Source organism: Brassica napus, chromosome C7 (genome assembly GCF_020379485.1).
Source record: "Brassica napus cultivar Da-Ae chromosome C7, Da-Ae, whole genome shotgun sequence".
In the NCBI taxonomy this organism is placed as follows: Eukaryota; Viridiplantae; Streptophyta; class Magnoliopsida; order Brassicales; family Brassicaceae; genus Brassica; species Brassica napus.
The window spans coordinates 24,583,590-24,641,769 of NC_063450.1; the positions used below are offsets into that span (position 1 = coordinate 24,583,590).

Here is a 58,180-nt window from a genome sequence, read left to right on the forward strand (position 1 = left end):
ACCACTTTTCATGTTTACACTAATCATTTTTACCCCTCACTTTTAATGAATGGTAAAAGACACTTATACCTCTAGGGTTAACTAATCTAGACTTAGTGTTTAGAGTTGAGGGGTGGAGTAGTATTTTTGGAATGTGAAATTTAAGATTCTAATAAATATATAAATAAATACTTAAAAAAATTTTAAAAATAGTTTCAAACATAATTTTTGATTTTGAAATAGAAATTTTGAAAAATATAAAAAAAACTTGAAAAAAAAATCAAAAAAAAATATAAAAAATTCGAATTCGAAAACATAAAAAAAATTATTATTTTTTATTATTTAAATAATGATTTATTATATATATAGAGAACAAAGGTATAAGAGTCTTTTGCCACTTAATGAAGAAGATATTTTTGAAAATGTCCCTTTAGTGGTGGTAAAGATGAAAAGTGGGTACCATGAAAGTGGTAAACATAAAATTTTCCCAATAAGTTTTCTGGTTTATCATTTAATAAACAATTGTTAGTTTATACATAGTGTACATATACTAGAATGGTAAAATATTATATATATTTTTTATCGATATACTTTTAAGTGACTAACCTCAAAAGCGTAGGTTAATAAAATAAGTAATTTGTTTTGTTGTTCTAGAATTAGATGATTTTTAGACCGAACTAACGAATATATACTAGACATACATTTATATTTCGAGTCTGCACTTATATTTTATAAGAGCTTGATATATTATATTTGAACATTAACATGTGAATAGAGTTTGTCGGTGATTTTCTTCAAAAATATAATGCTTACATATGTATCTGGAGTGGAACTAATTTTTACAAATGTTCATCTTTTTAAACTGACACTTATGTAATTCACTGAATTCATATAAGAAGTTAAAAAGGAAACAAAACTCATATCAATGAAATAGAAACGAGAACCAAAGCACAATTTTATAGAGGTAGAAAATGAAATCATTTATGGAGAGTCAATAAATCGAGAGCAGAAAACCTAATCCATTTTCGTCATTTTACAATCGATGTTGTATATCTGGTTTTGGTGATTTGAGTCAGCCGCAAAACTTAATTTCTTTTTGTGCATATGAAATCTTAAAAATAATTAAAATGAGTGATACAGTGGGCGTGTGGGCTTTTACCCTAAGTTGAAGTACCTACCTAAACCTGAACCGGAAAAACCGAAACAAGATCCGAACCGTTATACAAAAATATCCGAACGAGACATATGAGCTTAGTACTTTGGGGTTTGGTTATAATCCGAACCAAACTGAAATATGATCTGAAGATATCCGAATTAGTATAATTGTTAACGTACTTTAGATATTTTATAGTATTCGAAAGATCTTTGTAGTATGTTTTATTTGATATTTTAATTTTTTTTAGTTAGGTTAGATATTTTAACTAATTTTAAATTAGATTTATGAATAATTTAAATTGTTTAAATTTTTTTTTTTTTTTTTGTCAATTTTTGTTTTTTTGTCAATTTTTGAGGTTTAAAAAATATATTTGGGGACGATTTCAGATATCAATCTAATCCGACCCGAATTCGGAAGGAACCAAACCGAATCCGATCCGATAATTAGTAAAACCCGAATGGGGCTTATGAGCATAATACCAAAAGTCTGAAAATCTGAATCAACCTAACCGAAACTGACGGACCCCCGAACGTCCATGCCTATAATATATTTAAGAGACCAACATTTGTATTCGTCATTTTACAATCGATAAAATTTTTAGTGTTGCAAAATGTTAAAATCATTTATTAAACAAACATTAGTATAAAAAACTCAGTCCACGGCGATGATCATCTAGTGTTTATATTATAGAAAACAATAGAAAATGGCCGTTTGGAAAAGAACAATGGAAAATGAAGATCATGAAGAGGTACATGTGACTGATGGCCTATGACTTGGATTAGCGACAACCGAGAAGTATAAATATCAACGTTTGACTTTTGCTTTTTTTTTTGTCAACGACTTTTGCTTTTAATATTACCTTTGTGGTCGACGTCAAGCTTTCAAAAGAAATAGTCACCAAATATTGTTCACTTAAAAACTCATGGAACAACAACCATCATCAGGGTGATGCATCATGCATGTAATAGCAAATAAGTCATAACATTATTTTTGTATATTAATTATTTACAAAACTACAGTATAAGACATCTGGAAGTTTCTTAATTAGGTGATGCATCATGCTGGAAAAAGATCATGTAAGCTTTTACAATATGATCTTACTAAAATGTCTATATATTCAAGCGGCAAGTCGATATAGAATGTTCAAGGTCAACTTTTACGATGCCCATAACGATCCAAACTATATTCAATAAAGCGTAAAAAGCATGTCTAAAGAATAACGAGATCATGGTTGCTGTTTTTTTTATTTTTTTTTGTGTAATCAAGCAAACTTGAATATGAAGATTCCAACACCTTTGCTGTAACACCCGTATTTTCCAAAATAACTTAAATAAATAAAAAGTCTGAAATCTCCATTTATTACTTTTCAAAAGTCAACTCCAAAGTCGTAAATCCAATAAATAGCCATAAATCCAAATAACATAATAAATCCCAAAAATATCGATAAAAGCATAAAATCCGCAAGTCTGAAAAAGAAAGAAATAAAACTCCCAAAGCACCAGTCCGATAGCAATTACTCCTGCTCGTCAGTCTCACCTGAAAGAGGAAGGAATAGGAGGGGTGAGTAACAGGGGAGTTACTCCGTGAGGTATGGGATGCTAACACGCAAACCACTGACTTGAGTAAATAGAACTCCCACTATGGAAGTTTAGCTCTAACATGAACACACACAACGCCTAGCGCATCACATAAACACAAACAATGCGATGATAGCATATAGCTAGTCCATACACCCCGCATCTCCTCATATGGATATATAATAAGTAGCGTCGCTAGTACAGTCTGTCTCTGTACCCCCGCCCTCTCAAGTAGCGTCCATGGTACAAACGTCTCTGCACCACACGCCTGCACAAGTAGCATCGCAAGTCCAGACGTCTCTGAACCCCTGCCCACACAATCAAAGTAGCGTCGCTAGCCCAGACATCTCTGAGCCCCCGCCCGCGCACATAGTCCCTACTCATAGCTATGTGTACATACATATATATATGGCATCTCTTAACATCACTCAATCAATCAACGGTTGAATCATCTAGACCCCTAGTTCCAGTTTACAGTGAATGAACTAACTAACAATCAAGACTCAATTCAAACAGACGGATCATGATTCGAAATCTAAACTACGATAGAGAGAATTCTACACTGGTACGGGATTTACGGAATAGACCCTCACCTTAGCAAGGTGGAAAAGTGATAGCTATGAACTCCAAATGCTCAAACAAACTCCAAATCTGAAATCAGGGCGAAAAATCAAGTCATAACGTCATTCGAACGGTCCAAAACGAATAACCGGCGATATGGTCAAAAAGTCAACCCGCTGGCCAAAGGCCAACCCAGTCAACTTTGACCCAAGCCGGTCAACCCTTGACCAAATTGAAATCGAATTGAACCACACGGTTTTCCTTAACCGAATTCGATTTCAATTGGACCAGATTCAAATCGATTTCAAATCGGTTTAATACAAACCGGAAATCAATTTCCAATAACCAATCAAACCAAAAATCAATTGAAAAAAACAAACCAAACCGGCTTGACTGGTCAATGGCTTGACTCGCTGAGTCGACTCGGCCGAGTCACCGAGTTACCGGCGAGTCGACAGGCGAGTCGCCGGAGACCGGTCGCCGGCGGCGGCCAGCAACGGCGGCGGCCAGCAACGGCGGCCGGAAAATCACCGGCGGAGGAGACACGGCAGTGATACGGCGGCGGCTTCCCGGCGGCGAACGGACGGTGGCCGGCTGCGGTGGCTCCCGTGAACGTCCGGTGGAGACGGTGGCGCGTGAGATTCACGAGCGAATCTTCCTCCTGCGCGTGTGGCCGCGTCGCGGCGGCTCTCCGGATGAAACTTCTGCCCCGGACTCATCTCGACGTCACGAACACACTGGTGGTCTTGAAATCGCGAGAAACCCAATGGTTAGAGAGATATCGATGATTTACTAAATGGCCAACACTTAACCAATCGGAAAAGGCGGTTCGCGGATTACGTAGGGCGTGAGACGGTGGCGGCGTGATGGATCTGATCTCAGTCGACGGTGGCTGAGACAGTTCACCAATATCTCTCTCTGACGGCTCAACATCTGCAGAGGTTCGACGCCTTAGACTTTTTCTGAATAAACTAATAGGCTAGCTCTGTTTAAATAGGAACTTACCTAGGGTTTCCCGTAAATTGATTGGGCTTTGCTGGGCCTGCGGAATTGGGTCGTTACAATTCTCCCCTACCAATAGAGAATCCGTCCCCGAATTAGGCTCCTGAACCGACTGTCCAATATTGTCCTGAAAAAGCTCTGGATAATCAATCCTCATATGAGTCTCGGCCTCCCAGGTTTCCTCCTGGATCTCGTCTCTCTCCCAACGAACTTTAACTAAACTGGTCATCATCCCCTGAACAGCTTTCACTTGCCGATCTAAAATCTCAACTGGCTAATAAGGTGTATACAAATTTTTCTCAAGATCACTGGGTGGCTGCTGCAAAATGAGCTCTGGTTCTCTCACAACTTTCCTCAAAACTGACACATGGAACACATCGTAGAAATCTGACAACTCTGCTGATAACCGCAATCTGTAAGCCACTTCTCCAATCCGCTCCACAATAAGGTATGGTCCCATATATCTCGGTTTAAGCTTCTTTAGCTTCCGAGTCTTAGATCCTCCTTGGAATGTCCTCATTTTCAGGTACACTAAGTCTCCTACCTGAAACTCCAAGTCCTTACGGCTCTTATCTGCATAGCTCTTCTGGCGGTCATGGGCTTCCTTAAGCCGAGTCTTAAGCATCTCTACGTGCTCTACTGTCTCATGAACCATTGCTGGTTCTAAATCTCGCCGCTCTCCCACTTCTGTCCAACAAAGTGGTATACGACAAGACCTACCATAAAGCGCCTCATACGGTGCCATCCCAATACTCGAATAATAGTTGTTGTTGTAGGCAAACTCTGCTAGAGGTAAATACTTTCTCCAGCTTCCTTCCCAATCCAGGACACAAGCCCTAAGCATATCCTCTAATGTCTGAATAGTCCTCTCTGACTGTCTATCTGTCTGCGGATGATAGGATGTACTCATATGAACTTTTGTCCCAAGCGCCTTCTGAAATGCTCTCCAAAATGTAGATGAGAACTTGGTATCCCTATCCGATACCATACTGACAGGAACTCCATGCAACCTCACAATATTTGTAAGGTAAATCTGTGCCAACTGATCAGCTCCGTCTGTTTTCTTGATCGCTATGAAATGAGCAGATTTGGTAAGTCTATCCACGATCACCCAAATAGTATTCCTCCCACCAAAGGTTACCGGAAGCCCATACACAAAATCCATAGTCACCATATCCCATTTCCACTCTGGCAATGGCATGTTCTGCAATAACTCGCTAGGCACCTGATGCTCAGCCTTAACCATCTGACATGTCTGACACTGCGATACAAATGTAGCCACATCTTTCTTCATACCAGGCCAGTGGTAGTATCGCTTCAAATCTCTATACATCTTGGTATTTCCTGGGTGGATCGAAAAACGCTAATTATGTGCTTGCTGTAAAATCTCCTTCCTTAACACCTTATCATCTGGCACACAGACTCGGTTCCGGTACATGTACATCCCGCTCAAAGCTGTATGATATCCAATACTCTCGATCTCAATCTGTTTAACCAAAGCATCATCACCATCCTGAGCTCAGCGTATCCTCCATAATAAATCTGCATGCTCCAATGCTTCAAGACCGGCAGTATCTCCCTCTGCGGTAACTGCACACAATCTGAGACTAGCAAGTGTCCCAGTCAGCTCCTGAACCTCCTTGGTTCCTGAAACATCGTTCCTGCGTCTACTCAAGGCATCTGCCACCTGATTGGCCTTACCTGGATGATACGTGATATCCAGGTTGTAGTCTGCTAACAACTCCATCCATCTGCGCTGTCTCAGATTTAGGTCCGCCTGAGTAAATATGTACTTCAGACTCTGGTGGTCTGTGAGGATCTGAACTTTCTCTCCATACAAATAGGACCTCCAAATCTTTAGCGCAAAAACAACTGCTGCTAACTCCAAATCATGAGTAGGGTAGTTGACCTCGTGAGGCCTCAACTGACGTGATGCATAAGCAATAACATGACCATCCTGCATCAATACACAACCCAAGCCAGTACCTGACGCATCTGTATAAACCTCATAAGGTACCCTCGGTCTCGGTAGTACCAACACTGGCGTATCTGTCAACTTTCGTTTCAGCTCAGTAAAACTCTCCATACAAGCATATGTCCAATAAAACTTGGTGTCTTTGCCTGTTAATCGTGTCATCGGTTTCGCGATACTGGCAAAATCTTTCACAAACTTTCTGTAGTATCCAGCTAAACCCAGAAAGCTACGAATCTCGGTGGCGCTCTTAGGTGTAGGCCACTATGATATTGCAGTAATCTTTATCGGATCTACTGCAACTCCTGCCTCTGAAATCACGTGACCCAAAAATCTAATTTTCCTCTGCCAGAAGCTACACTTACTCAGCTTGGCAAACAGCTAATGCTCCCTGAGCTTATCCAACACAATCCGCAGATGCTCTGCATGCTCCTCTCTGCTCAGAGAATAGATCAAGATATCATCGATGAAAACAATCACACACTTATCCAAGTGCTCGCGAAACACATCGTTCATAAGCTTCATGAATGCTGCAGGTGCATTCGTCAACCCAAATGGCATCACCTCAAACTCATAGTGTCCATAACGTGTACGGAAGACCGTCTTCCGCACATCCTCATCAGCTATCGCAATCTGGTGGTAACCCGATGCCAAGTCAATTTTTGAAAACCATGAAACTCCCTGCAACTGGTCCAATAACTCATCGATACGGGGAAGCGGATACTTATTCTTGATGGTCACCTTATTCAAACCTCTGTAGTCGATACAAAGTCTGAAACTCCCATCTTTCTTCTTCACAAACAATACTGGCGCTCCCCACGGTGAAGTACTAGGTCTGATGAAACCCTTACTCAATAACTCCTCCAACTGCATCTTCAGTTCAGCCATCTCTGCTGGTGCTAAACGGTATGGAGCCCGCGAAACCGATGATGTCCCTGGTTCCAACTCAATATTGAGAACATCTCCTCTGGCTGGTGGTGGCCCCTTTAAGGCTTCAAATACATCCTGAAATTCTGCAGCCACTGGAATATCCTGCAACTCAGGATGTCCATCATCCTTAACCATCGAAATAGTCGCCAGAAATCCTTATGCTCCTCTCTCCAATAAGTCCTCAGCATGCAACATGGAAATAACAGAAATTCCCCGGTAAGCCTGGAGGCACTGGAATGTGATCTTCCCATCTCCTTTAGGAATACTAACTTTCGCCCGCATGCAATCTAACACCACTCGATGCCGTGACAGCCAATCCATCCCAAGTATGACATCATAGTAATCTATCTCCATCTCTGCTAGGTCTCCTATGAAATCGGCTCCTCCCAGTAGGACTGGTACATCTCGGTGAACGCCAGTGGTTCCCAATCTCTCAGTACCGGCTGTCAGAATCTGCTTAACCTTCGGCTCGAAGACACCTCGAAAAGACCAAGACTTAGCCAAACGCATGACGGATCTGATCTCAGTCGACGGTGGCTGAGACAGTTCACCAATATCTCTCTCTGACGGCTCAAAATCTACAGATGTTCGACGCCGTAGACTTTTTCTAAATAAACTAATAGGCTAGCTCTGTTTAAATAGGAACTTACCTAGGGTTTCCTGCAAATTGATTGGGCTTTGCTGGGCCTGCAGAATTGGGTCGTTACATTTGCTTTCTTACATGTAGTTACAACAGCTTCTGTATAATATGCCCTTACTTGATGTAACTCTTCTCCTGCCACATAACATCAACTTTGCATAAACTAAATAAATATGCATCTATCTTTCCACCGATAATCAACAGTTGTGCGCATATAAAGTGACTTAAAAGAATACCAGCAAACGCCACAAGAAAGGAGCACCATCTCTCTGCTATATCCTCTTCTCCAGTACTTTAATCGCTGCAAATTCAGTGTTCAAAACGCAGATTTAGCTGCGTAAATGCAAAACCAAGCTAAAGAATAGTGTATTTGGGAGCTTACCAGCGGAAGATTGGCTGGTGAGTAATAGTAATGTGTACCAGATAGTAATACCAGATAGAAAGTATTATAATACGAAAGCCTTTGAGAGGCATTGAAACACACGCGCTTCTCTCCTCGTTCTCTCAAAAACCCAAACACCGATTGTAAAGGGTGGAGACACTACGGTGCTCCGGCGGCGACGTTGGTGCTCGTAGTGGCTCTCCCTCTCCGGAAACTGCTCGACGAGACGGGATAGACAAGATCTGGTGCTACTAGGAGGTGACCCTCTCTCTTTGCTGTGACTCGGGAGGGTTTTCTGAAGCGGTGGCCCCTAGAAATCCCGCTCTGGTGACTCGTCGGTGTGATGTTGGTGTGCGCCGTTAGAGGACGACGGTGACCCAGCCGGAACCCGCTTGTCAGTCATTGGGGCTGGGGTTAAGCTCCGATTGAAAGGGTTGTTCGTCGGTGTCGGTGGATCTCACATCCGGGATGGCGGTTCCCTTATGTCTTGAATCTCGCCGGCGCGTCTTCTTCCTTTCTCCGCCGCAAAGAGTGGAGGTACACACAATCTCTCAGACATGTGAGGCGGTGAAGCTGTTGCGGCTAACGGCGGTTAGGTTTTGGAGTTGGTCTCATTTTGAAGTCGACGCTTTGTGGCCGCGGGACACTCCGTGGGTGGCTCCGTTGATGGTAACTGGCGATGGATCTGGCGGGCCTCCGACACCCCTGCCGTGAGAAGTCTCTGGAAACTGGATCTGGTGGCTGCGGTGTCTAACGGAGGAGGGAGTGTGCTTCCTCAGTCTTCTTCCCCACAACCTTATATCTTCTCTGCTTAAACCTGTAATTTTTTAGCCTAGCTTAAATCACCTGTAATCTAGGATTGAAGTTTCTCCGGTGTACCGGCTGTATTGTTCTGTCCCGATGCCCTTCGGGGAAGAAATGAATAAAATATATTTTATTAAAAAAAAAAAAAAAAAAAAAAAGTAATGTGTACCAGATTTCATTAAAAACATCTAACTGTAGATCTGATGCCTCAATCACCTATTCCAAACCCAAGAAAAAGGCCAAATCATTGTTTTGTTCAATATGTAATGATTTGATAAATGATATATATCTTATCAATCCAAGATCATGTGTTACCTTATGGTCAGCAGCGTCAAAGTTAATTTGGACCGAGCAGTTCTAGAGCTCTTTTGTAGTTTCCTTTTCCATATTCATAAACAGCTTCAGCAAGCTGACGTAAACTAAGAAAGACGATCTTATGATATATAAAAAAACTCAAATAATCCCAATAGTTATAACTCATGAGTAACAAGAACGAACTAAATCGCCTTCCGCATCAACTTTTGTCTCTTCTTGCTCATTTTATGATTATTACATGTTTGTCATAATTAGATGCGTCAAATGATAAGTCAATAAACAAAACTTTCATTTGAACAAAATGTCAGAAAAGAGAGTGGCACTGACCGGGAGATGTTGCCAACTTTAATCAACGCCCAAATTGTTGTAATGTCAAAAAGCCACTCTTGGTACCATATTGCCTGAACATTGAAATCGCGCAAACTTCAGAAGAAGTCCAAATGAATGTATAAAAATGCAAGGTAAAGATAGATACTACTTACTTGATTATCATATATTTCTTGTACTTTACTTATGAGAGAACCTCCTACCAAGTAACAGACAGTGACATGCCACCAGTTATGTGAATACCTAGTTGAAACGTTGCAAATGTTTGGGTGTTTTTAATAAGTTTCTTGAGATGATCAGAAGATGTAATTCTGATTTGTCTAAAAATGAATTTGCACCTTAAGGAAAAGCAACAATCCCATGAAGCTGACCATCCTTTCATGAATTTTACTGCATTGTTGAACCGACATTCAGTTTGAAGAACATGACACAACACCCCAAAACACACAAATGAAAAGCTTGCATACCACGTAACAACAAAAAGATAAGGATAATAAACGTTTGAAACTCACGCATTGATGAGCCCAAGAGTTGTTTTGTTGATCTCATTCCCTTTCCTAGCAGCTTTCTCAGGTTCCGTTAAATGACCAAGCTCCAATAAGGGGAATGCAAGCATACCATAAACATAGTCTTGTTCTTGATTCTCCGGTAGAATCTACTAAGTTATAACCAAGTGAAGTAAACTAAAGATAATGATTGAATCATGAAGTACCTGTCATTTTGATCAACATTTGAAGTACCTTCTCGAAAAGAGGCAAAGGGAGATCAGGTCGACCCATATGTAGAGACACAAAATCTCTACTCTCTTCCAGGATAGAAAATCTTTGGGAAACTTTTTCATAGTGAATGAAGCCATTCATGCTCTTAGATTGCACTTGTTTTCACAAGATTAAACTCGTTTTCATAGTGGTTTGGTGAACAATTTTAGATGATTAAACAAGTTGTACTATATCCCCAAAATGTTATTAAATTTTTTCAATTATCAAAACTATTGCTATGTTTTTATCTCGTACTAAGATTGATTAATGCTCAAAAGCGACGCCGACTTTTATCTCCGTGACCATGAATTCTGTACCAACTACCAATTATTATTATCTTATTAACTTCTTATAAGGCTCATATCATATGCTTCACCAAAAACTTCACCACACAAAAGGCCAGTCACTCATTTGACAATGATGAATTTAACAAACAAACAAGTCAAAGATTCAGTAACTCCATATGAGTGCTTAAAGTAAAAATTGAATTACTCACGTCTCTCTAGAAGCTACCACTGGAGGGTACTAGAACGACATGCAGTGTTTCGTTGTTAGGAGGAAGTTGCAAACGAAGGGGAAGCAACTTGCCATTTAAGGGACTGCGAGTGCACACCACAACATCTTCCAAGCATGTTTCTTCTCGTAGCATTTGCGTAAGCTCTACCACGGTGGTTCCTTTAAACGAGAAAATATATCCACCAGTGGATTTGTCTTCCACGTGTCTTTCATCAGCTATACGATAATAGATTGTTCGTCCATCCGGTTGCAGTGGAGATTCAACATACTAGTCAAAATAAAATAAAAATTTATTACGGCAATAATTTTAATTTTACCAAGATGTTTTGTTAATTATACAAAGAAAGTTACTCACATCTGTATCTGATATGTCTGAAAGAGAATACCGAGTGCTAGTATGTGAAACTGGCAATGAAAAATTCCTATGTGGCGGCGGCTGCAGCTTCTTCTTGGACAACATAGGAGGCTTCTTATTATGATTACTGATAGTTTGCACGTCCAACTTCGATTGAGACTCATCACGCTAGTCAAAATAAAAAATTTAGCAGTAAATTTAACTTTAAAATTTTGTTTTGGTACGTTAAAAAAAACTCACATCTGAATCTGATATGTCTAAAAGAAAAGATGGACTCTTCAGATAAGGATTCAATGGCTTCTTATGCGGTGGGGGATGCATCGTCTTCTTTGAAGACAAAGTAAACTTTCTCTCTGCCTTGAAATGATGATTACCATGATTATCGACGGTTTGCTCATCCAATTTTGATGGAAACTCATCAGACTGATAAAAATAAAAATTTGCATTAGTAATTTTAGATTTATAAATTGTTTTGTTAAATTCTTACTCACATCTGAATCTGATATATCGAAAATATAAGACGAAGTCTTCAAATGATGAGAATTTGACGTCGGCTTCCTATGCGGCGACAAATGCGTCGTTTTCTTCGAAGATGAAATAGACTTTATTTCCGTCTTGAATGGATGATTATTACAATAACCGATCTCATCCGATTTCGATGGAGACTCATCAGACTAGTAAAAAAAATATTATAGTAGTAATTTTAATTTAAAAGAGTGTTCTGCATGTTAATTACAAAAAAAAAAAAATACTCACATTTGAATTTGATATGTCTGAATGAGAAGCTGGGGTCTTCGAGTGAGGGGAATTTGACGGCTTCCAACGAGGCAGCTGATGCATCGTTTTCTTTGAAGACGGAGTAGACTTCATTTTCTTCTTGAGTGGATGATTAAAATGATAATTGGTAGTAGTTTGCTCATCCGATTTCGATTGAGACTCATCAGACTTGACAAAAAAAATTATAGTAGTAATTTTAGATTTAAAAAAAGGTGGTTTGTTAGTGTTTCAAAAAAAAAGAGTGGTTTGTTAATCATAAAAAGGGACTCACATCTGACTCTGATTTGTCAAAAAGAGAAGATGGAGTTTTCGAATGAGGAGAATTCAATGGCTTCCTATGCAGTGACACATGCATCGTCTTCTTCGAAGACGGAGTAGACTTCATCTCCGCCTTAAATGGTTGCTTAATATGATCATAACCGATGGTTTGCTCATCTAATTTCGATGGAGACTCATCAAACTAGTCAAAATAAAAATTTGTTATAATAGTTATTTAGTTTTAAAATTGTCTTTTGTTAATTAAAAAAAAAGTACTCACATTTGAATTTGATATGTCTGAAAAAGAAGAAGAAGTGTTCAAATGAGGAGAACTCGAGGGCTTCCTATGCGGTGGCGGATGTAATGTTTTCTTTGAAGACGGAGTAGACGGATGATTAAAATGATAACTGATGGTTCGTTCATCCAGTTTCGATGGAGACTCATCAGACTAGTCAAAATAAATAAAAAACTTGTTATAGTAGTAACTTCAATTTTAAAAATGATTTTTCTCAATTACAAAAAAAGTACTCACATCTGAATCTGAATGAGAAAACGGATTCGAAGACTGCTTCCTATGCCGCGGTATCTTCTTTGAGGATGGAGTAGACTCCATACCATCCGATTTTGATGGAGACTCATCAGGCTAGTCAAAATAAAATAAAATTGTTATGAAAATACTTCTAGTTATAGAAAGGTGTTTCAGTAATTAAACGGAACAAAAAAAAAAAGATACTCACATATGTATCATGCATGTCTGAGAGGAAAGGTGGAGTCATGGAATGCGAAACTGACAACGGGGATTTCGACGGCTTCCTATGTGGCAGCGGAGTAAACTCCTTCTCCTCCTCCGTGAATAGAGGATTCTTCAAGATCTCGACGATATCAACCTCCCACGAGATCGACTCCTGAGTAGCCGAATGACGTTTATTATGCGTGACGGATTTTCTCAACGGAGGAGGTCCCCTGTTAGCTCTGAGGTACTTACCGTTTCTCGTCCTGAGCAAAATCTTAGACCCTTCTCTCACCGGCTCCCACTCAACAGATGAATCGAGTTGAATCGGCATTAGCTGAATCACTCTCTTCCCTTTAGCTCCGAGTAAGAACCGCTCGTTCAAAGCGGTTAAGTATATGCCGTAACAGCTTTTAAGACGGATGACATGAGCCGAATCGCAAACGGGTTCGACGGTCCACTGAGCGTTTTTGGTTGATCCCTTTTTTTTCTGAAACACTGTTTCTTCGTCGTCCGCCGCCGCTAGAAACTTGTTGTGGCTGCTACGTATTCGAATAGCTTTTGCCTTCTGAAAAATATCCATTGCTGATACCGCTTCGTTTTCGTTGAAGCTCCACGTCTTCTCTTTTTGCTTGAACATAGTCATGCTCTGTAAAAAAAAAAGTAAATGATTGCGAGATTTATCATTTACGTAATGAAAAGTAACCATAGGGCGAACCCAACAAAGGACTGCATGTGGTGAGTTTTACAAGAAGTCTGGAAAAGTCAGACTTTGCTGATTGGATTTACAATGTTTCTATTCGCGTGTTATTCTATTTTTAACATGTTTTTAACACCAAATCAGGATTCCTTTGTACTAATTATTTCACTTCCCAAGATTACAAATTTAATGTTTTATTACTTTTATTGTTGGAGTTAAATCGGAGAAGAAAACCATTTTGTTACACAGTACTCCCTCCGTTTTTTAATATAAATCGTTTTAGAATTGTGCACATAATCTATGAAATCATTAATTTTTTATATTTTCTAAACAAAAACTTCATTACTTATTTACTTAACCACAAATCAACTAATAATAAAATAAAATGTATATTATCATTGGTCATATAACATTAAGTGTTAATAAATTTTACATAGAAAACCGAAAACGTCATATAATTTGGAACATAAAAATTTTTTTAGAACCACTTATATTAAAAAAAAACTGAAGGAGTATGAAACTCTATTTCAACCGTTTTCAGTTAAAAATACCTTCAATCATTCATAATGTTTTTTTTTGACAAAGAATCATTCATAATGTAATATTCCGGTTCTCAATTAAGCAAAATATTGGGAGTTAGTGAAACGATTGTTCTAATAACAACCAATAAATTGATAAATGATACAAAGTTTTTTCACAGCTCTAGCAAAGTCTTCTTCTTGTCACCACAATGGCTTTTCTCTCTTTCAATTTCCTTACGTTTTTTTTTTAAATTTGTGAGCTCACTCAAATTTTCATTTATGTTTTAATTTATGAAATAATTATATTACTTTTAATAATATTATATTAGCTTTTTTTTTACATCAATAATATTATATTAGCTAGATATTTCATGGGAACATCATGCCGATAATGTTAGCTCTAAGTATCCCTTTAATGCATCATGTTATTTTTTACAAATTTCATCGTGGTTCTCTCAATGTTGCGTTAGATACTTAGTTATGCAGTTTATATGTTAAAACTAACTATCAACAGAGTTGTATTATGATATGAATTGTGTTTAACAAAATGTAAAGCATAACTACATGGCCGGCCTAAGTTACAAAAAAAAATACATGGCGGGCCCTTTTGTTCCTCAATGGAATAAAAGTATTGATTGCAAAAACAGGACTCGATCGAAATTTTTCTTTTAACTTAATCTAAGCGTTTGAGTCTATCAAAGCTTGAAGATTGTAGAAGTTTGGCTAGCCTTTATTAAGAAAATTGCTATGATTTTCCTCTTTTTTTTTCCTTATAATGTCACTATGCCATAGAAGTTTGGCTAGCCTTCATTAAGAAAAGTGGGTATGATTTTTTTGTGTGCTAGTAGGTTCGTGAAAGGAAATCATATATGTAATATGTCCATATATTCTTCTATAAGTTTCTAAAATTTTATATATTAATATGGTAATTAACCCCTCATATTTTTCCATCTGATGCATGCCAACCAATTTTTTAGATGTACAACTTGTCTAAGTTCAGCTAACAGTAACAACTCTTTGTTATACTTCATCTAAGCAACAACAAAATCAACCAAAACACAATATAAAATGAACTTATGATAGTTAAAGAGAGTCAAACTTACAAGTTTTGGGGACCACCTCGGAGACATTGCACGTAAACCAAAAGAAGTGAGCCGACCTAAACTCTTCTTTGACCTGACCGCAGAAACGGGCGACCCGGGCGCTGACCAGAAACCCAAACGGGAGAGACTTGGGGAAACCGGAGAAGAAAGAGAGCTCTCACATCCATCAGACATGTTTCCAAGATCAAGACCATCAACGGCAATAACATCCCAAAGCAACCAGTTCTTGGTCCTCGACGTATGAGGCTCGTCGTGAGTAACGGAGTTTCTCCACGGCGGCGATCCACCGTTAGCTCTCATCCATTTGCCGCACCAAGATTTCAGCTTCACGGACACCCCATTTCCCTCCGGTTCCCAGTGCGTTTGCATATCCATAGGGTTGTTAGACGACTGCGTTTGAGTCACTTTCTCACCGGCCATACCTAACAGTAACGGTTTACTGCTCGCCGTTAAGTACGTGCCGTGACAGCTTTTTAATCTGATCAGGTTCGGTTTACCGACGACGGTCTCCACCGTCCAAACGGAGAGCCGTGTATATCCTCCTTTACGGCTTTGACGGATGTGTTTTTGGTCGCTCTCGGCGACTAAAAACTTATCAAGATGGCTCCGCAACTTAACGGTGTTGCCATTGGTGAATAACTCCATTTCTTTTGAGGTTTGAAGAAGAGACCACAACAACGAGAGTTTTTTTTTCTTGGTTTTGTGATGGAAGGAGAGATTTGATCCTGAGGAGGAAGAGGAAGGCTTTATGGTTGTTTATATAGGTTAATAATTAAAATGGGACATAAAAAGCCTGGCTAAAAGGGAACTACTGCAAGTTAATATTTGGAGGTAGTATTCACTGTGCAATTATTTAGAAAATTTTCAATTGAAATGAAGAAACAACTAATGTTAAATATTAATCAAGTGTGAAAGTTGGAAGGAAATCAACCAGTAAAGAAATGTAACATTTCAAAATAATATACTGTGGGAGTTCATCACCTCGTAACTTATTGTACACTTACCTCACGCGCATGATGTTGAAGACTTCGCAAGAAAATGTCTTAACCCCTTACATTTTGGTTCAATGTCAGGTATTCAATCTAGACCGGTATCCGTTTAAGCTTATAAAATAATATCATACAGTATGTCGAGTTATCTATGAATCACAATGTCACATCAATAACTCAAGTTAAACCACTGATATTTATACAGGCATATCATATCTCTTGATCTGTTGTTGGTTTGCAATGATTTATAATTTCCCTTTCGTTTCACCTGTTTTCTAAATGCACCATCAGAAATCTAAATTGAAATTTGAAAATAAAAACCTGGTATCCAAACCATTATAAATTAAGGATAAAAATATAATCTTATTGATCCATCCTGATTATGTAATATTGATGAAAGACAAGTTCAGCTAGGCAACTATTTTAATTGTGGCTCCTGAACATATATAACTGAATAAATGTTATATTTTTGTTTTAAAATATATATTGTATTAAATGAAGTACAGATACTAAAAATAAATTTATGTCTAAAAACTATTATCAAAACTATAAATTAAAAACACTTCAAACTATTATAAAATACAATGGGTTATGAAGTATTTGATAAATTTAAAAATTATTTAGAATTTTAAAAATATTTTATATTTTGGAACTATTTTAGAACATAGAAAAACTCTCTTAATCACTTTACATTTTCGAGACGGATGGAGTGTTTCATATAAGAAATCATAACACTTTTAATGTTCATAGTAGAATGTTCTTAAAAAAATGTTTATATTATATAGTTTTAACTTTTTTTGAGTAACAATTGAGAAAACAATGAATGGTAGACGATCATGAGGAACATGTAACTGCGCGTGGGATATGCTGTCTCTTCTATATAACAAAAAGTCAAGAGAATATGTCTTTTAATATTATATATTTTGTCAGCAGACCCTATCTTGAGTTTTTATTTTTTATATCTAAAAACATGTTTATCCGGGGTTTTTAGCGAAGTTCTTAGTGCGTGGATCCCCACAAAACCCATAAGGATCGGTTACAAAAACTACTAATTAAGAACCGATTTTAGTGAGTTTCTTACACTGTTCGCGGGCCCCACTGACTCGTGGCGGCCCGCGATTGGTTTGCTTTTTTATTTTTATTTAAAAAAAAAAAAAAAAATCGTTAACCTGTCAGGCTTTCAAAGACATAGTCACCAAATAATATTTGTTTACTTACTCATGAAACTTCGAACGTTATTAGGGTGATGCATCATGCATGTAATAACTAACAAGTCTTAACATGACTTTTTGTATATTAATTACAAAACTAGTAGACATCTGGAAGTTATATGACTAGGTGATGCTTCATGCAGGAAAGAAGATCATGGCAGCACTACATTTATTTATGAAAACGTCTATTTATATTCTTGGTCAAAGCGAAAATTATTTACATAGAAAGTTCAAGTTCAGCTTTTACATCGACAATAACTATATTCAACAAAGCGCAAAAGCATAGTCTAAAGGATAACAAGACGGTGTTGTTTTTATGGTGTAATCAAGAAAACTTGAAATATGAAGATTCCAACACATTGGCTTTCTCACATGTAGTTACAACAGCTTCTGCATTGCCTTCCATGAGGTAACTCTTCTCCTGCAACAAAGCATCAACGTTTCATAAACTGTATAAACACCGATGCATCTATCTTTCCAAATAGACATGAAATGTATCCTAAATCAACATTTGTGCGCATATAAAGTGCCTAAAAGAATACCAGCAAATGCCACAAGATAGGAGCACCATCTCTCTGCTTTATCCTCCTCTCCAATACTCTAACCGCTGCAAATCCAGTGTTCAAGACGCAGTGATATATCTCATAAATGCAAGAACATGCATTACCTTATAGTCAACAATAGGCATGGGCAAAATAACCGGAACCGAAGAACCGAACCGAAACCGAACCGAAATACCCGAAACCGGAACCGGACTAATACCCAAACGGTTCCTATATTTTATATCCGAAATAACCAAACCGAACCAGAGCCGAACCGAGAACCGAATGGGTACCCGAATATATAAAAATATTAATTATATATACATATAACATCACTAAATATATATTTTTAATTTAAAATTCTATTAAAAGTATCTGAAAATAGTTGAGGATAACTAAATTATTATAAAGTATCCAAACTACCCGAAAGTATCCGAAACTATCCAGATAGTTTTATCTGAAATATCCAAATTTTTTATCTAAATCATCCTAATTATTTGATATTTTACCCTAAATAACCGATATTTTATCCAAATTATCCGAACTACCCGAACTATCCGAACCCAAACCGGATCCAAATGAGAACCGAATTTTTTTCGGATATTTTCCGGTTCCTACATTTACTATCCGAACCGAACCGAACCCGAAACTATCCGAACCGAACCGAACCGAAAATAGGTCAAGTACTAAATGGATCCTCTAGCCCCTATCCGAACTATCCAAAACCCGAAATACCCGAACCGAACCGAATCGATACCCGAAATGCCCAGGCCTAGTCAACAACGTCAAAATTTGGACCAAGCATTTCTAGAGCTTTTGTGTTGTTGCCTTTTCCATATTCATATACAGCTTCAGCGAGCTAGCTTAAATTAAGAAAAACAATCTTATGATATAAAAAGGCTCAAAAATTCCGTAGTTGTAAATCAAGATCAACAAAACTAACCTGAATCGCTTTCTGCATCAACTGTTGTTTCTTATTGTTCATGTTACATGTTCTGTTAGAATTAGATGAGTCAGATGATAAGTCAAGAAACAAGAACAAAATGTTACAAGAGAGAAAAGTAGTACTGACCGGGACTTGAGGCCCTCGAGCAGTACATGTGCTTGTGAAGTGTTTCCAACTTTACTCAACGCCTAAATTGTTGTAATATCAAAAAGCCACTCTTGATACCACATTTTCTGAACACTGAAATGGTGCAAACTTTAGAAGAAGTGCAAAATAAATGCATAAGAATGCAAGGCAAACACATAGACATTACTTACTTGGTCAGTCAAACAGTCTGCTAGGACTTTTAGTCTGTCTAAAAACTCAGGTAGTTTATCGCGTGTGTCCAAGCGCAACATCAAATCGAGAGCATCCATGTAGACCTAATTTTAATATTACAAGTATAAGACATGTTAGTCCCATGTTACAAATTTCTTTTGAACATCCCATGTTACATTTTTAAAAAGGTGAAGAAAAATTATAAGGGAATTACGTCTGTAGCAACAGTATCTTCTTTCTCCAGCTCTTTGCACATCTTATTATCATTATTTTTTGTAGCCTCCTTCCAAGTAACAAACAGCGACATTTCACCAGTTATGCGAATACCTAACGTTTCAAATGTTTATTTTTCTTTAATAGGTGTTTCCATGGATGATCATAAGATTTTTCTAATTTATTTGAAAAATATTTATATACCTCAAGGAAGAGCATGAATCCCATGAAGCTGAGCATGCTTCCATGAACTCTACTGCTTCTTTGAAACGACATTCAGTTTGAAGAACATGACACAACTGCCCAAACACACAAATGAAAGCTTGCATACCAAGTAACAACAAAATATAAGGATAATATATAAACGTTGAGAACTCACACAATGATGAGCCCAAGAGTCGTTTTTGTTGATCTCATATCCTTTCCTAGCCGCTTTCTCAGCTTCTGCTAAATGTCCACGCTCCAATAAGGAGAATGCAAGCATACCATAAACATAGTCATGTTCTTGATTCTCAGGTAGGATCTACGAAGTTATAACCAAGTGAAGTAAATTAAAGATAATGATTGAAGCATGCAGTACATGTAAATTTGATCTGCATTTGAAGTACCTCCTCAAAAAGAGGCAAAGAGAGATCAGGTCGGCCCATGTAGAAACACAGAATCGAGTTTTTCAAGATAGAAAATCTTTCGGAAAGTTTTTCAAGAGCTGAAAAACATGAAGAGTTATATATATATATCGAGTTATACAGCCAAATTTAAGGAGCGCAAGCAGAACTACGAAGAACTAGAAGCCAAGAAACATCCTAACCTTAGAGTGTAACTCCAAAGCCACATCTTCGTCCATATTATCAGAGATCAAGTAATTAACAGCCTCGAAAAATGCTTTTTCATAAGGAGTGGCTTTCCCCTGAAAGTAAAACCAATCAATTTTAGACATGTGGTAGCTATGGAGTATCATTACTTTACATAGGTAGAGCTTACAAGATGGTATTCTGCAGCTCGAGCATAGGTTTTGGCTCTGGAAATGTCCGAAGAGAAAAGGTAATGCGCAGCCAAATTATTGCCTAAAACGCAATCTTTATCGTACAACGGCGCTTCTAAAATCACCTTCCTATCTCTTCCATAGCCAAGAACCTTCATGAGACGTACAACAGAGTCAAAAACCAAACGGGACTGGCACCAAATAGAAACGGTAGCAAAATACGATCCCACTATACAAAAAATAGACGAAGAGAATTGGATTTAATGGAAGCGATGCAATCATCTGAAAACGTATTGACCTCATAAGTCATAACCCCACCAAACGCATCTGCTTCCTTTTATGTACTCATGAATCTGAATTTCACCTTCCTTCTGTGTACCGGAGATACAGTGATCAACACAAAAATCTCTATGCAGAATGTTAATATGCGCAAGTGTCATATGCATATATAACCAAGAGAATTTTAATGTCTATATTTTAAAATTTTAGAAGCAAAAAAAGACTAGAAAAAGAATAATGATAAACCAACCAAAACACCTAGACCAAGTCTACGGTCCATAATTTCAAAGAGAAAAGAGAGATTGTCTAAGCCCTTGCCTCATGAGATTAAGTAAGGGAGGATCACGAAGTATGCGTGCATCTGTTATTTTCGTAGAACCAAACGTTAAATGGATAAACAAGAAAAAGATAAGAGTTACAAAAAAGAGAATATTAGTCTTAATAATATTACCAAAAGTGTACATGCTTATTCTGTTCCTTGCTATTTCCCATCTTAATTCCTTTCACATCTCATTTTTAAAGATCAACTGACAGACCTATTCAAATTTAGAGAAAGCTCAACTTATTGAGGAGAACATTCAATATGCATGGCGATAAAACTTGGGTCACAACATAAAAAAAAAGCATAAGTAACGTTTGACAAGATATTAGATGAGCATGCGGTCACGTGTAGTTGTCCAAAACAAGTTTATCTCTGGCAATTTTTATGTGTGGAAGTTTTATAAAATTATCTCTTTTTAACTTTAGTTTTGATTTTTTTTAACTCAATTTATAATGATATGAAGAACAAGAAATGGTATGACAACAATCCTTTATTTGGGATGGGTGATTTATATACCAAAAATAATGAACGGAATTTTCAAAAATTATAAATAAAAACAGACATGATCATACCAATGTCCATCGACAAGCGTATGACAAAACAACAATGTTTCAAAATACGAAATCGACTATATTCTCTTGTGCCTATTTTCTATGGCCGCAAATTTGAGTCTACAATCACTACCATGCGTGCAACGGTTTACACAATAGTTTTTTTTTTTGGTAAAAGTTTACACATAGTTCTTAATTATTTTATTTATTCTTATCAATAAATTTGGATGGGATAAATTGGAATTATCTTTTACAAAGATGTAAATGGTGGAGACTGAGTTTTCCAATTTAAAGCCGATTAAAAAGTTTATTTTCAACTTTTGAATATCTTAAAACATGATTGGGCATTATTGTCTCCATATGAGCCCAAACATGTTGTAAGCACCATTTGGGACCAATATTTCAGTCACTTGGGACCACCTTTATAATAGGGTCAGTTATTTCCCAGTGTCGTTTTGGCAGTATGATGATAGTGTTTTTTCTGCAAATAAAACTAAGAAAACTCTATAAATTCTCTCCCAGAAAAACGTAGTCAAGTTTCAAAATCTGGTTCACTATGATTTCATAGTGTTATTTACCTATACCTTGTAACTTTAATGTCTCGAATGTCAAAAAAATGTCTCTTTTGACATTTTTTAATATCATATTCTTCTTTTTGAAACTATTCAATTGAAGAACCAATGATCTCCCATTTTTTATTATTAAAACTCAACAACCTAACTTTTTCTGGTTGTTGTTTTGTCAATGGTTTAAACCTCAAGCCTAACTTTCATCTAAATTAAGCAGCAAGTCTAACTAATTTATTTCACAAAATTATAATTCGCTTGAAAGTATCTAACTAAGCTGAATCTATGACCTGTGTATAAAGATTGGACCCATACTATCACTATACACGCTTTCGTATTATATATTGAAAGAAGAATTCGTCGATTCGACAATAGCTAAAGGAAATACCTTTTGGCACGTGCCACAGATCATAAATCATGGATTATTTCATTTTTACCCAATTTAGTTTCCATCATTCCAGCAAAGACTCAGATTATTTTATGGCATATGTAAAATAAAATGTAAACATTTCATTATCTTTTTCGGCAAACATTTGATTTATCTATTAAGGTGTTTTGTATATTATGTGGTAAATGGGCCCGTGAAAATTATTTAATTTTGAATTTGGAAAATAATTAGTGGAAACGAAACTAGAGGACATGAAGAACTATTAAAAGGAGCAGCACAAGTCTCAACGCTCCACCCCTCTATCCGTTAGCCCACGCTCTCCCTTGGTACCTCCTGATATGTAATGTTGATGGAGCATGGGATGCGCACACTGGATATCGCGGAACAGGGGGAGTTTTTTCGGGTTGTAGCGATCGGGTGCCACTGGAACCTATCAGTAGCTCGCGCAAACACGTTTCTTCGGCGTTAATGGCTGAATGCCTCGCCTGTCCGTTCGGCAGTGATGTATGCTGCCTCGTTGAATATCAAATCCCTGATGATCCTGTCTGATTCTCTCTCCCTGGTCAAGCTCTTGAAGGGTCGTGGATCGGTACCAGTTTTGTTCGGTATTTTATTTGACATCTATTATTTTAGTGTTTTGTTTGGTGTTGTTTCCTTCTCGTATGTATTTCGGGTGGGTAATGGGATGGCTGATTCTGTGGCAAAATCAGCTCTCTCGTTACTAAACTCCTCCGATCATGGAATGTAAACTTTTAAAATTACGAAATGAATGTGTGTGTAGTAGCACAAAAAAAAGAACTATTAAAAGGAATTGCAGCCGGGCATACAACTAAAGTTCTCACCGACATTACCACAAGTACGTTGTCACTGGTCATAAATTAATGAATCATGTTAAACGAAATATAAGATTTTTTTTTTTTTTTTTGCAACTGAAAATGTAAGAATTTGTAAATCATAATAAATAATATGTTATAAACGAAATATAAGAATTTCTAAATCATAATAAATAATAGTATGTTATAATGATGAGAATGTATGGTGAGTATCCCTCTAGAAACCACCTGGCTGTCTTTATTTTAATCATTAAAATATTATTACAAACTCAACTTTTTTTGTTATGATATTTCTTAACATGAAATTTGAGCCAAGAAAAATATAACCGAAACTCACCATTAAAAACGTTATTAGCGGTTATTTTATATTTGTATTTGGAGTTTTGCTACACCACTAAAAACGTTCAGTAATATTCACCGGTTAAGTTTTTGTTTAATTACCGTTCATTATTATGAATAATTTCACAAAAATCAAAAAGCTGTTATGAAAGACAGCCAGAAAACATTGAAAAATATAAAGGATGTGGAACTCGCTATACTATTTGCACAGTGAATTTCTTCTCTATATAGATGATCGATTTCGATCATTTGTAATATATCCCTCACATTTCTCTCGTCCCTTATAATAAACTTTCTCTATCAGTGTTTTAAAATTCTACGCGTATAAATTTGCTCTTATTTAAATTTCTGTGATACAATAAAATTCCAGTTCTTTTCATAACACGTTATCAGCACGATCGTTCTCAATTTTGGTAAAATTTATTTGTATCATTTATACTCTGCTATAATGGTCGGTATACCGTCTCTACTATTATTTATATCATGTTAAAATGGCCGGAATACCGCCTATATTATTTATTAATAATTTAATTATTTTATTGGTCGGCCGAGCCGCCTTATATCATGTTTATTGTTAATTGGTCGGCCGAGCTTCCTTATATTCTGTTTATTGTTAATTGGTCGGCCGAGCCGCCGTATAATTTATTTATTACTCTGCATTGACCGGCTGAGCCGTCGCATGATTTGTTGTCATAACATATATATTTCATTGCCATAATTTTTACTTTTATTAATTTTTATGAAATTTTATAGATTTGATTGACTGTTTAATACGATATTTTCGGACTGGTTTTTGGTGCACTCGATTTAATCCAACGGTCACAAAGAAAAAATTTCAAAATTTTTTCCTTTCTCCAACGGTCATGAACAGTGATTTTCATCTATAAATACACTCATACTTCACTCATTTACTTCATCCAAAACATTTCATCTTCTATCAAATATTTTCAAATCGCTCCATTCCAGTTTTTCATTGCAAGAAAGATGATTCGCATATTTTTGGTCTTATGTGCAATTTTTATTTTTGCTTCTATGTACGATCTTTTTATTGGAGAATTTGCTCCTGGAGAATTTGCGCTTAATGTCGGTTTACTTTTCTATGCGTTGCTTCTCCTTGTAATTGCGTGTATTATCAATATAAATGGTTCATTTTAAAATTACGAAATTCTAATAAAATATTTTATTTTGTGTTTTAGAAATACAAATGGCAAACATCGAGAAACTCCAGTTCCCGGCCCTGAAAATATTTGGCGAAAATTACGTCGGGTGGGTCACAAACGTGAAACCATATCTGGTGATGAAAAAGATAACCGAAACAATTGTAATCGGTAACAAATCACCACCCGAGCATATAGCCGAAGCGATAATCTTCCTGAAGAAGCATTTAGATGAAAATCTAACGCACGACTATGCAAGCGTCGAGGACCCAGCTGAACTGTGGCAAACTTTAAAATAAAGGTTCGATAACCAGAGACAAATCAACCTCCCTCACGCTCTAGAAGAGTGGAAAAATCTGAGGTTTCAAGATTTTCAAAAGGGTGAGGATTACAATTCCGCTGTCCTGAGGATAGTTGCACTCCTGAATTATTGTGGTAATCCTGTCTGTGAGTCAGAAATGATGAATAAAACTTATAACACTTTCTACAAACAGCTTCACTTCTTGCCCGAAATTTACAGAAAATGCGGGTACACGAGATTTTATGAATTGATGGTTGCGCTCATGTTGGCTGAAAAGAACAATGAGCTTCTGATCAAAAACCACAATTCCCGACCTACGGGAGCCAAAGCATTCCCTGAAGTGAATGCTACGGCGATAGAAAATTCGGAAAGGAGAAACCAGACCAACCGAGGTTATGGTCGCCGTTTCAATAATAAACGTGGAAAAACTTACAATCCCAAATGGAAGGGATCTAACAAGTGGGTTAGATCCGAACAAGTTTCCAAGGGTAAAGAAACTCACGAAGATACCACCCAGAAGCGTGGGACAGTGTGTTACAGATGTGGATGTAAAGGACATTGGTCCCATACCTGTCGTACTCCTCCACATCTCTGTAAGTTATATCAAGAGTCCATGAAAGGCAAATCAAAAGAAGTGAACCTCACTGAAAACTTTGAAGGGACATCGTACCTCGATGCCTCCGACTTCGCTAATGAGCTGGACTAGATTACTCCTGAAGAGAACCGAAATGCCTATAATAAGACTATTGAATAGTTTTCAATATTGTCATGTATAATTATTATATTTCCTGTTTTAAACAAATAATGATGTTTTATACGTCACCTTAATGTATAATTATTGTGTGTTTCCTTATATGAATGAATTTTATGTTTTCTTTTATTAATATTTATGACAATTTCAGAAATGGATCAAAATGCTAATGGTGCAAAATCCAAGAAACGGATTCGAGAAATATGTATACCAGATAGTGGAACAACGCACACTATTCTGAGACAAAAGAGATATTTCTCTGATATAAAACCGACAAGAATTGTCGTCAATACAATATCAGGTCCTGCAGACGTGATTGAAGGAACTGGTAAAGCAAACTTTACGTTGCCGAATGGAACAAAATTTTCCATAAATAATGCTCTATATTCTCCAAGTTCTAAAAGGAATTTGTTGAGTTTCAAAGACATATATCTTCACGGATATGATACTCAGTCTGCAACTGAGGATGGAAAGAAGTACATGTATGTAACTTCTGAAAAATGTGGCAGAAAACACATATTGGAAAAGTTTCCAGAACTTCCTTCGGGGCTACACCATACTTATATCGATAAAATCGAATCAAATCTTGTAGTAAAACGGAACCCAGAAGAGTTCACATTATGGCATGATCGCCTTGGCCACCCAGGCACTACAATGATGCGTAAAATCATAGAAAGTTCACATGGTCATTCACAGAAAATCCAGGAGATTTCTCAGGGGAATAAAATGACATGTGTTGCATGTTCTCTAGGAAAATTGATCGTAAGGCCATCGCCAACCAAAATCGATAAAGAATCACCAAAGTTCCTTGAAAGAATTCAAGGCGATATATGTGGACCTATACACCCACCTTGTGGACCATTCCACTATTTTATGGTATTAATTGACGCATCCAGTAGATGGTCACACGTTTGTCTATTATCATCTCGAAATGTGGCATTTGCGAGATTTCTAACTCAGATAATCAAACTGCGAGCATAGTTTCCTGATTATACTATTAAAAGAGTTAGACTAGACAACGCTGGTGAATTCACATCCCAAGCATTCAATGACTATTATATGGTAATGGGAATTGAAGTTGAACATTCGGTTGCTCATGTTCATACGTAAAATAGTTTGGCCGAATCTTTAATTAAGCGTCTGCAATTGATTGCAAGACCATTGATCATGAGATCAAAACTTCCAACCTCTGTATGGGGACATGCCATTTTGCATGCAGAAGCACTCATTCGGATCAGACCGAGTGCATACCATAAGTATTCCCCACTACAGTTAGCGTTTGGTCGAGAACCAAACATTTCCCACTTTAGAATCTTTGGTTGTGCGGTATATGTGACTGTAGCACCACCACAACGTACAAAGATGGGACCACAAAGAAGATTGGGAATATATGTTGGTTCTGATTCTTCATCAATTATACGATATCTAGAACCACATACTAGTGACGTCTTTACGGTTCGTTTTGCCGATTGTCATTTTGATGAGAAAATATTCCCAGTTCTAGGGGGAGAAAACAAAAATGTAGAAAATGATATCAAATGGAGTGTACCTTCATTACTATATCTTGATCCTCCTACTAAAGAGTCAGAACTGGAAGTTCGACGAATCATGCATTTACAGAGTATAGCTAATCAGCTACCTGATGCATTTCCGGATACCAAGACGGTAACTAAATCTCATATACCAGCCGTGAATGCTCCTGCTTGTATCAAAATATCAAATGAGCAAGGAAAAGCGGACGATACACGAGAGTCTAAAACACGCCTGCAGCGTGGCAGACCTGCTGGTTCTAAGAATAAAAATCCTAGAAAACAAAAAGATGTCAAGGTAAATGACACATCCAAAATAGCAGAAAGTATTTTGGAAGAAACAAATAATGAGGATACTGAGAAAATTGAGCATCATGAGTCGGAAAGTAATCATGAAATTTCTATCAACTACATCCATAATAAAAGGATATGGAATAGAAATGAACAAAATGATCTTGATGATGCTTTCTCATATATTGTGTCAAGTGAAATAAATTAAGAGATCGATGATCCAGAACCAAAATCTGTCTATGAATGTCAAAAGAGACATGATTGGGAACAATGGAAAGATGCAATACAAGCCGAACTTGATTCGCTTAATAAACGAGAAGTATTTGGATCTATTGTGCTCACACCTGCAGATGTGAGACCAGTTGGATACAAATGGGTCTTCGTTCGAAAGCGAAATGAGAAAAATGAGATTACGAGATACAAAGCTCGTCTAGTGGCTCAAGGTTTTCTCAAAGACCTGGAATCAATTATGAAGAAACGTATTCTCCAGTTATGGATGCCATTACGTTTAGATTCCTGATGAGTCTAGCAGCTGATAGTAATCTAGAGATGCGTCTCATGGATGTTGTTACAGCCTATCTATATGGATCATTAGATATTAATATCTACATGAAAGTTCCTGATGGATTTAAAATGCCAGAAGCATTAAGTTCCAAACCTAAAGAGTTATGTGCAATAAAATTGCAAAGATCATTATATGGGTTAAAGCAATCTGGACGTATGTGGTATAATCGTCTCAGTGATCATTTAATAAAAGAAGGATACGTGAATGATCCTATATGCCCATGTGTTTTCATCAAGAAAACAATATCCGGATTTGTAATAATCGCGGTATATGTTGATGATCTTAACATTATCGGAACTCAAAAGGAAATACAAAAGGCATCAAACTATCTCAAAGAAGAATTTGAGATGAAAGATCTTGGACAGACACAATATTGTCTTGGCTTACAAATAGAACATTCACAAAATGGTATATTTGTGCATCAATCCACATACACTAAAAGAGTGTTGAAACAATTTAACATGGATAAATCAACTCCTCTTAGCACCCCGATGGTCATTAGGTCACTTAATATTGAAAGTGATCCATTTCGACCACCTGAGGAGATAGAAGAGATACTTGGTCCGGAAGTACCATATCTAAGTGCAATTGGAGCGCTGATGTACCTTGCAAATTGTACACGGCCTGATATATCATTTGCTGTGAATCTTTTGGCAAGATTCAGCTCATCTCCAACTCGAAGACATTGGAATGGGATTAAATATGTTTTTCGTTAGCTCCAAGGGACCATTGATTTAGGCTTGTTTTATCCTAAAAGTTCAAAAGGTCAAATGGTTGGTTTTGCAGATGCAGGATATCTTTCAGATCCACACAAAGCTCGATCACAAACAGAATACGTTTTCACGATCGGAGGCACTGCTATATCTTGGCGTTCTCAGAAACAAACGCTCGTGGCTACTTCTTCAAATAATGCTGAGATCATTGCACTCCATGAAGCAAGTAGAGAATGTGTATGGCTAAGATCAATAAGCCGACACATCTGTTCAAGTAGTGGAATTGACGAAAATATAGAGCCAACTATTCTATATGAAGATAATGCAGCATGTGTTGCTCAAACAAAGGACGGATATATCAAAAGTGATAGAACAAAGCATAAGTTCTTCTCATACACTCAAGAGCTCGTGAAGAAGAAAGAGATTGAAGTAAGATATGTCCAATCATGCGACAATGCAGCTGACCTTTTCACAAAATCACTTCCGACTTCGGTATTCAGAAAACATATTCGTAACATTGGAATGCGTCATCAGAAGGATCTATGACTGCTCATTCGAGGGGGAGCTTACGTAGTTGTACTCTTTTTACCTTACTATGGTTTTTCCCATTGGTTTTTCCTAGAAAGGTTTTTAACGAGGCAACAAAGACGTTAAGCGAGAGTGGATAGTGACACCGGTCCCCAAGGGGGAGTGTTATGAAAGACAGCGCCGAAAACGTTGAAAAATATAAAGGATGTGGGGTCTGCTGCACTATTTACACAGTGAATTTCTTCTCTATATAAACGATCAATTTCGATCATTTGTAACACATCCCACACACTTTTCTTCTTCCTTATAATAAACTCTCTCTATCAGTGTTATAAATTCTACGGGTATAAAATTTACCCTTATTTAAATTCCCGCGATACAATAAAATTTCGGTTTTTTTTGTAACAAAAGCTTTATAAAAGGACGCAAAGTTTTTTTTTCTACACATAAATAAATACAATTATAGTTTCCCCAGTTCCTCTTACTGAATTCGATAGAAACGACGTAGTTTCAGCAGTAACTGGCTTTCCTCCTTCATACACCGGTTACAGACCGGCTCAGAGTTTATCGTTTTCTGTTCAAACTTCAAAGCTTCCGAGTTTTGCTTTAAAGTTGGAACTCAAATCAACAACTTTTTCTAATAAAGTTTGAATCTTTCTTGCGACATTTTCATTCTTCTTAGTTAAAAAAAAAAACAATCTTTCATTAATGGCTCACTAGTTTATGTTCATATATCCTCTCTTCTTCTTCTTCTTCATTGAGTTTTGGGTTTTGAATTAAACAATGAAGAAGTCTAAACTCGATAACTCCGCCTCACATACCCGGTTCGGTCTTGTTCAGTTCCTACTAGCTCTTCTCCTCTTCTACTTCCTCTGGATGAGCTTCGAGATCCCTTTCATCTTCCGAACCGGGTCTGGTTCTGATGACGGGTTGCCGACACAGATGGTTGTTGGAACTATGGAAGCAAACCGGGCTATTGTCGGAGAAGAACAAGAAGAAACCCCACATCGACCTTTCAAGGATCGGAGTCGGGTAAACCGGGCGGGTCATATCCACCGAGAGTTCAAAACCGTCTCTGAAATCTTCACCAACGAGAGCTTCTTCTACGGCGGCGGATTCGCCGACGAGCTCTCCACCTTTCACGAAACCGTGAAGCATGCGATCTCAACGGGAAGAAAAATGTGGGGAAACCTCGATTCCGGTTTAATCCCCAAACCAAATCCGGTTAAAACCCGGACGGAGAAATGTCCGGATACGGTTTCGGTTACCGGTTCCGAGTTCGTGAACCGGAGCCGGATCTTGGTTTTGCCGTGCGGGTTAACGCTTGGATCTCACGTCACCGTCGTGGCGACGCCGCACTGGGCGCACGCCGAGAAGGGTGATGATGGTAAGACGACGATGGTGACTCAGTTCATGATGGAGCTGCAGGGGTTGAAAGCGGTGGAGGGTGAAGACCCGCCTCGGATCCTCCATTTCAACCCGAGGGTTAGAGGTGACTGGAGTGGGAGGCCGGTGATAGAGCAGAACACTTGTTATAGGATGCAGTGGGGCTCTGCTTTACGCTGTGATGGTCACGAGTCTAGTGATGATGAAGAGTTAGGTATATACTATATAGTTTTAATTTCATATCAATAGTCGTTTTAATATATGACCATTTGTTTAATCCTTATGTGAAGTTGACGGAGAGGTGAAGTGTGAGGGGTGGAAGAGGGATGATGGTGATGATGAAACAAAGAAGACATGGTGGTTGAATAGGTTTATGGGACGGAGGAAGAAGATGACACATGATTGGCCATACCCTTTTGGAGAAGGGAAGCTCTTTGTTCTTACCCTTAGAGCTGGGATGGAAGGTTACCACATCAGCGTTGATGGAAGACATATCACATCTTTCCCTTACAGAACCGTGAGTTTCTCTGTTTTGTTTTGTCTGAAACCGCTAGTTAAGGAATGATTTAACATTGAATAATGTGATGGATTTTTCAGGGGTTTGTTCTAGAGGATGCTACTGGACTAGCAGTCAAGGGGAACATTGATGTGCATTCTATATATGCTTCCTCTTTACCTTCCACAAACCCGAGTTTCGCTCCTCAGAAGCATCTCGAGATGCAGAGCATGTGGAAAGCTCCTGCGTTGCCTGAGAAGCCTGTGGAGCTGTTCATCGGGATTCTCTCTGCTGGTAACCATTTTGCAGAGAGAATGGCTGTGAGGAAGTCATGGATGCAGCAAAAGCTAGTCAGATCATCTAAAGTTGTTGCCCGGTTCTTTGTGGCATTGGTAAGCAACAAGTCTTGAATATAGTAAAATCATTGGAGTTAAACTGCAGTTGTTAATGTTGATTCATGTTGCAGCACGCAAGAAAGGAAGTTAATGTGAATCTAAAGAAAGAAGCAGAGTACTTTGGTGATATTGTCATAGTACCCTACATGGATCATTATGACCTTGTGGTGCTCAAGACGGTTGCCATCTGTGAATATGGGGTTAGCACAGTGGCGGCAAAGTATATTATGAAATGTGATGATGATACGTTTGTGAGAGTAGATGCTGTGATACAAGAAGCAGAGAAGGTTAAGGGAAGAGGTAGCCTTTATATTGGAAACATTAACTTCTACCATAAGCCTCTGCGCACTGGGAAGTGGGCTGTGACATATGAGGTAACGATTTAAATTTTTAGCACCTGAAACACAATAGAGCTGAACAAGTAACATGAAGATGGTTATGACAAACTTTCAGGAATGGCCAGAAGAGTATTATCCACCATATGCAAATGGTCCGGGTTACATCTTGTCATATGACATAGCTAAGTTCATCGTCGATGATTTTGAACAGCAGAGATTAAGAGTAAGTTAACCTTTTTACACATTTCCTAGATTTAATTTTAGCATGTGTTGATATGGTCATTCTTACTTTGTTATTGCAGTTGTTCAAGATGGAGGATGTGAGCATGGGAATGTGGGTGGAGAAGTTCAACGAGACTAGACCAGTGGAGGTGGTTCACAGCCTCAGGTTCTGCCAGTTTGGATGCATAGAAGACTACTTCACCGCTCATTACCAGTCCCCACGGCAGATGGTTTGCATGTGGGATAAGCTGCAGAGACTAGGGAAGCCCCATTGCTGCAACATGAGATGACATACATTGTTTTTGGCAAGGACTCTGGAATTTTTTTCTTAGAAAGCAGATGGGAGTTTATGGAGCTAACTGTTTTAGATCTTTGTTTTATGTATAGAACAATCTATGATGTATCTATATATAATACAATGAAAGGCTCTTCAAAAGTTGACAGAAAAGTTTCTTTTTGCAGTTCTTGCAAACTAGTATAATCAAGTGGTAACTGGTAAGTATGTGCTATCTCTCAATTCCTCACCAAGATGAGGATTTTGAATCCCTTAAGTTACTTTGTTTCATCTATATGCTAACGTGCATGTGAACTTTATTTTGTCAAGTCACTTTATTTCATCTATATGCTAACATGCATGTGAACTTTATTTTGTCAAGATACTAAACAATTGTCTGCATGTCCAGATCTTTTGGTAACTGTAGCATGGGGACTTAAGGGATATGTATACTCACAAGAAAGTTAAAGAGAACAGTTCTTTGATTTGTCCTGTTCCTAGATAAGATTGGCCAACAATGTTTTGGAAACTTATGATTTTAAAATCTTTTGGTGGTGACTATAATTTATAAGCAAGCATATGTCACTGATCAATATGCTGAATGCTAATTACTGTGGGAAAGGATGCACCAAGCAGAGTTCAAGCAGAGTTCAAGCATTTTCTTTTTTAAGATCGTTACCAAACTGAGTAGCTGATTTAGCAAGCCATGTCAGATAGAATTATAGAAATAAGCATTTAGCATCGCATCACATGATTAAAGTCGGATGCTCATACATGTTGTCTTAATCACCACATTAATTGATCATCTATGTAATGAATGCGACTTAATGACAGAAAATGACCTCTTCCATGTTTTGTAGCTACATTCAGGGCAGACTTGTGGCTGATAACTATTCTTGTTTGCTTAGGCTATATCCTTGGTTTAAATCTACATAATGAGATTGGTTTTACTATATGCAATTAATCATGCATGAGTGAATTTGATTTTTAAAGAAACCTTGGTTGTAGAGAGCTTGCTTAGCCACAATAAATATTTGTTGTATACTTGTATTGGTCAATAATATTCAACTCCTAGTCCTAATTCCAATCCTACGTGACTAAAATATAATATCAAAACATTAAAGGCATTACTATTTGTTGGTAGGTCAGGCATAGAAAAATCAAATAATTTAATAAGAACACCACATTTGACGCACCGGCCATGTGACGTGCAACGAGGAACACGACCCTAATTCCATTCTTTATTATTTCCCCTCTCTCAAGTTTAACAACTTCTCTACTATATACACACACTCACCCCAAAAGTGAAATCACACTTCAGATCAATAAACACCATAAGAAAACAAAAGAGATGGCTCAGAACGATACAGTGAAGCTCATAGGTTCTTGGGCGAGCCCTTTTTCCATCAGGGCTCGAGCGGCTCTACACTTGAAGTCTGTCAAGTACGAGTACTTGGACGAACCTGATGTTCTCAGGTCGAAGAGCGAACTCCTTCTCAAGTCCAACCCCATCTTCAAGAAAGTCCCTGTTCTCATCCATGGCGATGTTTCCATCTGTGAGTCACTCAACATCGTTCAGTACATTGATGAAGCTTGGTCCTCCGGTCCTTCCATCCTTCCTTCTCACCCGGTCGAACGTGCCAATGCTCGGTTCTGGGCTATCTTCATCGATGAAAAGGTACAAAACTAGATTAAACTCCATGGATCTCTTAGTGGATTGATATTACAGATGCTCTGTTTTGCTTGCCAAAATTGAAACTTTTATATTTTTGAAGTTGAACTAAAGCTTAGATCTTGATACTCAAATGTAGATCTGTTTGGTTTGAGATCCGGTTTACTGGTTAATCTGTTCGGTATTTGGTTTCAGTGTTCTAAAAGTCGATATATATAAGCAAAACTATGTTTTTTAAAATCCATATATATACTAGGCCTAGGCACTAATCGTTGTAAAAAGATTATAACGTTTAGTTACTAATCCTAGCCTAGGCACTAATCGTTATAATACAGTTATACACTAGGCCTAGGCACTAATCGTTATAAAACGCTTACCTAACAGTTTGTTGAACATTGTTGGTATTCATCGACTGAAAACCTGGTTAAACCAAACTAAACATGAGAAAGTAGGCTATGTAGTGAAAGAGCTTAACGTATGTGTGTGTATGAAACAGATCTTTGGATCGTTAGAAGCGGTGGGCGGAGCAAAAGACGACGAAGGGAGAATGGCGGCAGCTGGAAAGCTGATGGAGAATTTGGCGATACTTGAAGAGGCGTTTCAGAAGAGCAGCAAAGGGTTAGGGTTCTTCGGAGGAGAAAACATAGGCTTCCTCGACCTTGCATGTGGGACTCTTTTGGGTCCAGTGTCTGTGATCGAGGCGTTTTCCGGCGTCAAGTTTCTCCGGCAAGAAACAACACCTGGACTGATCCAATGGGCCCAGAAGTTTAGGGCTCATGAAGCTGTTAAGCCTTACATGCCTACCCCCGAAGAGTTCGTTGCATTCGCAAAGAAGAAGTTTAATGTTGAGTGATATGCTTCTTCTATAAGCAATGTGTTGAATATGAAATAATGTATGAATGATGCTTGTTGTCTTTGAGATTTTTTTTTGAAGTTTTCTCTGTATTTGCCAAAACTATAATAAAACACATGCCACTTTGGTATTTATTTCTACATTCTTTTACATAACGAGATTTTTTTTAACACTTTGTTTTATTAAAATTAGTTTGGAATTAATTGCACACAGAATAAATTCGGTACATGAAGTATAAGATCATCTTCAAAAGAAACTCTATAACTTCAAATATAGAGTTTTTTGCTCTTCAAAAAAGAATTTCAAAACTTCAAATTTAGACTACTCAAAACTCTAAATTTGAAATTTCATCTTTTTATTTGCATCTTGATCCTTATAATTAATTATACATCACATTTATGATTCTTAAGTATTTTCTCATTCATAATTTTAATCTTTAAAACTTTTGTATATTTTAAATATTTCAAATTTATTTTTATAAAATTAAAATTTAACTCATAAAAGTATTTTAAAAAATCAAAATAAGATTTATAATATTTTAAAAATAGAATTAGACAACAAGAATATTACAAAAGAAACTTAATAAAAAATTTTTAAGAAGATATATACATGAAGACATAATTATTATACAAATTTAAATATTATAACAGCACTAATAGTCTAGTAAATTTTCTCTGGAAACTTCTAAAATATTGTCCAAAAAATTTTTGTATAACCGAAAATAGAGCATTAATAAAATAATTTTATATAATAATCTGGTATTTTGCTTCTAGTTTAATATTTAATTATGTATTTCTATTTATAGTTTTATATTTTAGTGTAAGATTTTATTAATTAATATTACTATAATATTTTTATATATGTGCTAGTTATCTACAAAACTTTTATGGATTTATATTAATTATGAGAAATATAAAGATCATAGTGTAAATTATAAATAATTTTAAAGTTAAATTTGAAGTTTTTTTTTTTGAAAAGAATACCTTGAAACTTCAAATATAGAGTTTACAAAACTCTATAATAGAAAGTCTTTTTTGCAGATGCTCTAAAGGAAAAACTATTTTGTATGTTGAAAATCATACTAAATTACTTATAATCATTGGATTATCCATCTGCCTTACTATGACATTGTCAATTCAACTTTATTTTGTTTATTTGCTATAAATATTAATTATTACTCCTTCCGTTTCATATTAAGTGTCGTTGTAGAGAAAAAAATTTGTTGCAAAATAAGTGTGGTTTTAGCATTTCAATGCATAATTTATTAACTTTATTTTCTAGTTTATTTTTCTATTGGTTGAAATATGGTTAGGTGTATGAGTAATGATATTTTTATAAAGAAAATATGCAAAATTAAATATTTTTTTAATTTGTGTGCATAAATCTAAAGTGACACTTAATATGAAACATAGGGAGTATAACAAGGAGTTGCTAAAAAAAAGGGAGTATAACAATGTAAATCTGATATTGAGAATATAGATCTTTTTGTTCTTTTTGTTTAGCTGTTATTGAGAATCTGATATTGACACTTAATATTAAACATAGGGAGTATAACAATGAGTTGTTAAACCCTAAGGGGATGATTAACCCCGGTCTCTTAGCCGGAGGTTCTTAACTTATGATTTGACATTTTTTTTTTACATTTTTCAGTTAAGAGACAACTCTTATATCTCTTTATTTAAGAGACGGTTCTTAACTTTTCTTAGTTAAAATCTAAAAAAAGTTAAGAACCGTCTTTTACCCGAAGTTAAGAACTACAGTTAAGAGACTGGGGTTAATGATGGTCTTAGGTTCTAGGAGTATTCCACAAATAAACCCTTTGTTTTTTGTATCCGAATTCAAAGCTTTTTTTGGGTACGGATATTTATTCTTTTATTTTAAAACTAGGGGCATTCCGACGCTGTGCGCCGGGTTTGTATGCTTTGTTGTCTAATAAGTTGTTAAAGGATTTGTTGTCTAATAAGTTGTTAAAGGATTTGTTGATCCATTGAACCAATAATACCTTCCTATCTAGTGGTTGGTCCGTGCTTTGTGCGAAAAAATTATTTATTTTCTAATACTATGATTAATATATATTTTATTTATATGATATCCCTTGTTTAAGTTGTATAACTCCATACTTTTATTTTTATAGCAGTTGTGGATTTAGGTTTAAATTTTTTTGGAAATCATGACATAATTTTAAAAAATAATTATCCGTTTATTTAGATAGAATATTCCAAAATCTCTTGTTTATATCATAAAAGTATATCTCTTGTTCCATTTTGTTTTTCTAACTATAATTTTTTAAAATCTTGTTTTGATTAACTATTAAATTTTCATTATGATTTTGTATCAATATCTTATTAATTTCACTTAACTTGAATTTCATGATTTAAAATAAAAATCGATCAGGCTAACTGTTTTTAATTTTATTTTTGTTTGTCCTGCTTTTAATGAAACTTGTAAAAAGTACATTGCGAATGAATTATTATATTATCTTCTTTTATGAAATTAAACCATATATTCTTGAAATTTATGTTTTGGATTATATTATCTATTTGTAGTTATTATTTTTTTTGGTTTATATGCTGTTTTTGTTTCCCTAACTATTTTTATTGTGGTTTTCTATAAATTTTAATTTTCTCTAATTTTAGGTTTGGTAACCAATAAAAGATTAAATTTTTACTACGCATAAACACTGACATAACTTATCTTACCAATCTGAAGTGGTTAAGCCACTAAAATAATTACAGCTAATGCGAAGGTTTACACAGCTCAAAACCTTAAATATACATAACCTAAATGAGGTGTACCCAAAAAATTCAGGGGATTACTTTGTTAGGTTTAGTGCCGTAGATGACGTCGATAATTTAAAAATAATTTAAATTAAATAATGCTCATAACAAACTCAACTATTTAAATGGCATTGTACCAAATAAAAGATAAAGTACATAAAAACATTTTGGTGCCAAGTAAAAGTATGTGGATTACAGCATTATTGAAGGAAAACATAAAACTTTGAAACAAACAATGGAACTGTACTTTGCAAATTCCAAGTCTCCATAGTTGGAGTGATCAGTATTTGCGAGCTTACTTTGAACTGGGGGCCTTTTCATCATCAACTGGAGTCTCGGTGGAGGTCATGACTGAATCAGTATGTGCAGGCTCTGGGTCGGTGCTGGCTGGACATCCTTTAATAATTGGAACATCATCTGGCCCGTTTGTGTGATCCGAACAAATGCTTTTCACCACTGGATTTGGGACCATAGAAAGTTTAACAGCTACAGCCATATCATCACTTGGGTGGTGCTATATAAGAAACTCCACCATATTTGGAAGATATACCAGAGGAATCACTCTCTACTCTACAGAGCCTGCATTTGTATGTTTAATGTGGGAACTAACGCCGTAGTAATCGTGAAATAGTAACTAATTATAGGAAGAAATAACTGACTCTTTTAAGAAACACTGAGTGGTTTGGCTTTCATGATAAAAGTAGAAGTGTGTCCTTAATGTGGCTTTGACGAATAAATGACATGCACAATAATTTGGGATTTATGTTGGTTGCAATCATGACCTTTGTCTCCACAACCAAGAGGACTAACTTGTCATGCAACCTATCAAACACATTGACACACAGTGGTTGACCTGCAGAGGTTGATGAGGTTTATCAGTAAGAAACATCTATCAAGTTAAATAAAACTTTAAAAACTTGAAACTTAATGGTGCTTGTGTAGGGGACGGCTACGAAACTGTCCAGCTGGATAGTGATCATAACACGCTGTATCGACTCGTTTTCGTCATTGTAGATGGTGTTTATACTCCTATCCTGACCAAAATATCTGAAATGTACATAATTTTAACATACATCCGAAACCGAGGTAGTATAATGGAAGTGGATAATTGAAAGATGAAGATTAACCACATACCGGACAAATCTATGTTGGTGTCAGTGAGAGCCCTTAGCTGCTCATAATTGCAAAACCTGATTATTTCCGCAGGGTCGACAACCTCGACAAAGCTGGAATGCTCGGTAAATCGAATAGAGACAGGAGAGGCGCACAGTTTGAAGTGGTTATTGCTTCTAGCAATATAGAAAATACTAAGCTCGTAGACAGCGCCTTCACTGAGTAGATTTTTAAAAGTGTAGAGCCGAGGTGCGGTGATAGTACTTTGTATTAACGTCGACTGCAAATGAAAACAATGGAGATTTTAGGCAGACCGAGCAGACCGAATCATAGGGTTGGGCAAGAATACTCGTTACTTGTCTTATACCCGCTACTTGACCTGTACTCGCCTCATTTTTTCAAGTACTCGTCGTTTCCAAGTCAAGTATCAAGTCGATGAGTTTTGGCACTTGCAAGTACAAGACAAGTAACAAGTATCACAAAAAAAGTTACGACTCGCCTTGATATTACTCGTTACTTGTTTTACGACAAAAAAATGATAACTAAACTATAAAAACTAAAGTCCTAAACAAATATTTCTTTGTTGTAAGAAGTAAACAATATTTTCTTATCGAATTCCATCTTTTTTTTTATATAGGTGAAAATATTTTATTTAAAATAACTCTCATGTTTTTTAACAAGTCGAGTAAATAAAACAAACTTTCAAAAATTTCACTCGTAAAATATTATCTATTAAGTAATTTTTAGAAATTTGAAAATATATCCAAATAATTAATAAATACTTGTAAATATCAAATAATCGAACAAGACAAGTAACTTGCAATTAATATATTTTTGGATAAGTACTCGAAATAACAAGTACTCGTTTCTGATAATACAAGTCGGAAAATTCATTAATTACTAGTTCAAGGCAAACCAAATATGAAGTATATGTAAAAAAACAAATATCCTCCTTACGCCCACCCCTACCGAATCATGTGTTTGTCAAATCAAGTTTTTTCATAAAATAAATTCAGATTATCAGTACTTTCTTAAGCAATACCATGTCCACCCTCCCCCATAAGCTCGCCTCCTTTCTTCAAAGTACCGACTCCCCAGAATCGAAGAAGACGTGTCACCACCACGTCCTTAAAACGACCGGTCTTCAAGTTGGAAAGGTACAATTGGGAAATCTCCATTATTGTTAGCTTCAGTTTGTTGAGAAATCGAACCTCCTTCAAAAAAAGAATTGGAACAGAAACTTAAACTGAGAATGATATTGAAGTGGAGATGAGAGTAACGAAACCATAAATTTGGATCTTAGGAGTTACAAAAAAAAAAGGTTTTTAAGAGAACGGTAGCAGAAGACGGTGAAATGGTCTTTTTTTAGCAATACGGTGAAAAGATATTTAGATTTGGTTTGGGCCAAGAAAAGTATAATAACCCAGATCCATAAGCAATTAGATTTTGAATAAGGTAAAAAATTGGAATTGCCACGTGGCAACAAACCCTCCCTCTCCAGAGAGCTCTGGACGTGAACAGCCTAAAAAGACAGATACTTCAACTTTATAGTTATAGATTTTAAAGTCTGATTCCGAGTTTGAGAACTTTACGATCGCATGTATGAAGATGATGTATGTATTAAAAAACAATGTGCTCTGGAATAAAGAAATCAAGAATCCTGGTCTTCAATGATCGGTAAATTGAACCGGTTTAATGTCTGGTTCGGTTTTAGAATCCCACCTGTAGAGAGGAGTGTAAACGGATAATTTGTTTATCCAAAAGGCGAGAAGGAACCAAAAGGGAACAACCGTGTTATTTAACTTGAAGTCTTGAATGATTGATGACGCCAAGGAAAATACAAATCTCGCTGTCTCCTTCAAGTTTCGACCGTCTCTCTCTCAAAACATCTTCAAACCCACAAGAAAGACAAAACTGTTCGCGTAGAAAAGCGGCGAACTTTCAGCCAGAAGAAGCTCTGTTTTCTCGGTTTGAAATGGAGAAGAAACTGAGATGTGTCCGGTGGGGTTACGAGGTTAACGCCTCTTCCGATGATTGCATCGACGCAATCGACTCCTATTTTCATCAGGTTTCCTCTTCGATAATCACTCTTTCGTTACAAAATGCTAATCTGCGCTCTGTTTCATGACTATTTTTGAGTTTCTGCTTTTATGACTCATAGTGTATCTGAATTTGATGGGTTTTAGCTACGATCTTGTGGGTAGCTTCTGCTTTTTGTTTCTTTGGCTTATGCTTTTTAAAGTTTCGGTCTTTGTATTATTGATCGTGTTTCAGGTTCTCAGCTATGGGAGGAATAGGAAAGTGATTCTTGAAGCTCCACTCCACGACAAAGATTGTGTCTTGGGAAACATTTTAGCTGCTCACTACCTTTCCTCATCTGATCATTCCAGAGCTAAGTCCTATCTTGAAGCTGCGTCATCCAATCTTGTGAGTCTTTGTACTTCTGATTCTACCTACGGTTTGGAGGTATAATTCGTTCTATTTTACAGGAACAATCTACACCTTATGAGAAAGCGGTTTTCGAGGCTGTTAGTTACCTGATCTCCGTGGACATGGATGATGACTTGGCTTATGAAATGCACACCGAGGTTGGATTCTCACTTCCATTGCATATCAACTGACACTTGTTTGAATATAAACTGTGTGTTTGCAGCTACTTAAAAGATTCCCAAAGGATTTGGTCTCTCTGAAGAGAGCTCAGATTTTGAGTTTCTACATGGGTCAGCCTGGTCCCTTCTTGGGTCTTGTTCACCAGGTACTTCACCTCTCATCGCGCACTGAATGATTCACTGTCTTAAGGGTATTGTTTCATCCGCTTGATATTTTATAGGTTCTACCTGTAAATCAAGAAGAAAGTTACGTACACGGGATACTCGCGTTCCCATTGTTAGAACTTGGTCGAATGGAAGAAGCTGCGGCAGCTTCAAGGAAAGGCTATGAGATAAACAAAGAAGACGCCTGGGCACATCACTGTGTGAGTGTCTCAAACAAATTTTGAAACTGAGCACTTGCATCTTCTTTCTTCAGTTTCCATGTGGTGCTTATGTTTTTTTGTTGTTGTTGCAGCTGTGCCATGTTCTTCATCATGAATGTCGATTTAAAGAAGCAGTGGAGTTCATGAAAGGAGTCTCAGAGTCTTGGCCTTCTTGCTCATCCTTCATGTAAAGCGTTTAAGGCTCTTTAACATATTATCAAAGCTTTTCTCTTATGATCTGGAACATGTATAAAAAACTGTTTAGGTATACGCACAATTGGTGGCATGTTGCTCTCTGTTACTTGGAAGGAGGGTCACCGATGAGTAAAGTCGAGGAGATTTATGATGCTTACATCTGGAAGGAGTTGGAGAAAGAAGACGCTGTTCCTCCTGAAGTAATCCTCTTTTCTATTTTGTAAATTTATGATTTTGATTCTTCTATCAAGTATTCAACTGTATGCAACTCTCTTTAGGTTTATCTCAATGCTCTTGGTTTGCTACTGCGTTTGGATGTAAGAGATGCTCTTGATGGTTCGTTTGAAGAACGTCTCAAACTCCTTGCAGCTCGTTTGACTGATCAGGTAAGCCATGCACTAGTGGCACGATATGTGTTCTTCTGATGATATATTGAATTTGGTTTCTCTGCCACTTGTGTGCTTTAACATTTCAGGCAAACTGGTATTTGGAGTGGCATCTTGATATATTGATAGTTTGGGCATTGGCGAAAGTTGGAGAAACATCAAGAGCTCATGAGTTACTCGAGGGTCTGAAGTTCCGGTTAGTGCGAATCTCTTCTCTTCTACAGTTTCTAATTGATACCAGATTTGTTGTGAACCTGTGTTTGTTCTTGCAGAGTATCAAAGATGAACAAGAAGAAACAACATGTGATGCAGAAAGGGGTTCAGGTTTGTTTCCTTGTCTTTGACTGTCTTTTCCGTTTTAACACCTCCTTGATGTTAGTCTTGTTTTGCTTTCACATCAGCTTGGAGAAGCTGTGTATGAATACGCACAGGGTAACTACATACAAGCTCTAGAACTACTTGGTTCAGATTTTGACGCCATTGGTTACAAGGTAACTCTAAAACTCTATTGGATCAAAAAACCATGGATTCTCTTTTCTTTTTAAGACTGTTTGATGGTTAATAACAGATCATTGGGGCATCAGATGAACAAATAGATGTTTTCAACGAAATGTGGTGCCAGCTACTGCTAAAGACATGCCAACCCTCCACTGGTGCAGCTTGTTATAGATTCTTGAAATCAGTTGCATTAAATATTTGGCTTGTTTAGTATAACAATAAACTCTCTTGGGTCTGATATGTGCAGCCAAAGAAGTGATCAGAGAGAGGATAAAGGTCAGAGATGGTGTTCCCTTCACGTGGCGTTTACTGGTAAACATAACATGATACTTACTTTTGTCATGTGTGAATGTGTTTTTTTTTTTGGGTGAGGAGAAAACCCATGTAGTGTTTCTGGTGGCAGGAGAAGAGTTATGCCATGGAAGGCAATGCAGAGGCTGAGAGAGCAGGAGAGAGAGCTAAGAAACTGGAAGAATCTTCTTATTTCTAACTCTGCTTCTTAATGATAAATAACTTTTATGTGTGAAATCCTTTGGTATTGGTGTGTGCATATTGTTTTATAGTGTAAATAGAAGACACTTACTAGTAGCCGGGAAACAAAAAGTGTTTCAGAACACAAAACACATACTAAACTCCAGTTTGGGGCTTCAAATAGTAACTTTTGTGTATTGTCTTGTCTGAACGTAGATAGTTCAATTCACAGGAAGTCAAAAGCTTATTACATCCTCAAAACACAATGAATTTTCCATATTTTCCATTTCTTTTTCTTTTGTCATGGCAGAGCATGATTGGAAGGAGTTGTACTTTTATTTGTATTTATTTTTGCTGTAAATTAAGTTTGTAGATTTCTTTTGGTGTGGCTATAGATTTTTATGTTTTAGGATTTTAGTTGTAAGTTTTTTTAAAAAAAAACCTTGATATTTTACTCATAAATTTATAAAGCCAATATACAAATGCTCTAAATATTTTGCTCTTAACAACAAAAAAGGAAAAAAAAATCTATAGGTTAAAAAAAATCATTTAGAGCATAAGAGAAAATATGAACTTGCCAAAAGCTTGTTAACGTTTCTTTACATAATTGATTATATATTCCATATTCCCAATAAATAACAATTTCTACTTTTCATTTTGAGAAAAAGACAAAAATAACACTAAATCAAGTTTTTGTTTCTAAACTAGCATTCATGGTCAAAAGTCACAAAAATAGCACTTAATGTTTTATCAAAAGTCACAAACTTAGGGTTTAGAGTTAAAGGATGGGGTTTAGAATTTAGAGTTTAGGGTTTAGGGTTTAGAGTTTAGGGTTTAGGATTTAGAGTTTAGGGTTTAGAGTTTAGGGTTTAGGGTTTATAGTTTAGGGTTTAGGGTTTAGGGTTTAGAGTTTAGGGTTTAGGATTTAGAATTGAGAAATGAGGTTTTGGGGATAAGATTTCAAATTTTGAAAAATAAAAAAATTAAAATTTTCAAAAGATAAAATGCTATTTTGGTCATTTTAATTTTTGAGTGCTATTTTTGTGATATAAACTTAGAAATGTGCTATTTTGGAGATTTGCCCTTCCATTATTTTGGCTCTCTTTTTGCGTACTGTATATATACCCAATAGATAACAATTTATATTTTTCATTTTACTATATTCTTTGATATACATATACTGTATGTTCTTTCTCCCTCTCCAGTCTCCTTCACACAAAACAAATTCTATCATGGCTGAAGCTGAGAAGAAGACTGCAACGGAGATGGAGAGGAAACTGAAGAAAGAAGAGAAGGCTAAAGAGAAAGAGATGAAGAGGCAAAAGGCTTCTGAGAAAGCAAAGGTCGCCCAAGTGAAGTCGGCAAAACCCAAACCAGTAACCGACAAGAAGATCAACAAAGACGAAGAGATTCCTTCAGACACTCCTCCTGATGAGAAGAAAAGGCTGTCTTCACAGATGGCCAAGCAGTACAACCCTTCTGCTGTAGAGACATCGTAAGTCCTCTCCCTAAAACCCTAATTTTTTTTCCTAAAACCCTAATTATATTTACCAGTTTATTAGATGATTTGTAATAACTCTGTTCAACAGATGGTATGAATGGTGGGAGAGATCCGAGTTCTTCAAAGCCGACGCAAAGAGCACCAAACCAAAGTTTGTGATTCTTCTTCCTCCTCCCAACGTTACAGGAGTCTTACACATCGGTCACGCTCTAACATGTGCGGTCCAAGACACACTCATCCGTTATAAAAGAATGTCTGGCTACAACGCACTGTGGCTTCCTGGTTTCGACCACGCAGGCATCGCTACACAGGACGTGGTCGACAAGGATCTAATGCGTGAGACAGGGAAGACCAGCCACGACATTGGTCGCGAGGAGTTTTTGAAAGTAGCCTGGAAGTGGACACACAAGTACAGCGGCACGATAAAGACACAGCTGAGGCGTTTGGGGTCGTCTCTTGACTGGTCTCGCGAGTGTTTCACAATGGACGAGGAGAGATCAAAGGCTGTGGTCGAAGCCTTTGTGAGGCTGCACAAGGAAGGTGTTATCTACAGAGGTGATCACCTTGTTAACTGGGACTGTTTCGCAAGAACAGCTAGGTCAAAGGAAGAACGTTAAAGAACGTTCCTGGCTATGAGAAGCCTGTAGAGTTTGGTTTGATGACTTCATTTGCTTATCCTCTCGAGGACGGATCAGGAGGAGAAGTTGTTGTCTCCACTACTAGAGTAGAGACGATGCTCGGCGACACCGCCATTGCTGTTCATCCTGATGATGCAAGATACAAGCATCCCCATGGTAAGTTTGCTGTGCATCCATTCAATGGAAGGAAGCTACCGATTGTCTGCGATGCAGACTTCGTTGACCCGGAGCTTGGTACTGGTTGTGTTAAGATCACTCCAGCACATGAAGAAAAGGAGTACGAGCTCGGGAAGCTCCACCATCTGGAGGCTATAAACATCTTCACCAATGATGGTAAGATCAATAAGAACGGTGGGTGTGAATTCGAAGGAATGCAACGGTATTTGGCTCGTGAAGCTGTTGTGGAAGCTCTGCATAGCAAAGGACTGTTGAGAGTTGTGGAAGATAAGGACATGAGGATTGGTATTTGCTCAAGGAGTAATGATGTTGTTGAGCCTATGTTAAAGCCTCAGTGGTATGTGAGATGCAGCACAATGGGTAAGGAAGTGCTTGAAGCTGCTGGTGACGGTAAGCTCGAGATTATACCAAAGCAGTACTCAGCAGATTGGAGGAGATGGTTAGAGAACATGCATGACTGGTGCATCTCTAGGCAGATTCTATGGGGTCATAGGATCCCTGCTTGGTATGCAACTCTAGAAGAAGACCAGCTTAAGAAGTTTGGTACTTATATTGACCATTGGGTTGTTGCTAGAACCGAGGAAGAAGCTAGAGAAGAAGCCGCAGTTAAATTTGCTGGGAAGAAGGTGTTGGATCTCTCTCAAGACCCTGATGTGCTTGATACATGGTTCTCTTCAGGGCTGTTTCCTTTATCTGCTTTCGGATGGCCAGACCAGACAGAGGAACTCAAAGCTTTCTATCCAGGTTCTGTTCTTGAGACAGGGCTTGACATTCTTTTCTTCTGGGTGGCTCATGGTTATGTTGTCTACGAAACTGAGTGATGGGGTTGTTCCTTTTAGTAAAGTTTATTTGCATCCCATGGTGCGTGATGCACATGGACGCAAGATGTCAAAGGCTCTTGGAAATGGCATTGATCCGCTTGAAGTCATTAACGGTGAGTCTCTTGCTGGTCTTCAGACTAGGTTAGGGAAAGGTAACTTGGATCCCAAGGAACTGGTTATTGCCAAGGAGGGACAAGTGAAGGATTTTCCTAATGGTATCCCTGAGTGTGGAGCTGATGCTCTTCGGTTTGCTTTGGTTTCTTACACTGCTCAGTCTTATAACATTAACATGGATGTCCAACGAGTTGTTTGTTATCGCCAGTGGTGTAACAAGCTGTGGAATGCTGTTAGGTTTGCAATGATGAAGCTTGGAGATAATTATACACCTCCTGTGAAAACTCTATGCCCTGAAACCATGCCTTTCAGCTGTAAATGGATTCTTTCCGTGTTGAACAAGGCAGTGACAAAGACTGTGGATTCATTGAATGCTTTTGAGTTAGCTGATGCAGGCAATACGGTTTACTCTTGGTGGCAGTATCAGTTTTGTGATGTGTTCATTGAAGCAATCAAGCCTTGCTTTTCTGGTGAAAATTTAGACAGGACGCATGCACAAGATACTCTATGGGTGTGTCTAGAGACTGGCTTGAGACTTCTGCATCCGTTTATGCCTTTTGTTACGGAAGAGCTGTGGCAAAGGTTGCCTTCACCGAAGGGCTGTGAACGGGAGGCTTCTATCATGATATGTGAGTACCCGTCTCCCATAGAAGAGTGGACAGACGAGAAGGTGGAAGCTGAAATGGAGATGGTTATGGCGACTGTGAAGACTATTAGGAGACTGAGAGCTGCTGAGTCTATGGAGAGACAGAGGAATGAGAAGTTACATGCGTTTGCTCTCTGTGGAAATATAAGAACTCTGGAGATTATGCAGTCTCATGAGCTGGAGATCAGAACTCTTGCAAGTCTCTCGTCCTTTGAGGTTATCTTGAAGGGAGAAGACAGAGCATCTCAAGCTGGATCAGCTGTTGTTGAGACGGTGAACGAGAACCTCAAAGTGTATCTCAAAGTGGATGGAGCAGCTATAGACCCAGAAGCTGAACGTGAGAAAATGAGAAAGAAGATTGAAGAGATACAAAACCAAAAGGAGAAGTTGGAGAAGAGTATGGGTGTGAGTTGGTATGAAGAGAAGGTTCCTGCACACATTAAGGAAGAGAATGCAAGGAAGCTTGAGAAGCTTCTTCAAGAGGTGGACCTATTTCAGGAGAGTTAATCATCTTCTAGTCTTATAGACTTTTTTTTTCTTTATGGTCCTTATCAAGGAACTTATAGTCATGACTTTGTTGTGAGAAGATTCTGACTACAATTGTTAAGAGACTTCTTAAATGAAGTTAAAATATTATAATGCAGATGATCAAACTTGATACCTCCTCCAAGAATTCAAACCTATGTACTTTCGTTTATAGTCTAATGTAATAATTAGACTTATGATATAATGTAATAATAAGCAAAGTTACCACAGAACAATAGGTATGTGTGTGTTGTCTGATCAAACTTCTGATCTTATAATGCTTTACCAAATATAAAAATAGTTGATAAAATATTATCTTAAAGACCAAAGACGCAACAAGTTAAAATGAGGCTTTGATCAGAGATGAACCTGGTCGACCTTAAACCCAGTTCTTAAGTTTAAATCCTGGGGCTTAATTAACGGTATAAGTGGTATTGGGAAGACTACACTTGCAAAACGTTTCTGTAAAAACTAACAAGATCATCGAAAACTTCGAGGAACAACGTGTTTTCATCTCAAACATTAGAGAAAAGTCATCAGGACAAGATGGTTTAGTCAACCTACAAAAAACTTTCATTACTGAACTGTTCCGTTCGGCGCCTGAGATAGAAGATGTTAATGAGAAGAAGATTCTTGCGGTTTTAGTCGATGTTGATATAGTAAATACCAGGTTGATGTGCTTGTCAGTGAAAGAAGATGGTATGGTGAAGGAAGTCTTATAGAATCACTACCAGAGATGAGGAGATTCTTAATAGACTCTCTGCGAACCAAAAAGTATGAGGTCACTGAAGCTGTTTAGTTATCATTCACTACGCAAAGAGAAACAACCAATGAGTATATTAAAGTTGTCAGAGAAAATGGTCCAGATAACAGGACTATTGCCAAGTGTCTGGATCTCTTTTGTATGACAAGGAGGAAATGAATTAATGGGAGTGGCAAACTCAACTAGTGAAGCTGGAAAAGATCCAACCAGACAATCTTAAGGATTATTTTGAAGCTGAGTTTTGAATCTTTAGACGACGAAGAGAAGAAAGTGTTCCTAAACATTGCGTACATGTCTCTTTCTTAAAATGGAGATAACAAAAGAAGAAGTTGTTGATGTACTGAAAGGATGTGGGTTAAACGCTGAGGCTGCTCTACGTGTCCTCAGACAGAAGTCTCTTTTTAAGTTCTTGTCAGACAATACTCTATGGATGCATGATCAGATTAGAGACATGGGAACGCAGATGGTGCTTGAAGAAAGCGGAGAAGGTCCTGGAATGCGAAGTAGACTATGGGACCGTGGTGAAATCATGACATTGCTGAACAACATGAAGGTTTTTATTCTATCTACTGCAATAACATCATTTGTATTTGACTTCTATGCTCAATTGCTCATGATATTGTTTTTCCTGTCATGGGGATGACAGGAAACAACATCCATCCGAGGAATTGTACTAGACTTCAAAAAGAAGTTTGTAAGGCAGCCAAGTGCAGATGGCATAAGCTCTGCGTTTAGTTACATGATGAGTATATTTGTAATTTACATCAGAGGATGAGAGTTCTGTAATCACCATTTCTGTAGAGCATTTTGTACTGATGAAGAAGTTGAGACTTCTTCAGATTAGTCATGTGGAGCTGCAAGGAAATCTCAACCTTCTTCCAGCTGACCCTGCATGAAAGTGATGTGCAGTGCATTTGATGCTTTATTTTGGCACTAGTAGACCAAGTTTAGTTGTCGGTTTAGATTTGGTATACAAAACTCGAACCAGAAATACATCACTACTATATAAAAAGAACTAATTTAGAGGATCCTAAAGCTGTCCACATAGGACAAAATATTCTCAACCAATTAAACCACCACGTCATCACGGTCATTTCTTAATACTCAAGCTATTAGGCCACGAAAGCATCCCAGCCCTTCCAGATATTCGGCCCAATCGTAATACTTCCATAGCCCTAATATCTACAAGGATGCCAAATCTGTTTGTCTATCCCACTCTTCTGGTTTAACACTTACAGAGAGCCATGTTATCAATTATTTACACTCTTCCGCTATATTTCTTGCCGCGTGGAAAAATCAAAACCAGTCTGTTACAAAACTTTCTATCTTCCACATTCCACTTTTTTTGCTAGATATTGCTGCCCAATTAAAAGTGAGTATTGAGTAACAACATCATCTCCGGACTCCAAGCTCTCTTCGTCTTCTCCCCTTCTCAATATATAAATCGATGCCTTTCTTTTTTCTCACCAATGGGTTTGTACATTTGAGACGAGCCACAGTAGAGCTAATCGTACGGCGGCTAGAATCTGATTGAGGTTAAACGCTTTACTCACGGTATAGAGGTAATGACAGTGAGAATTTGATTTGTGGTTAAACGGACTCATTCTCTTTTTATATTTTTAAACTAAAACCACATAATCTGATTTGGTAGTTTCGCTTTCTTTTGCAGCCATTTGAGTTTGGGGAACGATGAACCATGAAGGTTTATATCCTAGCTCCTTTATACATAACTTCATTTTCTAATCCTGGACACAGAGAGATTATGAAGAATTCAAGGTTAACATCAATGCTTAGTTGCGACTGCACAGAAAGTGTCTGAAGAAGTCTTGACTAGGCACAAATGCACTCCCTGGCCTGGTAATAATATTTGTGATCATCTGTCCTGATCTAGGTGAGATTCTCAGAGACGTTAACTGTTTCATTTTTGTTATATGTGCTGAGTGTACACATTACTCCCAGAGTTATCTGTTTATTTTCATGTTTTCTCCTTTGAAACAATGGTGTTTGCGATGTATAAAATCACAAGCTGCCTAGGCTGGTTTGTCTTCCCATGAGAAGAGACCCAGAGTTGACCATCATAAAATGTTGGAGCCATGAATCTTTTAGTAAATGATTATGCGTAATCCTTGATTATATTATTTGAATTCTTTCCGCAAATCTCGGGGTTTCTATCTAATGCTCCTTATCTTATGAATGTAGATTGTGATCACTACATCAACAATAGCAAATCTCTTAGAGAAGCAGAGGTAGATCCTCAGCCGGGAAAGAAGATTCGATGGGATTTGTATACACGACATATACATATATCCCAATGTTGTAGTCTTCGACGTAAGTATACGATAGTTCTGTCACCACCCTCCTTCTCTTGAGTCATAATCTCGGGCTTAAAATTAATTTTTCATCTTGATTGAGCTCCCGCTTTGGCACTGCTTTATGTTGCTACCTTTAGCTTCATTGAAAGCAAAAAGAACAGCTACTGAATAGATTTTTAAATGAGGTACATATATATAATCACTCAAAATATTTTTTTTAGCGCCCACTTTGACCTACAAAAGAATTACAATTTAAAGCACTTGAAAGTTGAGTCAACCGATTGAAAACAAGACTTTGATGATTTTGTTATCCCCCACGGCAAAGAGACACTTCTTACCGTAAGAAATGCACCATATATTATCTCTAGGGTCTCATCTACTTATGATTTGCATCTTCGTTTTCTCCACAAATAAAGTTTTCCGAGGAGCTGAGTTGAGGAATTCCCATAAGTTATATGGTCAGTGAACAAATAGTAACTATGGGAGCCAGCTTTTCTGGGATCCTAGACACAGAATACGTAGAGAATCCAAGTAGAATAATGGTTTGTCTCCGGGCAATAATATGTGTCGGGATAATAGTACACTGTGAGTTTTGTGTATTTGACAAAAAGTAATTACAGTGTATTTGTGTATATGCATGTGTCAGACACAAGTTCGTGATTGATCTAGTTGCTGACATGTGAGCAACCTTTTTATGATTGTTTCGTCTTTCTCAACAGATAAATGAACTTATATTATGTCAAGCAATCTAACAAATAAGTTAACTCATTAATTTTTAGATAAGTATTCAAAGTTGTATAAGCTTGTTTATTAAGCTAGATGTGCTTTCAACATGAAACCAATTGGTAATAAGAGGAGTGACCCATCTATCTTATATATTACTAATGATCTCTTCCAATATCCGATGTGAGACTTATGTCCCTAATACGCCATCTCGAAATGATGGCTTTTTGAGCGTCAATCTCGGAATGTTTGGGCAAGGATCGATGGGTCGACTTTGGCCTGGATCGATAATGGATCGGGTTGGATTGTTTGGATCGGGCTCTGATACCATATTAAGCTAGATGAGCTTCCAACCTAAAATCAATTGGTAATAAGAGGAGTGACCCATCTATCTTATATATTACTAATGATCTCTTTCAATACCCGATGTGGGACTTATGTCCCTAATATTGTTGATATATACTATCTCTCTGTATTTTAAAATGATGCTTTAAGTTTTTTCACAAATGAAATGTTAAAATTATTATTATTGGGATTAATATTATTTAGATTAATTTTAATCTTTTATATTTTACATTTTAATTACAATATTTATTTGTCACTAATGTTGCTCGCCGTTAATGATCTTTGAGTTTTTTCTTGATGCTTTAAGTTTCAACTTTAAAAAATGTTATATAAACAATTAGTAATATTGTAAATATAGTGAAAAAATTTGTAAATTAATAAATTTGAAGCATGTAATCCGCGCGTAGCGCGGAAAAAGAATCTAATGATCTTTAATGGTATTTTTTAACTTTTAGATATCTGTTATCTATCAATACTATTAAACCATAATCACAACTTAGACCTAAATTTGGTTAACGTGTGATATTGCCAAAATTAGAACATTTATATTAACTATGCTTATTAATATGTCACTTAAAACCTTAATTATTTAAATAACTCAACTAGATATTTATTTTTTTTAAATAAATAAAACATAATTATACAGATTTTTTCTAATATTGCAATCTAATAAAATTTTACGAGATCTTTCAAAAAAAATTATACATTTTGAATAACTATATAACATTTATAAATATCTAAATAATTAAATAATTCTGTGATTGTTATTAAATAATTATTAGATATTAATATTAATTTAATTTGAAATGTTATACACAATATAAAATTTATGATACTATATATATGGTTATTATTATGTTATATACTAAATTTACTATATTAGATATATATATTATATATATATATATGTGTGCCTTTTTGAGAACAAAAATCTACTACATATGTCCAAAAATGTACTATATATTAACAATCATATTAATTAAAATTTTATATAAATTTCATAAATTAAATATACTAGGTATATATATCAAACATGTTAAAATCTTATATATATATATATATATATACTAAAAATCTAAATTAGTTTTTTGAGATTTTATGATTTTAATAGTTTTCACTTGTTATCTCAGTTTGTCAATTGATATCAGCTAAATATAAAAATTTTTTGGATTGCAAAAATAAATGCCACAATGTAAAAAAGTAAAATTTGACAAAAATAACAAAGGCAAGTTAATTAGACTCTTTGGTTAAATAATTTTTGCAGATTATAATTAGGATTGATTTGCTGCTTGCTAAATATACAATAAAATATAAATATATATGATATTAATTTTTCATAGTTTGTTTCAATCATAATTAGGGTAAAATTTTATTTACAACTGACATGTGTTTACTTCATTAAATACAATTTAATATTTATAACTCATTTCTACAAAGATATTAATTTCAAATGGACTGATTAGATTAATGTTTTCTGTATATAAAGACATACAACTCAAAGATTATTCATGTGCTAGTGCAACAAAGGTGAAGCTTGAACTCATAATATTTTTTCTAATTCGCTAATTACGTAGAAACTTTTTACAATTCTATTTCGATCATACCCAGTTAATATCTAGTGTACTATATAAATGTTAAACAATGAAATTTATATATTTCGCGGAGATATGATAGTTACATGAATGGCTCTAAAAATCATATAGTTAGATTTGGGTTAACGTTTGGATTAAATTAAAATGCAATTTAAATTTGATTATATATATATATTGTCATGTTGTCGTGCTCTATTTGGTTCAATCTTCAATGCATGTAAGTTTGTAATTATAGGAATTGTGAATTAAGATCTTTAATGCAAAGTTTTTTTCACCCGAAGATGTCAAGCTACTTTCCAGAAAGTTAAAATGTGTTTTAGTCTTTGGAGATGTTTTTTTTTAATTATTCTCTTTGTTTGTAAAATGAAGCTTCGACCAACTTCAAACCATGGATGGAGAGGGAAGTAAACCGAAAGCAAATATAGATGATGCGTATGCATATCTTAGGACTGTACAGGATAAATTTCATAACGATCATGACAAATATGACAAATTTCTTGCTATTATGAATAATTTTGAAGCTCGGAGGTATGTATATTCATAGTTTCTGCAAAAAAAAAATTAACCCTTGATGGGGTAACACTCTAATTTTATTAAAACTAATTAGTTACAAATACAATCCTTATTTGTAGGATTGATAGGGCTCATTGCATACTGGAGGTGAGGGAACTATTTAAAGGACATCAAGACTTGATTTCGGGTTTCAATAAATTCTTGCCAGAGTGGTTGGAGATCTCCCCAACTTAGATAGAGGGTTTTACTATCCATCATTTTCATTTCGGATCTGAACCGACTTCGGTTTAGATTTATTCTAAGTCGAATCTGTTCTTTCTTCATAAACAAATCATGTTTTGGATTTAACCATTAAGGCTTAGTAAAAATAAGGTTCTAAGATATTTGATATATCCAACTTTTTATTTATCATTCGTGTTAACTCTTTAATCTAATAATCCAAAAAATCAAAAACTGATATTTCAAATCTTAAGAGAACTCAACAATTTCTAATATTATCATGTTGGTATAGTACATCGAGTTTTGAGAATGAAGTTGAGGTCAATGTTTGATTAGATAATTTGGTTGTCTAGTTTCACAACAACAACAACAACAAAAAAATTCTGCTATGTGATTGGAGTAAGATGTTTAAAGAATGAAAATTAAAATATATATGCACTTCGAGAAAAGCTAACTTTGAATAATGAATAAAAGCTTGTTGAGATTTTGAAAATGAGTTAAGAGATTTGGGTCGTATGAATCTCAACCAAAGACATGCAAGTCAGTATGTAACCAACCATGTAAGAATCTTGGACGTTGATATCAAAAGCAACACAAACTTGGTCATTCACCAACTCAACATAGACAACACCAAACAAGTAGCAATTCCCCATTTGTTGATTTCACCAGATAGATCCAAACTGAGTTCTTCTAGTAAAACAAACACAACATAAATTTGTCTCTTTGTTGTCTTGACGGAAAAAGTTGACTTTCTATTATGTTTTGTCGAAATGACCATTAAAGGCTTTGACTTTATCATAGAGAGGAGGAACGCTTCTTACATAACTTCCCCTCACTTCAACCCAAAAAAAAATAAAAGTTCCGATCTTTAACAAAAAAAAAAAGGTTCCAAACCAAATCGGAGGAAGATGGCGCTATCACGACTCTCTCTACGATCCAACCGTTTCCTCAGACCGTCAACCACCGCCGCCGCCCTACCTTCCTCCATCCGCCGCCACGTCTCCACAGACACAACCCCCATCACGATCGAAACCGCCGTCCCTTTCGAGTCCCACCTCTGCGACGCGCCGTCGCGCTCCGTGGAGACCTCCTCGGCGGAGATCCTCTCCTTCTTCCGCGACATGGCTCGCATGAGGCGCATGGAGATCGCCGCGGACTCGCTCTACAAGTCCAAACTGATCCGCGGGTTCTGCCACCTCTACGACGGGCAGGAGGCTCTGGCCGTGGGGATGGAGGCGGCGATCACGAGGAAGGACGCGATCATCACGTCGTACAGGGACCACTGCACGTTCCTGGGGCGCGGAGGGGAGCTGGTGGACGCGTTCTCGGAGCTGATGGGGAGGAAGAGGGGATGCTCTAACGGGAAAGGAGGGTCGATGCATTTTTACAAGAAGGACGCGTGTTTCTACGGCGGACATGGGATCGTTGGCGCTCAGATTCCGTTGGGGTGTGGTTTGGCTTTCGCTCAGAAGTATTCCAAGGAGGAGTTTGTGACTTTTACTTTGTATGGTGACGGTGCGGCGAACCAGGGGCAGTTGTTTGAGGCTTTGAATATTGCGGCTCTTTGGGATTTGCCTGCGATTCTCGTTTGCGAGAATAACCACTGTGAGCTCTTTTTTTTTTTGTTTTTTGATAAAGTTTGAGTCTTTGATTGATTGAGTTTGGTTTGGTGTTAGATGGAATGGGGACTGCTACGTGGAGGTCTGCTAAGTCTCCTGCTTATTTTAAGCGTGGGGACTATGTTCCTGGATTGAAGGTGAGACTGATTCGTTTAATGTCATGATCTTGAGTGTTTGCAATGTTTTTGCTTCCATTGAATTTTATTGTTAGTTCATTATTGAGCATTTATGTTGATGTGGGGTTGGCTTGTGTGAGAAAGGACGAACCTTTACGTGATATTTGAATCTGTTATGCGTTTGGATTATGTAAACTACCAATGACATTGTCACCAAAGTCTATATCTTTATTGTCCAGTGTGTTTTATAGTTTTAACCAATAGTATTGTATCCTTTGTTTTCCTGATTGGTGAGAGTGTGTTGTGTGTGTGACCTTGAAGCTAACTAGTGGGTATCTTGTCATTTTGTGTAGGTGGATGGTATGGATGCACTGGCTGTGAAACAGGCGTGCAAGTTCGCCAAGGAGCATGCGCTCAAGAATGGACCTATTGTAAGTTTTCTCAATGCTTTGATCTGTCAACAAGTTTTACAGCTTTAATTCTTGATTCCTTTGTTTTCGGTCCTTGGCTTCTCTGAAATGGAACATAATACAATATGACTCTTTGAGCATATTTGTTAGCAACGCATCTATAAGCATATATTTGAATATTATAATCGATTCTGCACCTAGTGATTTGACCCAACAAACCGTCGCTATTAACTTTGCAGGTCCTTGAGATGGACACCTACAGATACCACGGTCACTCTATGTCTGACCCAGGAAGTACCTACCGTACACGTGACGAAGTCTCCGGCGTGAGACAGGTTAGTTCTTTGTTTCATTTGTAAGAACACTGCTCCAAAGCGTCAGAAAATTTTAATATGTAAATTTTTCATTGGTGGTGTTACCTTTTAGGTGCGTGATCCTATTGAAAGGGTGCGGAAGTTGCTCTTATCTCATGACATAGCTACAGAAAAAGAGCTCAAGGTACTCTTTTTTCTCCACCTTCACATCCTCCACATACAAACATAATCATCATTTCCATATGCAAATGACAATCCTCTCTTGACTTAAAAGGACATGGAGAAAGAAGTGAGGAAAGAAGTAGATGACGCCGTAGCTCAGGCCAAGGTAATATAATCTCATGGCTCTTTCTACCTTTGTCTTTGTTATTCATATATCAAAAGCATTTATACAAATCCCTATTCGTTAAAATTGTTTCAGGAGAGCCCCGTACCAGAGCCATCTGAGCTATTCACAAACATGTACGTCAAAGACTGCGGAGTTGAGGTACTACACTTCCCAGTCTTTAACCCTTGTGGCTTTGTAGTTCTTTGCATGTTCCGTAATATAAGAAGAATCTAGAGATTTATGCAATTTTCTTCATTGTCATGTGCAGTCATTTGGAGCAGACAGAAAAGAACTCAAAGTCACACTTACTTAAACCTTGTTCCGTAGGAGATGAAGGTTCTCAATAAATGCACTCACAATTCTCGAGTCTTGCTACCAAATCATTTCTGGTTTACATTTTCATTTCAAGTGAACAGCCATTGCTTTTTGCTTAAGCTTTTTTGCCATTTTTAAATACACTTCAACAACATTGTTACTGACACAGAAGCAATAAGCTTTGGATCTTATGAGTCTTTCTCTATGTGTGAATGATAAGAGAAGCAAGAAGAGAGCAGTTCAGAAAATATCTCATCTTCTTTGTATGTGTTAAAAAGGATCGTGACGTGTGAGTTCAAAAATCATCAAGAACCCGTGTTTAATATCGTCATCTACAACTACAAATGACATATTTAAAGTTAGAATAGACAAATGGAGACAGATGGTAGCAATAAAGCCTCATGAATTCTTATTATCTTTGCTTCTACTACAAGTCCTTTTTTCTATCACACACCAAATCCT

The 58,180-nt window shown here is 36.9% G+C and overlaps 6 protein-coding genes, 1 long non-coding RNA gene, 1 other non-coding gene and 1 pseudogene across 12 annotated transcripts; 6 read left to right on the top strand and 3 right to left on the bottom strand.

The window, feature by feature from the left end:
• Window positions 1-9,207: 9,207 nt before the first annotated feature.
• Window positions 9,208-17,111, bottom strand: LOC106371034. Its single transcript, XM_013811052.3, has 10 exons — window positions 15,364-17,111; window positions 13,047-13,688; window positions 12,842-12,952; window positions 12,590-12,757; window positions 12,323-12,511; window positions 12,031-12,219; window positions 11,766-11,948; window positions 11,515-11,697; window positions 11,275-11,442; window positions 9,208-11,187 (listed from the first exon to the last, which is right to left on the bottom strand). The coding sequence occupies exons 1-10, from the start codon at window positions 16,006-16,008 to the stop codon at window positions 10,906-10,908; spliced, it is 2,760 nt and encodes a 919-aa protein (XP_013666506.2). The 5' UTR covers window positions 16,009-17,111; the 3' UTR covers window positions 9,208-10,905.
• A 404-nt stretch (window positions 17,112-17,515) lies between these two features.
• Window positions 17,516-24,206, bottom strand: LOC106369433. Its single transcript, XR_007326130.1, has 12 exons — window positions 20,863-24,206; window positions 20,564-20,716; window positions 20,391-20,489; window positions 20,191-20,288; window positions 19,962-20,105; window positions 19,787-19,881; window positions 19,584-19,696; window positions 19,369-19,473; window positions 19,178-19,291; window positions 19,049-19,100; window positions 18,106-18,170; window positions 17,516-17,984 (listed from the first exon to the last, which is right to left on the bottom strand). It is a non-coding gene; the product is annotated as an uncharacterized LOC106369433 (transcript).
• A 5,917-nt stretch (window positions 24,207-30,123) lies between these two features.
• LOC106371037 (hydroxyproline O-galactosyltransferase GALT4) lies at window positions 30,124-32,992 on the top strand. The gene is made up of 6 exons (XM_013811057.3): window positions 30,124-31,277; window positions 31,354-31,580; window positions 31,661-31,951; window positions 32,026-32,328; window positions 32,408-32,515; window positions 32,595-32,992. The coding sequence occupies exons 1-6, from the start codon at window positions 30,461-30,463 to the stop codon at window positions 32,802-32,804; spliced, it is 1,956 nt and encodes a 651-aa protein (XP_013666511.1). The 5' UTR covers window positions 30,124-30,460; the 3' UTR covers window positions 32,805-32,992.
• A 995-nt stretch (window positions 32,993-33,987) lies between these two features.
• LOC106371038 (glutathione S-transferase U13-like) lies at window positions 33,988-35,453 on the top strand. The gene is made up of 2 exons (XM_013811058.3): window positions 33,988-34,466; window positions 34,957-35,453. The coding sequence occupies exons 1-2, from the start codon at window positions 34,140-34,142 to the stop codon at window positions 35,311-35,313; spliced, it is 684 nt and encodes a 227-aa protein (XP_013666512.1). The 5' UTR covers window positions 33,988-34,139; the 3' UTR covers window positions 35,314-35,453.
• A 2,736-nt stretch (window positions 35,454-38,189) lies between these two features.
• LOC106371040 lies at window positions 38,190-40,890 on the bottom strand. 4 transcript variants are annotated; one of them, XR_001274425.3, is made up of 5 exons: window positions 40,246-40,890; window positions 39,560-39,651; window positions 39,225-39,483; window positions 38,750-39,137; window positions 38,190-38,669 (listed from the first exon to the last, which is right to left on the bottom strand). It is a non-coding gene; the product is annotated as an uncharacterized LOC106371040 (long non-coding RNA). The 4 variants fall into 4 exon arrangements; XR_002660177.2 differs by having other exon boundaries at window positions 39,571-39,651; window positions 40,246-40,889; XR_001274428.3 differs by lacking the exon at window positions 39,560-39,651 and having other exon boundaries at window positions 40,231-40,887.
• A 32-nt stretch (window positions 40,891-40,922) lies between these two features.
• LOC106371039 (tetratricopeptide repeat protein 38) lies at window positions 40,923-43,924 on the top strand. Of its 2 annotated transcripts, none has more exons than XM_013811060.3 (14): window positions 40,923-41,271; window positions 41,478-41,630; window positions 41,693-41,791; window positions 41,857-41,958; window positions 42,034-42,177; window positions 42,270-42,364; window positions 42,443-42,572; window positions 42,651-42,758; window positions 42,848-42,954; window positions 43,031-43,082; window positions 43,160-43,249; window positions 43,327-43,411; window positions 43,504-43,568; window positions 43,660-43,924. In XM_013811060.3, exons 1-14 carry the CDS (start codon window positions 41,026-41,028, stop codon window positions 43,744-43,746), a joined length of 1,563 nt encoding a protein of 520 aa, XP_013666514.2. In that variant the 5' UTR covers window positions 40,923-41,025; the 3' UTR covers window positions 43,747-43,924. The 2 variants fall into 2 exon arrangements, with proteins under 2 accessions (XP_013666514.2, XP_013666513.2); XM_013811059.3 differs by having other exon boundaries at window positions 40,948-41,271; window positions 43,645-43,924.
• Window positions 43,925-44,715: 791 nt separating this feature from the next.
• Window positions 44,716-51,583, top strand: LOC106369434 (annotated as a pseudogene).
• Window positions 51,584-53,493: 1,910 nt separating this feature from the next.
• Window positions 53,494-54,852, top strand: LOC106369435 (paired amphipathic helix protein Sin3-like 3). Its single transcript, XM_013809593.3, has 2 exons — window positions 53,494-54,412; window positions 54,517-54,852. The coding sequence occupies exons 1-2, from the start codon at window positions 54,273-54,275 to the stop codon at window positions 54,629-54,631; spliced, it is 255 nt and encodes an 84-aa protein (XP_013665047.2). The 5' UTR covers window positions 53,494-54,272; the 3' UTR covers window positions 54,632-54,852.
• Window positions 54,853-55,428: 576 nt separating this feature from the next.
• Window positions 55,429-57,966, top strand: LOC106371042 (pyruvate dehydrogenase E1 component subunit alpha-2, mitochondrial). The gene is made up of 8 exons (XM_013811061.3): window positions 55,429-56,221; window positions 56,293-56,372; window positions 56,705-56,782; window positions 57,001-57,096; window positions 57,188-57,259; window positions 57,350-57,403; window positions 57,497-57,562; window positions 57,672-57,966. Exons 1-8 carry the CDS (start codon window positions 55,525-55,527, stop codon window positions 57,714-57,716), a joined length of 1,188 nt encoding a protein of 395 aa, XP_013666515.1. The 5' UTR covers window positions 55,429-55,524; the 3' UTR covers window positions 57,717-57,966.
• The last annotated feature ends 214 nt before the right edge of the window (window positions 57,967-58,180 follow it).

Excerpts from the sequence above, each read along its gene's own strand:
- LOC106371034 (XM_013811052.3), bottom strand. The coding sequence starts at position 16,008 with ATGGAGTTATTCACCAATGGCAACACCGTTAAGTTGCGGAGCCATCTT. Across the intron at positions 12,953-13,046 it reads CAGACATGCATGATACATAT|CCTGATGAGTCTCCATCAAA; the intron begins GTGAGTATCTTT and ends TATTTTGACTAG. Across the intron at positions 11,443-11,514 it reads TAGACATATCAGATTCAGAT|CGTGATGAGTCTCAATCGAA; the intron begins GTGAGTTTTTTT and ends TATTTTGACTAG.
- LOC106371037 (XM_013811057.3), top strand. The coding sequence starts at position 30,461 with ATGAAGAAGTCTAAACTCGATAACTCCGCCTCACATACCCGGTTCGGT. Across the intron at positions 32,329-32,407 it reads AGTGGGCTGTGACATATGAG|GAATGGCCAGAAGAGTATTA; the intron begins GTAACGATTTAA and ends ACAAACTTTCAG. Across the intron at positions 32,516-32,594 it reads TTGAACAGCAGAGATTAAGA|TTGTTCAAGATGGAGGATGT; the intron begins GTAAGTTAACCT and ends TTGTTATTGCAG.
- LOC106371038 (XM_013811058.3), top strand. The coding sequence starts at position 34,140 with ATGGCTCAGAACGATACAGTGAAGCTCATAGGTTCTTGGGCGAGCCCT. Across the intron at positions 34,467-34,956 it reads CTATCTTCATCGATGAAAAG|ATCTTTGGATCGTTAGAAGC; the intron begins GTACAAAACTAG and ends TGTATGAAACAG.
- LOC106371039 (XM_013811059.3), top strand. The coding sequence starts at position 41,026 with ATGACGCCAAGGAAAATACAAATCTCGCTGTCTCCTTCAAGTTTCGAC. Across the intron at positions 42,573-42,650 it reads AAGACGCTGTTCCTCCTGAA|GTTTATCTCAATGCTCTTGG; the intron begins GTAATCCTCTTT and ends AACTCTCTTTAG. Across the intron at positions 42,759-42,847 it reads CAGCTCGTTTGACTGATCAG|GCAAACTGGTATTTGGAGTG; the intron begins GTAAGCCATGCA and ends TTAACATTTCAG.
- LOC106369435 (XM_013809593.3), top strand. The coding sequence starts at position 54,273 with ATGGATGGAGAGGGAAGTAAACCGAAAGCAAATATAGATGATGCGTAT. Across the intron at positions 54,413-54,516 it reads AATAATTTTGAAGCTCGGAG|GATTGATAGGGCTCATTGCA; the intron begins GTATGTATATTC and ends CCTTATTTGTAG.
- LOC106371042 (XM_013811061.3), top strand. The coding sequence starts at position 55,525 with ATGGCGCTATCACGACTCTCTCTACGATCCAACCGTTTCCTCAGACCG. Across the intron at positions 57,260-57,349 it reads CTACAGAAAAAGAGCTCAAG|GACATGGAGAAAGAAGTGAG; the intron begins GTACTCTTTTTT and ends TTGACTTAAAAG. Across the intron at positions 57,563-57,671 it reads TCAAAGACTGCGGAGTTGAG|TCATTTGGAGCAGACAGAAA; the intron begins GTACTACACTTC and ends TGTCATGTGCAG.